The sequence below is a fragment of the Ipomoea nil genome, unplaced genomic scaffold (genome assembly GCF_001879475.1).
Source record: "Ipomoea nil cultivar Tokyo-kokei standard unplaced genomic scaffold, Asagao_1.1 scaffold3316, whole genome shotgun sequence".
In the NCBI taxonomy this organism is placed as follows: Eukaryota; Viridiplantae; Streptophyta; class Magnoliopsida; order Solanales; family Convolvulaceae; genus Ipomoea; species Ipomoea nil.
The window spans coordinates 501899-573987 of record NW_017619744.1 but is presented as its reverse complement, the minus strand read 5'-3'; the positions used below and the strand labels follow the sequence as shown (position 1 = coordinate 573987).

The window sequence follows — 72089 nt, the reverse complement described above, 5'->3', positions numbered from 1 at the left end:
CTGGGAGTACCCTTTGGCGACCATACGGGCTTTATATCTTTCAATTGTTCCATCGGGTTTATATTTACTGCGGTAGACCCATCGACAACCAATAGTCGTTTTTCCAGGCGGTAGAGTTTGAAGAGACCAAGTGTTATTGACTTCGAGGGCCTGAATCTCTTCTTCCATTGCCTTCTGCTATTTAGGATTAGTTCGGGCTATTGAGAATGAAGTTGGTTCAGTTTCTTTGGTAATTGAATTGATGAAGTGTGAGTGGGATGGACTTGAGAGAAAATGAGAGAGTGGATATTTGGGTATGGTAGCTAGGTAACATTGATAATCTGATAAGTATTTAGGGGGTTTGGATTGACGTTTTAAACATCATGGTGATGGCGGAGTAGGTTCAGAAGGTGGCTCTGTTGGAGGTGGAATCGAAGTATGAGAGCCAGTCAATGGTGAATGGGGTGGTGCGGTGGTGACGTAAAAAATGACATCACAACTGACAAATACCTTTTGAGTATCCAAGTCATATAACTTATATGCTTTTTGAACTTGAGGATATTCAAGAAAATACAACGTTTAGCCCTGGAATCAAATTTATTAGGATGGTGTTGTATTGTAAAAGCGTAACAAAGACAACCAAATGTGCGTAAATTAGAAAAATCAGGAATGTGACCAAATAACATCTTGTAGGGGCTTTTATGCTGTAAAATAGGGGTAGGGGTACGATTAATGTGATGTGTGGCGGTCAAAATACAATCACCCCAAAAGGATATGGGGAGTCATGCTTGAAAACGTAAAGCCCTTGCCATATTAAGAAGGTGACGATGCTTTTGTTCTACAACCCCGTTTTGTTGAGGAGTGTCAGGACAACGAAACTATTGTAAAATTCCATATTGTAATAAGAGTTAATACCATATGAGGTCCTCCGAGTATAGTGGTTTTGCCACGTTTAGTCCTACCCTTTCAAATTGACCAATTGTGGTCCTTCGACTTTCAAATTTAACCATTCGTGGTCCAAGTTAACCACTCATGGTCCTTCAAGTTTCGAAATTTAACCAGTAGTGGTCCTCTAAAAAGGACCATGGTTTGTTAAAATTTAATAGTCGAAAGACCATGGGTGGTTAACTTGGACCATGGGTGGTTAAATTTGAAAGTCGAAGGACCACAGATGGTCAATTTGAAAGTTTAGGACTAAACGTTGCAAAATCACTATACTCAAAGGACTTCGGATGGTATTAACTCTTGTAATAAAATATTTTGAAAAGCAGTTTGTGTAAATTCTGCACCGTTGTCAGATCTAAAATTTGTAACACAAGTATTAAAATGATTTTTAACATATGCCAAAAAATTAACAAGCAATAGATAAGCATCAGATTTAAACATCATCAAATAAGTCCATGTAGCTCTTGAAAAATCATCAACAATAGTCAAAAAAATAATGATGTCCATTCCTAGTGGGGTTAGAATATTTTCCCCAAATGTTCACATGAATTAAATCAAAGCACGCAGTAGTAGCAGTACGACTAATTGGAAAAGATAAGTAAGTTTGTTTAGACATGTGGCAAATATCACAAGGGTCTTGAAAATCAGAACAACCTAATATTGGAATTAATTTTTGAAAAGTAGTATGAGAATGATGACCAAGTCTAGCGTTCCATGTATTTGATGTAGTGGTGAGTAATGCATGTGAGGGTGTTGTGGTTAGGTAGTATAACCCATTACGTCCATGGCCCCGACCAATCTCCGTCTTCGTTGAAAGGTCCTGAAACACAATAGTTAGGAAAAAAAATAATGCTAGAATTTGAATCTTTGGCAAATTTGTGCACAGATAATAAATTGAATTTAAAGGCTGAAACATAAAAAGCATTAAACAAAGTTAAATTATTGGATATTGTAGTATTGCCAAGGCCATGAATGGCTACTGTATCTCCGTTTGGAACTGATATAGTTGACATATGACAAGCATTGATAGGTGGTGAATTAAAGAGAGAATAATTAAAGCATACATGATCAGTGGCGCCAGTATCAATAACTCATTCAGTTGATGCATTAAAAATAGAAGCAAGTGTGAGAGATATACCAGCAAGATTCGCCTTTGGTTCTTTTACCTCACGAAGTAGTTGAAGCAATTGTTGGATTGAGTCTAAAGATATGGAACCTGTAATTGGTGGTGGAGGTGTAGGAATGGATGTTGGGGTGCCATTGGTATTGCCTTTTTTGTAATACTTGTGCCCTGGAGGATACCCGTGAAGCTTATAACACAATTGTTGGGTGTGGCCTAGCAGTCCACAATGTGTACATTTCGGCCTTGAACGAGTTTGGGTGGATCGATTAGATGGTTAGTGGGCAACATTAGCGAAGCTTGGTGTCATCTCATTAGTTTGGCCAGTAGTTTGTAAAGGTGGTGTGGGTGTTTACCCAATATTGATGTGTCAACTGTTGGTGGAACAACAGAGGACCAAGGAACATTACTAGACAAAGAAGACTTACCATGTGCATTAGTTTGCAAAGCTACAGAATTTGCTGGAGAGTCAGATTGATAAATTGTCCGTTGTGTCTCATCCTGGAGTAGTAAACTATAAGCTGCTTTAACAGTTGGCATGGTAGTTTTGAGAAGGAGATTGCTGCGTGTTTGGGTATATGTTTCGCGTAAACCCATCAAAAATTGGAATAAACGGCGCCGCTCCATTTGAGAAGCATATGCAGTCCGCGCTGAGCATGTGCATACTGGTGGAGGATCAAGCAGAGTCAAGTCATCCCATAGTGCACATAAGATGTTATGATAATGTAGAATAAAATAATCTTGTTGCCTGATGGTTGCAATAGGCCTTTCAAGATCATAAATACGAGGACCATTTGCCGTAGAAAAATGCTCTTTGAGATCGGCCCAGATAGTAGCATCATTAGGAGCATATAAAACAGTGTAGCTGAGTGAGAGATGGATGGAATTTAGCAACCCAGACATTACGATATTGTTTACTCGGTGCCAACGAGCATGGTGAGAATCAGTTGCAGGTGGCATAGGAAGGGTACGATGCGATCAATAAAACAGAACTTGTTTCTTCCTTTTAGGGCCATTGCTGTAACACCCCACTTTTCTAACTCTTAATAATCTCTCTAAACAGTCACTAACACAATCTCAACTTTTAACTTTCACTTTAGCTTCTCACTGAAAAACGTCTGTGTTTCACTTTCAAAAGACAGAAACAAGTACTTTAAACACATTGATAAAGCATAAACATTTAAGCAAACACAAAGGAAAACACGATCTCTCCGTGTTCCCACTAACACTTAGAGTTTCTCTTAACTCTGATTCTCATACTCGGTTACTGGACTTAGTGTCCTTCTCATCTCAGTTTTCATAACTTAGGGCTCTTTCCCTAATCTTATCCTTCTTAGGATTTCACTTAGAGTTTTCATCTTAACTTGTCTTTCTTAAGACTTCAACTTAAAGGTCTTTCCTCAACTTGTCCTTCCTAGGATTTTCACTTAGATTTTCTATACCCAATCTTAAGGGTCAAACTTCCTAAGTTTTCCCGCGGTTCGTACCGCTCTGATACCAATTTGTAACACCTCACTTTTCTAACTCTTAATAATCTCTCTAAACAGTCATTAACATGATCTAAGCAGCGGAAAATTAGATGAAAGTAGTGAGGGTGTCACCGCCACAACCAGCACTCTTGGTGATTGCACAGGCTAAAGGGGTAAAACTATAACATACGATTAAGTCTGGGCACTAAAGTAAATACTGAAAAGTAAGGGGGAAATACGTCACCCCAAAACAGTCTACAAACATCATCATAAAGTATAGGGTCATAAGTCTAAATCCACAAAGACATCATAAATAGAACTAGAGTTTAGACAGCTTAGACTAAGAGACTAATCTAACTCGATCTCTTCTCACTGTTGGGCCCACCTGAAAGGAGTTTTGCAAGCAACACATAGACAAACATGAAAACACCTGTTAGCACGAAGCTAAGTATAACCACACTCAACCCTATAAAACATTCTAGCATACACTTTGAAAACATTTGATATCTTTATAGCAATAAGCTAATCTCAAAACATCTTTAGTTTATCATATTCTTTCTAAAGGTTTGCACCCTATAATATCAGTTGGCATGCTTATATATGAATAAAACTAATCACGTATATTCATATACATATAGACTTCTCAAATAGCTTATAAAGTAATTCATGTTTACAGATAGGATCATGTTTAAAGATCATATAACACGTGTTCACATGCTATCACACTCTTATCACGTAGCTTATTAAGTAGAACTTCTACTACATCATAATAATCATGCTCAAGGAACCTCTCAAGCTAAACTTCTTATTAAACAATCTTTTACGATGTTCTATTCACAAACAATCATATATAACATTATGATCATGCTTCTCGTGCAAACTAGTGCCATAGTATAATCATACTCTTATGCAATCTAGTGCAACATTATACTCATGTTCATATGCAATCTCGTGCAATAATATACTCATACTCTTATGCAATCTAGTGTAATAATACACTCATACTCTTACGAAATCTAGTGCGTTAATATACTCATATTCATATGAAATCTAGTGTAATAATACATTCGTACTCTTATGCAATCTAGTGCAACAATATACTCATTTTCATATGCAATCTCGTGCAACAATATACTCATGTTCATATGCAATCTAGTGCGATAATATAATCATACACTCATATATATAATAGGGTACTTTCTGTGGAGGTTTCTTTGTTACTTTCTCGAGTCACTCTTGACTCTCGTTCTTTCTATCGAGTCTATATTGACTCTCATAAACGAGTCTCTGTTGACTCTCTCTCTTGAGTCCCTGATGACTCTATTTCTTGAGTCTCTGTTGACTCTCTTTCTTTCTCTTACACTCGTAGACGGCTTTGGGTTTCACAGAAGTGTGACTTACCCCATCGGGAACGGCATAATTCCGACCCAATATCTCCTACCGTCTACGGAACCAATCTCGTGGTTCAAACTCTGTGGAATCAGGTATCGAACTATTAGTGTGCACACCCCCTAACCAGGATTCCAAGCCCGGCGGGAAGTTTCCAACCTCGTAACGTGGGAATACGCCGCGTTACATACTTTGGGACCGCAATGTCCATAAATATCTCCCGAGAGGAATATAGTCCAAACGGTATCCTCCAAAATCTCACCAATATAGATAATGCATAAATATATCTCTCATGCATCAATCTCATGCATGCAACAATTCTACTACTTCTCAATGCATCAAAGAATGATATACCACATGCTTATGGTTTTCAAAAGTATTCTTGGACTCACGTTGGCCCTTTATGCATTTTTGAAATATGACTCATGTGAAATTTCAAATGCTCTATAACATGCTTCTAAATCATGTATACATTAACAAATATGCTTGACATATTTGGCCCTCAAAACTTGTCCAAATATGTCAAATTTTTTTGGACATATTTGGCCCTCAAAACTTGTCCAAATATTTCCAAAACAATCTCAACAACTCATAAACACATACCAAACCATTTTTAAGCATAAACACATCAAAAGCTCATAATTTCTACTCATTTCTACTCAAAACTAGGCTTCACAGAGCCAAATCTAAAGAGGAATCCATGGGTTATACCTCCTGTAGTCTAGACTTCTTGCTTGGATCTCTTCTTCCTCTTGGTCTAGCTTGAGCCTTCTATCCTTCTACCCTTAGCCTATATTCTTAAAGACTAAAGAAAACTAGAAGAGAAATGATGCTAGAAAGGAGGATGAACAAGCTTACGAGGTTGAAGCTTTTCTCCTTGGATGTTGGCAGACAAATGTGAGGAAGAGGCAATGAAAATGAGATCAGGAAAATGTGATGGAATGAAGGGTTTATATAGGGTTCAAAACCCTAGGATGATACCCAATGATTGGTTGAGGGTAAAGGGGTAATTTCCCCAAGCTAAAAGATGACTTTATAAGAGATTTTTGGATGTCTTGTGGTTCACCATGTATCATGAACCATAGGCTAGAAATGATATTTCTTAATTACTTTGGGGTGGAAAGTGAATTTTCCTAAAAACAATATGGATGAACACTTGTTCAAAATTTCCTTTTTAATTCTCCCGGTCTCACTCGGGTAAAATTCTCGATTTAAATCTTGGTACGCGAAGTACCCGAAAACTTTGGAATTTTCGATTTAAAATTTTTAATAGGATGAAAAAACTACTTTGAAATTTCTTAATACTGGATTTATAAAATAAAATTTTGGGTTGTTACGATATAATTGTCATTGCAAGGGACAAAGGATAATAATTGTCAATGCCTGTGAGAAGGATGACAACAAGAGTAGTGCAGGTGCCATCTGAGGAATGGAGGAAAGAAGGGCTCTCGATGTCAACATGGGTGTCATTTGACGGTGGTAGAACAATGGAAGGAGTTAAGGTTTCAGTTGTGGGAAATGATGTATTGGATGAATGTTGGGACATGATGAGTATTTATCAAAAAGTAGAAAAAAAAAAAAGCTCTGATACCATGAAATGCACTGTGTGCATAGAGAGAGAGAGATGAAGAAGAGTAAGCAGAAGAATAAATGGAATTATAATATATTTCCCATATGTGATAATGAAAAACACAAGTAAAGAGAGATATATATACAGCCTATGTAATATCTAGCCTTTGTATATGGAATGAATATAATATATATGGAATGAATATAATATATATACATCCCTAATTATGTATGGAGAGATTAATAGAATATATTTTCTATATTTAATCTTTACATCATCCATCTCCATTATATTAATCAAATACTATATATCAATCTCCAATGGCCCTTTTATATATTGGGGACTTAATTAAGTGTGCAAGTTGACTAGGCTTATTAAATGGTTTGGTTAGACTAAACAACTAGAAGTTGTTAGTCAACCAGACTCTGTGCCTAATATAAACCTGGATTGATGGTGTTAGGAACATATGTATTTAGATTTTGATGATACCAAACTTACTATGACTGTAGACCCCTATTTTACTCTCGTTATTTTGCAACTTTCGTGTTAGACGAAAGTAGTCACAACTCACCATGTGATTCGTGCTTAGTAACACATTTACACGAATCAGAGTTGTATTTTAATCAATTAGGTCTACTTGAAGAAGAAAAGATCAAGAGAAGGCTGAGAGAACAACTTAGATCGAAACAATGGAAGGGTTTAACTCTCGTCGAAACAATCTTTCGTTTAATAGATTTTGAGACAAAAAGTCTAAGTCAGACTTGAATAGACAATTTCTACACGTAAACAAGAAGAATGTTTATCTAAGTGTCACACCCGGGCAATCATCCTAGACAAAAGGAGTCCTAGGAATGATATTCACAAAAACCAAGAAGTATTAAATGATTAGTACCTTTGTCAGTGAAAAAGGACAAAAGGACAAATCACTTTTGCCGCCAACAGCTACACAGTACAGCCGAATTAAATGTTTCATGCCCAGTGGATATTACACACTGGTTAATAGGTTTGAATTTTCATCTCCCTCCAACGGATTAATTTTTTCCTCACCTATAAATACCTCTCTTCACCACTGAAGAAGGATTTGGTTTTTTCACTCAATTTTCATCTACAAAAGCTTTGTTAACAAGTGTCATCTAAAAAGCTTTCAAAACCAGTGTGTGTTTGTGAAGTTTCTTTGTATGAGATTATCTAGACTTCAAGCCTTCACAACACAAGGGAAATCTTCCAATTTATACTCGAAGATTCAAGCATCATCAAGTCAAGATTTCACGAGTTGGAGAACATCATCAATTCTTTCCAACCCTCAACTCTGAAGAAGACGTTGATAGAGGCGGACTAAACTCAAGGAGTTGAAAAACCTACACAAGTAGCTGTCCGGCTTAGTGATCAAGGAAGCTAGCTTGTTTAGTTTGTACTAGGAGTGATAGTGCAAACTCTTCCACAAGTTGTGGAAAAAGAGTGGAGTAGGCTTAATTAATAGCCGAACCACTATAAAAATCTCTCTCTCACTCTCTCCTTACTTTTGTTTATCTATCAATCTGGCATTGCATTCATACTGACCAAACCCTAAGTTTTTCCATACGAAACCGTGCAAAGATTATCCTGAAACAAACTTACATTTTTCCGCTGCGTATAATCTCCGAAAGGAGTTGTTTTTAAAATTTGAGTAGAGTCTATTCACCCCCCCCCCCCCCCCCCACCTCTAGACTCTCTTCCGACCCTACCGGAACCAACAGATGGGATACATGTTTATGGATTAGACAGCACATACAGATACGGTACTCGTACTGCTCAGTAGACACTAATACACCATCTAGGGTTCTGAGTAAGGTATGAGGCAAATAATGACTAACGATCTACCGCTAAGAGGCAACACAACAGGAACATCAACTGTGGCTGGAGATCAACACGGCTACGCTTCCGCTTTTATATGAGGTCAGACTACAAGCATACTATTATTCAGTATAGTTAAATTATTCTATATCTAACAATCTATCTCTATCTCTCCCATATACATACATATATATATATATATATATATATATATATATATATATATATATATATATATATATATATATATATATAGGGGTGGCTTCAGGTAGGAACCCTTGTTTAGGTAAGAATATAAGAACTAATCAACACCCTTGAAATTAACTCAATCAATGGTCTAGATTAAGTAATCATTAATAAGGAGATCATTAACATAAATAATTAAAAAGGATACTAATGTAATTTTGTCTAGGCACCAATTATAATCTAATATTATATTTGGATTGATTCCAAGATTTTAGGAGAAAAAGATCACGAAGGAGACCACTTGGACTGCAAGTCTTCGCTCGCCCAATCTGCCCCAAGACCGTGTTCTGACCGGTGACTGTGAAATTTCGGCGTCCATGTGCATCCGAAGGCAGACAAAAGCAAGCAACAATTGAAGTTTGCTGTTGTAGGATGACAAGTGAAGACCACGAAGGTACGCGTATGTAATATTTCAATTCATATACGTGTTCGTATTTATATTTTGAATTCAAAGGAATTCGTAGTGATAGGTTCTAGCATGCAATTAGATGAAATATTAATTTCCATACTGCTGTGTGGGAGTTGCGCTTCTTTATGTACACCCAACTGGATCCGCCATTTTGATAATCACAGATAAATTATGTTTTAATGGCACACACTACGATGTTGAAGTGCACAGCGAAACCTGGTTAGCTTTGGCTATGTGCACACACATCTCAATGCAAGTGCACATATGAAATCATGCATACGGAGAGTGAATGTGACCTTCGCTACAACCAAAACTCTGAATGCGTGATTACCATGTGTGCACCTGCGGGATTATGAATGTGCAATAAACTCCTCAAAAGCCATGAGGGCGTGCACTTGGGTTGGACGTGTGTGCACCTATGTGGTGATGAATGTGCCAGATAAGCTAGCGAAGCATGTTGGGCGTGCACGTTGGTTATATTGATAGTGCCACACTAGTTAACTATATATTGAGTTAATAATTTTACAACACTCCACAGGTGAAGACGGCTCATTACGGAGTTCAACTGGGTGTATGATGAGTATCTTCCGGGTTCAACGAAGTACTGGACTCTAGAGTGTGAAGAGTCAAAAAAGCCTTTCGTGGGCTAGCGGTTCACTAGTTTGGATTGAGTTCTACACAAGTTACGCAACTACTACTGGATTTGATGTGCGGCGTGCAATTGAGAAAAAGGACCGGCAAGGGGAAATGACATGAAAGTATGTGTTGTGTTCACGTGCTGGCTTCAAACTCCCTATCGACAAAGGGAACGACATATGGGTGGTTTCAGCCAAAGCCAAGACCCCATAAAAAAGGCGACGTGTCACAAATAAGGTGGGATGCAATGCGAAAATAGTACTCAAGAGATCACGAATGGTGATGGTTATGTGTTATTGTCAATTGACAAACAACACACCTACTGCTTGTGCACAACAGTTTCTAAGCCTGACAATGGCGTGAGCACCTAGGTATTAGTGTGTGTGCACGTGTGCACGTGTGCATGTGTGAATGTTTTATACTATGCCACCTGAGGAAGCATTTAGACCAAAACACTATGACACCAAAAAACTACTAGCGCTGCAATTGGGCACTTCTGTAAAATAGTTTGTGCATGTTAGTGTTATTGCATTTTCAACACATTCTGTATTATACTATTTGTGTATGAATAATAGACTAACAACTTAATTTAACAAAGTCAAATACGTGTTGGGGTGAATTCTAGAAATACAAACTGTTTGAGATTGAGTGTTTCAAGAAGATAAAGTACAGGGCAGTGTGCACCTGGACAAAAAGGCATATATAATTTTTGTTTGCACATGGGTAACACCATGTGTTCCATACTGAGGAACGTTGCACATAACCATGAACTCGCGTGCACCCAGAGTGTTGTGTGCGTGCCAATATGTGTATTGGTCAACACTTAGTAACACAAAAGGTGTGAAGTTTCGTGCAAGAACACTACTGAAATAAATTCACAAAATCTTTATTAAATACTTATGAAACGAATGCACGAACACTTTATTAATTGTAAGGAGTATGTGTATAACAAATGCCCAGTTTTGCATTTTGAGCATGAACTGGTGTGCACTTAGCTAGGGTGATCTCTGTGTGCCATCATGCTGCAACCTTGTGTGCCTTTGCGCAATATGTGTGGAAAATTGCATTGTGGGTGCTGACATGTGCAAGCCTTACTAACAGAATGAAATTGCAATGAGTAATTCATGTTGGTAAAACCGAAATAAACCATGAATGAGCTAACAAATATCATAAGCAAAATACATTTATGTACCGAAGCGAACTAATCAATGCTCAACTAGCTACAAATGACTACAGAAAGTTAGCTTTGTTTGTAAGGTGTCACGGTATTCAACCGCGCTACAAATGTTTTTGGAATGATGTACGTTAACCTCTACCGACAGAATATCACGCGTATAACTTATCCACAACAAATCAAGACCCCCAGTATCACCCTTTCGCAAGCCACAATCCCACTCATGAACTGATTGCCCCAAAAAGGCCTCCATGTGCCACATTGCAAAGACTCCGTAATCCACTTTGTTATGTGCATCGCGCCAACACATCTGCATCCTTCTAGAGATAATCCTATGTATAGGAGCACCATACCGAATATCAACCGCATCATCTAGGAACACAGACAACAAGTCTTTCTGTCAAATGGCAAAAGGCGTTAGAGATTATAGCCAATCAAATGAGCGCCATAAGCAAACACTAGGGATTAAATAAAACAATTGTGAAAATGATATACTACTACTTGTGCACTATGAGAGACTTGTGTGTTCCATACAGTCCACTCAAAATATAATGATAACCACCCTATCATGTGACGGTACAATGAGCACAAATGTTGAGCATTCATTTCCATACAGTAAACTGAGAAAGAAAATGGTGTGCCGTCGGGCAGATTTCTATGTGTCATACTAACGTTCAAAACTGAAAGTATGAATACAGGAGTACTAAAATCAAAACAAAACATGATTGGGATACAAACACATACCAGAACCCACACCCAAACCCTACACAATTACACACCCACACCCAGTAATAGACGAACAAGAAAAACAGGATGAAAAAAAAAAAACACGGCAAATAGATCAAATCAGCATAGACACCGCGAATGAAAAAAAATACAAAAAAAAATAGTAAAACCGACCTTGAACGGAAGACCTGACTGCCGGACGAGGACGCTTGGGATTCCTACCACGAACGCCGACCATCTACTTGAGAACAGAAGCAGCAAAGTGCGAAAGAGGAAGACGAACAATGTGGAGGGGCAGTCGAGTTCGCGAAGGAGTCCAAGCAAATTCGAAATTACCGTCTGAGAGAGAATAGAAGCCGATTATCACGCCAGCACACGCACAGATCAGCTTTCGAAAATACTAAACTACCCCGCTTCCCTGAAATTTAATCCCAGAACGAAAAAAATAACCTAATTAAACCATTAAAAAAATCTGGACCACTGATTGATTAAAATAAATGGCTAAGATTAGTTCCTATGTTCCTACCTAAAGATGGGTTCTCATATGAATCTAAATTTATATATATATATATATATATATATATATATATATATATATATATATATATATATATATATATATATATATATATATAGAGAGAGAGAGAGAGAGAGAGAGAGAGATAGATAGAGATTACAATAGAGTAAATCTGTAAAGTTTTATGGTGAGTACTTTATTTCTAAAGGGCAAAGTTGAAGAGATGCCATAATTGATTGTCAATTTGTCATGCTAAACTGTGTACACATATTTGTAGGATACATTTAAAAGCACCACGACAATTGTAAACCATATAATATTTTAATCTTTTTTAAAAATATTTTATACTCTTTTATACTTACCTCACGAATCGACTTATAAAACACCAATCGGTATAAAGTGAATAAAGACCGGAGAAATTTTACCAACAGATTAAATTTAACGGTCCAACCAGCAAAAAATCACAAAAAGGTAACCCATTGTGAGGTAGATGAAAATAGGACAGTACTAATTTATTGTGCACCCAATGCTAAAATGGTTGGACAACCACTGACCAATTCAACCGTTTACTCGCGGGTAGAAGACCAAGTTGCCATTACTGCTAAAACTACAAGCTAATATAAGGATGATAATTTCCGCTTTGTCGCATTCTGATCAACGCGGCAACCTTAATCGATGTTAGTTTTTTGTTTTGCTATAAATAGGTAACACATTGAGAGCATGCATGCATTCTCATTTGAAATGCACTGTGTGCAGAGAGAGAGAGAGATGAAGAAGAGTACGCAGAAGAAGAAATGGAATTGTAATATATTTCCCATATGTGATAATGATACACAAGTAAAGAGAGATATATATACAAAACAATATAACTGTAAAATAATGAATAAAGGAAATCTACCTAATATGTAGCCTATGTATATGGAATGAATGTAATATATATATCCCTAATTATGCATGGAGAGATTAATAGAATATATTTTCTACATTTAATCTTTACACTCCCCCTCAAGCTGATGGGTGATGCATGAGCTTGGATGCGATGGCTTCAAATGATTGTGGAAGTAGACTTTTGGTGAATATGTCAGCCAATTGTTACGTTGAAGGAACGTAGGTGGTGCGAAGTTAGCCATCATTAATCTTTTCACGAACAAAGTGACAATCAATCTCAACATGTTTCGTTCGTTCGTGAAAGACGGGGTTGTTGGCTATGTGAAGCGATGCTTGGTTGTCACAGTGGAGTTGTGCCGGGTGGGTAGGAATGTCTAATTCAGAGAGTAATAATTGAAGCCATGTGATTTCACTAGCTGCATTAGCCATTGAACGGTATTCGGCTTCAGCTGAGGACCTTGAGACAATAGATTGTTTTTTTTTTTTTTCCATGTGATTGGACTTGTGCCAAGAAAGGAACAATAACCAATGGTTGATCGGCGTGTGGTTGGGCATGAGGCCGAATCAGCATCACAATAAGCATGCAGGCACAAAGAGTTACGATTGTGAAGCATGATACCACGGTCCGGTGAATTTTTGATATATCCAACAATGCGTAGTGCTGCTTGCAAGTGTGGTTCACGTGGAGTGGAAATAAATTTTGAGAGAAGATTGACTACATAAGTGATGTCCGGTCGAGTTACCGTAAGATAGAGGAGAAGACCAATTAAGGGCCTGTAAGAGGAAGGGTCAGGAAGGAGATCACAGTCGTGAGGATTGAGATGGTGGTTGAAGTCAATGGGTGTCGGTGCAGGTTTGCATGCCAAAAGTCCTGTGTCTGAGAGGATTTCACGGGCGTATTTCCGTTGATTTAGAAAGATCCCTTTGGAGGAACGTGTCACTTCTATGCCAAGAAAGTATTTAAGGGAACCAAGATCTTTGAGATGGATTTTGCTCGCAAGATACTTTTTGAGTAGTTTCGTAATGACCATGTCATTCCCTGTAATAATAGTGTCATATACATAGACAAGCAAGAAAGTTAGATAAGAGTCTCTTTTATAAGTGAACATTGAATGATCAGCTTTGGATTGTATAAAACCAGCATGCAAGAGAGAGTTAGAAAAAGTGGTGAACCAAGATCTTGAAGCTTGTTTGAGGCCATAGAGGGATTTATGTAGACGACAAACTCAAGTCTCCTACTTTCGACGAAATCCAGGTGGTAATTGCATGTAAACTTCCTCATTGAGATCTCCATGTAGAAAAGCATTAGATACGTCAAGCTGACAAGTGGGCCATCCTCGTACGGCGGCAATGCTAAGGACAGTGCGGACGGTCACTAATTTAGTTACACGGGCAAAAACGTCTGTGTTGTCAGGCCTTTCTAGCTGGGAGTACCCTTTGGCGACAATACGGGCTTTATATCTTTCAATTGTTCCATCGGGTTTATATTTAATGCGGTAGACCCATCGACAACCAATAGTCGTTTTTCCAGGCGGTAGAGTTTGAAGAGACCAAGTGTTATTGACTTCGAGGGCCTGAATCTCTTCTTCCATTGCCTTCTGCTATTTAGGATTAGTTCGGGCTATTGAGAATGAAGTTGGTTCAGTTTCTTTGGTAATTGAATTGATGAAGTGTGAGTGGGATGGACTTGAGAGAAAATGAGAGAGTGGATATTTGGGCATGGTAACTAGGTAACATTGATAATCTGATAAGTATTTAGGGGGTTTGGATTGACGTTTTAAACGTCATGGTGATGGCGGAGTAGGTTAAGAAGGTGGCTCCGTTGGAGGTGGAATCGAAGTATGAGAGCCAGTCAATGGTGAATGGGGTGGTGGGGTGGTGACGTAAAAAATGACATCACAACTAACAAATACCTTTTGAGTATCCAAGTCATATAACTTATAGGCTTTTTGAACTTGAGGATAACCAAGAAAAATACAACGTTTAGCCCTGGAATCAAATTTATTAGGATGGTGTTGTATAGTAGAAGCGTAACAAAGACAACCAAATGTGCGTAAATTAGAAAAATCAGGAATGTGACCAAATAACATCTCGTAGGGGCTTTTATGCTGTAAAATAGGGGTAGGGGTACGATTAATGAGATGTGTGGCTGTCAAAATACAATCACCCCAAAAGGATATGGGGAGTCCTGCTTGAAAACGTAAAGCCCTTGCCACATTAAGAAGGTGACGATGCTTTCGTTCTACAACCCCGTTTTGTTGAGGAGTGTCAGGACAACGAAACTGTTGTAAAATTCCATATTGCAATAAAATATTTTGAAAAGCAATTTGTGTAAATTCTGCACCGTTGTCTGATCTAAAATTTTTAACACAAGTATTAAAATGATTTTTAACATATGCCAAAAAATTAACAAGCAATAGATAAGCATCAGATTTAAACTTCATCAAATAAGTCCATGTAGCTCTTGAAAAATCATCAACAATAGTCAAAAAAATAATGATGTCCATTCCTAGTGGGGCTAGAATATTTTCCCCAAATGTTCACATGAATTAAATCAAAGCATGCAGTAGTAGCAGTTCGACTAATTGGAAAAGATAAGCAAGTTTGTTTAGACATGTGGCAAATATCACAAGGGTCTTGAAAATCAGAACAACCTAATATTGGAATTAATTTTTGAAAAGTAGTATGAGAATGCTGACCAAGTCTAGCGTTCCATGTATTAGGTGTAGTGGTGAGTAATGCATGTGAGGGTGTTGTGGTTAGGTAGTATAACCCATTACGTCCATGGCCCCGACCAATCTCCGTCTTCGTTGAAAGGTCCTGAAACACACAATAGTTAGGGAAAAAAATAATGCTACAATTTGAAACTTTGGCCAATTTGTGCATAAATAATAAATTGAATTTAAAGGTTGGGACATAAAAAACATTAAACAAAGTTAAATTATTGGATATTGTAGTATTGCCAAGGTCATGAATGGCTATTGTATCTCCGTTTGGAACTGATATAGTTGACATATGACAAGCATTGATAGGTGGTGAATTAAAGAGAGAATAATTAAAGCATACATGATCAGTGGAGCCAGTATCAATAACTCATTCAGTTGATGCATTAAAAATAGAAGCAAGTGTGAGAGATATACCAGCAAGATTCGCCTTTGGTTCTTTTACCTCACGAAGTAGTTGAAGCAATTGTTGGATTGAGTCTGAAGATATGGAACCTGTAATTAGTGGTGGAGGTGTAGGAATGGATGTTGGGGTGCCATTGGTATTGCCTTTTTTTGTAATACTTGTGCCTTGGAGGATACCCGTGAAGCTTATAACATACTTGTTGGGTGTGGCCAAGCAGTCCACAATGTGTACATTTCGGCCTTGAAAGAGTTTGGGTGGATGGATTAGATGGTTGGTGGGCAACATTAGCGAAGCTTGGTGTCATCTTATTAGTTTGGCCAGTAGTTTGTAAAGGTGGTGGGTGTTTACCCAATATTGATGTGTCAACTGTTGGTGGAACAACAGAGGACCAAGGAACATTACTGGACAAAGAAGACGTGCATTAGTTTGCAAAGCTACAGAATTTACTGGAGTAGTAAACTATAAGCTGCTTTAACGGTTGGCATGGTAGTTTTGAGAAGGAGATTGCTGCGTGTTTGGGTATATGTTTCGCGTAAACCCATCAAAAATTGGAATAAACGGCGCCGCTCCATTTGAGAAGCATAAGCAGTCCGCGCTGAGCATGTGCATACTGGTGGAGGATCAAGCAGAGCCAAGTCATCCCATAGTGCACATAAGATGTTATGATAATCTACAATAAAATAATCTTGTTTCCTGATGGTTGCAATACGCCTTTCAAGATCATAAATACGAGGACCATTTGCCGTAGAAAAATGCTCTTTGAGATCGGCCCAGACAGTAGCATCATTTGGAGCATATAAAACAGTGTAGGCGAGTGAGAGATGGATGGAATTTAGCAACCAAGACATTACGATATTGTTTACTCGGTGCCAACGAGCATGGTGAGAATCAATTGCAGGTGGCATAGGAAGGGTACGGTGCCATCAACAAAACAGAACTTGTTTCTTCCTTTTAGGGCCATTGTTGTAACACCCCACTTTTCTAACTCTTAATAATCTCTCTAAACAGTCACTAACACAATCTCAACTTTTAACTTTCACTTTAGCTTCTCATTGAAAAACTTCTTTGTTTCACTTTCAAAAGATAGAAACAAGTACTTTAAACACATTGATAAAGCACAAACATTTAAGCAAACACAAAGGATCTCTCCGTGTTCCCACTAACACTTAGAGTTTCTCTTAACTCTGATTCTCATACTCGGTTACTGGACTTAGTGTCCTTCTCATCTCAGTTTTCATAACTTAGGGCTCTTTCCCTAATCTTATCCTTCTTAGGATTTCACTTAGAGTTTTCATCTTAACTTGTCTTTCTTAAGACTTCAACTTAAAGGTCTTTCCTCAACTTGTCCTTCCTAGGATTTTCACTTAGATTTTCTACACTCAATCTTAAGGGTCAAACTTCCTAAGTTTTCCCGCGGTTCGTACCGCTCTAATACCAATTTGTAACACCCCACTTTTCTAACTCTTAATAATCTCTCTAAACAGTCATTAACATAATCTAAGCAACGGAAAATTAGATGAAAGTAGTGAGGGTGTCACCGCCACAACCACCACTCTTGGTGATTGCACAGGCTAAAGGGGTAAAACTATAACATACGATTAAGTCTAGGCACTGAAGTAAATACTGAAAAGTAATGGGGAAATACGTCACCCCAAAACAGTCTACAAACATCATCATAAAGTATAGGGTCATAAGTCCAAATCCATAAAGACATCATAAATAGAACTAGAGTTTAGACAGCTCAGATTAAGAGACTAATCTAACTCGATCTCTTCTCACTGTTGGGCCCATCTGAAAGGGGTTTTGCAAGCAACACATAGACAAACAGGAAAACACCCGTTAGCACGAAGCTAAGTATAACCACACTCAACCCTGTAAAACATTCTAGCATACACTTTGAAAATATTTGATATCTTTATAACAATAAGCTAATCTCAAAACATCTTTAGTTTATCATATTCTTTCTAAAGGCTTGCACCCTATAATATCAGTTGGCATGCTTATATATGAATAAAACTAATCACATATATTCATATACATATAGACTTCTCAAATAGCTTATCAAGCAATTCATGCTTACAGATAGGATCATGTTTAAAGATCATATAACACGTGTTCACATGCTATCACACTCTTATCACATAGCTTATTAAGTAGAACTTCTACTACTTCACAATAATCATGCTCAAGGAACCTCTCAAGCTAAACTTCTTATTAAACAATCTTTTACGATGTTCTATTCACAAACAGTCATATATAACATTATGATCATACTTCTCGTGCAAACTAGTGCCACAGTATAATCATACTCTTATGCAATCTAGTGCAACATTATACTCATGTTCATATGCAATCTCGTGCAATAATATAATCATACTCTTATGCAATGTAGTGTAATAATACACTCGTACTCTTATGCAATCTAGTGCGATAATATACTCATATTCATATGTAATCTAGTGTACTAATACATTCATACTCTTATGCAATCTAGTGCAACAATATACTCATTTTCATATGCAATCTCGTGCAACAATATACTCATGTTCATATGCAATCTAGTGCGATAATATAATCATACACTCATATATAAAATAGGGTACTTTCTGTGGAGGTTTCTTTGTTACTTTCTCGAGTCACTCTTGACTCTCTTTCTTTCTATCGAGTCTATATTGACTCTCATAATCGAGTCTCTGTTGACTCTCTCTCTTGAGTCTCTGATGACTCTCTTTCTTGAGTCTCTGTTGACTCTCTTTCTTTCTCTTATACTCGTTGACGGCTTAGGGTTTCACAGAAGTGTGACTTACCCCATCGGGAACGGCATAATTCCGACCCAATATCTCATACCGTCTACGGAACCAATCTCGTGGTTCAAACTCTGTGGAATCAAGTATCGAACTATTAGTGTGCACACCCCCTAACTAGGATTCCAAGCCCGGCGGGAAGTTTCCAACCTCGTAACGTGGGAATACGCCGCGTTACATACTCTGGGACCGCAATGACCATAAATATCTCCCGAGAGGAACATAGTCCAAACGGTATCCTCCAAAACCTCACCAATATAGATAATACATAAATATATCTCTCATGCATCAATCTCATGCATGCAACAATTCTACTACTTCTCAATGCATCAAAGAATGATATACCACATGCTTATGGTTTTCAAAAGTATTCTTGGACTCACGTTGGCCCTTTATGCATTTTTGAAATATGACTCATGTGAAATTTCAAATGCTCTATAACATGCTTCTAAATCATGTATACATTAACAAATATGCTTGACATATTTGGCCCTCAAAACTTGTCCAAATATGTCAAATTTTTTTGGACATATTTGGTCCTCAAAACTTGTCCAAATATTTCCAAAACAATCTCAACAACTCATAAACACATACCAAAGCATTTCTAAGCATAAACACATCAAAAGCTCATAATTTCTACTCATTCCTACTCAAAACTAGGCTTCACAGAGCCAAATCTAAAGAGAAATCCATGGGTTATACCTCTTGTAGTCTAGACTTCTTTCTTGGATCTCTTCTTCCTCTTGGTCTAGCTTGAGCCTCCTTCACCACCTACACTTCCCAACACACCTTCTATCCTTAGCCTATATTCTTAAAGACTAAAGAAAACTAGAAGAGAAATGATGCTAGAAAGGAGGATGAACAAGCTTACTAGGTTGAAGCTTTTCTCCTTGGATGTTGGCAGACAAATGTGAGGAAGAGGCAATGAAAATGAGATCAGGAAAATGTGATGGAATGAAGGGTTTATATAGGGTTCAAAACCCTAGGATGATACCCAATGATTGGTTGAGGGTAAAGGGGTAATTTCCCCAAGCTAAAAGATGACTTTATAAGAGATTTTTGGATGTCTTGTGGTTCACCATGTATCATGAACCATAGGCTAGAAATGATATTTCTTTATTACTTTGGGGTGGAAAGTGAATTTTCCCAAAAACTATATGGATGAACACTTGTTCAAAATTTCCTTTTTAATTCTCCCGGTCTCACTCGAGTAAAATTCTCGATTTAAATCTTGGTACGCGAAGTACCCGAAAACTTTGGAATTTTCGATTTAAAATTTTTAATAGGATGAAAAAGCTACTTTGAAATTTCTTAATACTGGATTTATAAAATAAAATTTTAGGTTGTTACAATTGTCATTGCAAGGGACAAAGGATAATAATTGTCAATGCCTATGAGAAGGATGACAACAAGGGTAGTGCATGTGCCATCTGAGGAATGGAGGAAAGAAGGGCTCTCGATGTCAACATGGGTGGAATTTGACGGTGGTAGAACAATGGAAGGAGTTAAGGTTTCAGTTGTGGGAAATGATGTATTGGATGAATGTTGGGACATGATGAGTATTTAACAAAAAGAAGGAAAATAAAAGCTTTGATACCATGAAATGCACTGTGTGCAGAGAGAGAGAGAGAGATGAAGAAGAGTACGCAGAAGAAGAAATGGAATTATAATATATTTCCCATATGTGATAATGAAAAACACAAGTAAAGAGAGATATATATACAAAACAATATAACGGTAAAATAATGAATAAAGGAAATCTACGTAATGTAGCCTATGTATATGGAATGAATATAATATATATACATCCCTAATTATGTATGGAGAGATTAATAGAATATATTTTCTATATTTAATCTTTACATCATCCATCTCCATTATATTAATCAAATACTATATATCAATCTCCAATGGCCCTTTTCAGCAAGGACGGAGCCAAAGGGGGGCAGGGGGGCAGCTGCCCCCTCACCCCACCCTCATCCCATTTATAATCTTTGTATGTATATTATCCAAGTCATGGCATTAGTACTTTACACATTTTTGTCTAGGGCTTTGGATCAATACATTTTTATCCAAGTCATGTCAAAATCACACATATTTGCTATGTCTCGTGCTGGGGATAAAACTCTACTCTTCAGTAACTTCTGAATAATCTGATGAAGAGAGGATTGTAAAACTCTACTCTGCTTAGTAAAATAGTTAGCTTATCAATCAGTTTTGGTTTTTTTGATCAATATTAGTGTTTGACTTGGCTAACCAACCAATATGAGTGACTAATTAGCTTTTTGTATTAACTTATTTCTCCAAAATACAAATTCAAAAAATTGCTCAAAACTGCTTTTTGATAAAGTCATTTTGTATCACGTAATCAACTAACAGTTAATTTACCAACAATCAGCTAATGTTATCAACTAGTCAAACCCACAAATCAATCAACTAACAACTATTTACCAAACACACTCATAAGCTTTTCCATATGACATAAAAAAACTATTTCACATTGAAGGTAATCCAAAATTTAGCTTTATTCATGAGAAAGTATTGCCAAAATGCACCCTATGAGCTTACAAATCCTCTTTCATGCATTCCAGTAAGTATTAGTATGTCCACTGCGCTATAGATGGTCTTTGGACTGCGATCTGTCTCTTTAGTACCAGATAATGCAGCATATATTTCTTTAAAACGATCACATCTTTGCCGAACTAATTAATTCTAAGCCCACATACAGAACCCCCGCCCCCGGCGGTAGCCGCAGAATTAGCCCACACGCACAAGGAATCCAATTTATACCTTCCATCATCTTTGGACTTTTTTCTCATACATATTTCCAACGGTTTCCCTCACACCGCCGCTTCCCGTTAGACGACAAAGCTAAGTCCCCGGCCCTGAGGCATTCCTATTATTATTTGCATTATGTCAAGATAATATTTCATCAATTATTATTATGCATTTATTTACTTAGAATATTTTGGACACTTGAACGCCCCAGGCATGGAGCATGGATGCACTTGTCAAATGAGCTGTTCTATTTTGCCCTTTGTTATGCGTTTATTAATCCTCCTTGATTAACTATACATCTTATCTTCCATTTTTAAATTTTTATTTCTATGCTAGCCCTCTTTCATTTTATATCATCTGGAACAATATTGTCTACACAGTATAATTTATTTATGAGACACCGTTATCTCTCACAAAAATCGATTTTTAAAAAAAGTGAAAAAATAATAATTTTTTAACTCTTAGAAAAGGAACAAAATAAGAAAAATTATTTATTAATTAATTTCATACTTAATATTTTATAAGCCTTTATTACTTTTGATGTCTTTCAATGATTTAAAAATAAATGAATAAATTATGTGATAAAAATCTTATTCAAATTTGACATAAGGATAATTTAGGCTTTTGAATTTTTTTAAAAGGTAATTTAAAGATAATACATTTTTACTTAGTAAAAATAGCTATTATTTAGATTATGATAGTTATCTACATACTTCAATTCCTTCTTATAAATAGGGGAATACTAAAACAACAAATTTATTCCAATCTTTTCTTATTCTTATTCTTCTTTGGTAAAATGGCATCTTTACTCACTAGTTTCAAGGCACTTGCTCTCACTATATTATCTTACAATTTACCTTTTTATGATGCTTTACAAGTTACATATGATAATCGCGCCTTAAAAATTAATGGTCAGAGAAAGCTCATCATTTCTGGTTCCATTCACTATCCTCGTAGCACAGCTCAAGTATTTCTCAATTTTGTTATATATTCTATTAAAATAATTTTTTTAAATATTTTTTTTTGTATTGTTAATATCTTAAATTTGTTTATTTATATAGATGTGGCCCTCTTTGATCAAAAAGGCAAAAGATGGTGGCCTCAACACTATAGAAACTTATGTTTTTTGGAATGCTCATGAACCTAATTACCGAGAGGTTGAAATTGGAATATTTTAATATTTTTTTATTAATTAATTTGGAAATACATGTTTATATATAATTTATTTTTAATTTTTACTTAATATTACAGTATGATTTTTCGGGAAATAAAGATTTGATACAGTTTCTCAAGGCAGTAAAAAATGAAGGGCTTTATACTATGCTAAGAATAGGTCCATACGTTTGTGCAGAATGGAATTTTGGGTAAATGTCAATCTTGATATTTTTTTCATAAACATTATAAATCTTTAGGAGGTTTTAAAGTCCTGTAATGTATTAAATTTCAGAGGATTTCCTGTGTGGTTATACAACATGCCAAACACAACTTTCAAAACCAACAATGCAGTATTCATGGTATTATTATTATTGTGGTTGTTGTTGTTGTTGTTATTATTATTATTATTATTATTATTATTATTATTATTATTATTATTGCATTTCAAATTTTTAAAAATTGATTTTTTTGCTCAGAGGGAGATGGGAATCTTCACAAAGAAAATTGTAGACATGGTAAAAGGAGAGAAACTTTTTGCTAGTCAAGGGGGAAATATTATCCTTGCCCAGGTAATGTTGCAATTTTCTGATTTTTTTTTTTGAATTTTTATTCTTTTAAAAAAAAAAATTCACCTCAAACTTAAATATTTATTATTATAATTTTTTTTTAAAAAAAATAGATTGAAAATGAGTATGGGAATATTATATCGCACTACGGAGAAGAAGGAAAGAAGTATATAAATTGGTGTGCGGATTTTGCTCTTTCTCTGAATATTGGAGTGCCTTGGATCATGTGTCAAGAGGATGATGCTCCCAAAACTATGGTAATTTTTTATTTTTTAAAATTATTTTTATATTTTTTTGGTAATATAATTATATATATTTAGTTTAATTTCCTTGGTAAAAAATGCAGATTAATACCTGCAATGGATTTTATTGTGATCAATTCTGGCCTAAGAACAATAACCCTAAATTTTGGACTGAAAACTGGAGTGGTTGGTTAGTATGCTTTAATTTTATTTTGTTTATTTATGTAATTAATTGAAAATTTAATTACACTTATAATTTTGATTGAAAAATATGTAAGGTTTAAGAACTGGGGTGATGGAGACCCTCACAGACCTGCCGAAGATCTTGCATTTGCTGTTGCTCGTTTTTTTCAATATGGTGGATCTCTACAAAACTATTACATGGTATCGTGTAATATGTATTGTTAGGCATAAAAATTTGTCTATTATTACTTCTCCGCTTCCCCAAATTAACCTACTTTCTCATTTTTTTAGTACCATGGTGGAACAAATTTCGGAAGGACATCGGGTGGACCATACATTGCTACAACATATGACTACAATGCTCCCCTCGATGAATATGGTAAAGTTCTAATTACCAAACTTTAATCTGATCTTATTCTGATCTATTGATACTAATGCAATTGTGGAAATGATTTAGGCAATGTGAACCAACCAAAGTGGGGGCATCTCAAGGAACTCCATAACCTTTTATATTCATTGGAGGATGTACTTTTGTATGGCAATGCAACCAACACAGATTATGGAAGGATGATGTCGGTAAGTGCTATAATTCATTATAATTGATAATTCTCCAATACCAATTTAAATTATTTTTGTTCAATTTTCAATCAATCTAATGACTTCATTCTATATTATATTTTTCAGTCAACAGTGTATGAATACAATGGGAAAAGGGTATGCTTCTTAGGAAATGCAAACGACAAAGATGACATATCCATCACCTTTGAAGGCAAGAATTACATCACTCCTGCATGGTCTGTCACAATTCTCCCTGACTGCAAAACCGAAGTTTATAATACAGCCCGGGTGAGTAACTTATTAAAGACATCATCTACATTTACTATAATATTCATGAATGTAACTAATAATTTTATTGACATTTTTTTTGTTGTATGTAGGTTAATGCTCAAACAACTGTGATGGTAAAGAAGCTAAGTGAAGGGGCATTGAAATGGTCATATAGGCCTGAAACTATTATGCATCTCAAGTATGGTCACAAAAATCAAAGCTCAGTATTGATAGATGCTCTTGATGCCAAACAATTGTTCGATCAGAAAGTTGTAACAAATGATACTACTGATTACTTGTGGTACATGACAAGGTATGTATATTTTGCAAATTTTTTTATATTTTTTTTATAGGATTGATCACTAATTGATTAGTATTGTTTTAATTTTTTCAGTTTCAAGATAAATGAAAACAATCCAATTTTGGGTCAAGAGCTTACTCTTGAAGTTAATACCAAAAGCCATGTCCTCCATGCCTTTTTTAACAACAAGCACATAGGTTCTGAGTGGGCTCAAGATGATGGAAAATTTACATTTTCATTTGAAAGGAATGTAAAACTCCGAAAAGATATCAATACAATTTCTTTACTTAGCGAGACTGTCGGACTACCCGTAAGAGTTTTTTCATTACAACCATCAATTTTTTAAATAATCTTTATTTTTATTCTTTTTCCCTAATTCTTCATTGTGTTTTCTTGGTAGAATTATGGACAATATTTTGAAAAGGTAGGACAAGGAGTTATTGGACCAGTTAAGCTAGTTGAACCAAATGGTGAAGGGATGGATTTATCAAAGAACACATGGACATATATGGTCGGACTACATGGAATTAAGAAAGGACTTTTTGAACTTGATGACCACAATAAGTTAACATGGCACGAATCTGACTTCCAAACAGACAGAATGTTCATTTGGTATAAGGTAACTTAATTACATTACATACTCTCCCCACTTTTAACACACAAACTTCGTATGTAACTTTTGTGCTCTTCTTTTTTATCTTGCAGACATTCTTTAAGACCCCAGCTGGTGAAGACTCTGTGGTGTTGGATTTGACAGGAATGGGGAAGGGAGTTGCTTGGGTGAATGGACATAACATTGGTAGATACTGGCCATCCTTCCTTGCCAAAACCGATGGCTGCCCTCAATGTGACTATCGTGGAAATTACGGTGGATCAAAATGTGTAACCGGGTGTGGAAAACCTTCACAAAGATGGTACCATGTTCCACGTTCCTTCCTACGTAAGACAGGGAACAACCAATTGGTTTTGTTCGAAGAGATGGGCGGTCGTCCTCAAGAAGTTAGGGTGCAAACCGTGACAGTAGGAAGCATATATGCCAATGTACGAGAAGGAAACACAATGGAATTGTCTTGCCAAGGAGGAGGCAGAAAGATCTCAAAGATCAACTTTGGTAGCTTTGGTGAACCAATAGGCAGCTTCGGCTCTTTTGAAACAAGCCATTGTGATGCCACAGACACCATACCAGTGATTCAATCGGCTTGTGTGGGGAAGGAGAAGTGCACTCTCCATGTTTCTGAAGCCCTTTTCCCAACCACAACCTGCAAATCCAAAACCAGAAGGCTTGCCATTGAAGCTACTTGTTAGTGTGTTGGCTTAGATTAGATTTTTTTATGTTTAGATTTTAGATTAGATTAGAATTAAGACTAATTCAGTCTTTTTTATCCATATATTTTAATTCAATAATATATGAAAATTATTATTTAGTTAATTCAGCTATCTTGTGCTACTTCCAAATGAGGTCATATAGCATCTCAAGCTTTAAAGAAGGCCATACAACATACCCAACTCTTAAACAATCACTGCATATCATTAAACAATTCAAAAGCTCTAGCAAACATGGACTCCTTAACCATACCAGAAATCATAGTATTCCACGAAGCAATATCACGTTTAGGCAAATTGTGGAACAATTCAATAACAAAATCTAAACTGCCACATTTACTATACAGTCCCATAAGTGCAATCCAAATAGCCCAATTTGATGATCAAAGCGTGAACTTGAAACCCCAATTCTAAATTCTGTGAGCGAATGCAAGCAGTCAACAAAACGACAAAGCCCACGGCTATACTCATTGGGTTCAATACCTGAGCCTCTCATCTCAAAGAAGAGCTCCACGGCTTCAATTTCACGGTTGATTTTTGCAAAACCCGCCGTGTATGATTTTATATCCGGGGAGGAAAGAGAATCAAACAAGACCCAGTTTCAGATATGCGGAAATAAGAGCATTGGACAACTGTGTCCTCTTCAAGCTTGAGAACCATGGCGTGGACGACTCTAGTAAGCCCAACGTCGCCGGAGCGGACGGAGAGCGGAAGAAAATCGGCATAATCGACGGCGTGCTGCTCAGGGTATGGGAGACTGTCGCGGCGGGACGGAGTATAACGGCGGCCATGGAATTGTGAAACGCTTATTGGTTTGGGAGAAGAAGCATGTTGCCCGTTCAACTATGCTTCTTTTACTTCTTACAGGGTTTATCTTCTGATTCTGAAAAAACAGAAAAACAGAAAAAGACAATTCAGAAAGGGTTTATTTATATTTGAGTAAATTATTGATTTGGTCCTTCAATTTTAGGCTTAATATCAATTAAGTAATTATTGTTTTTAGTGTTAATTATATTTTGTCTTTTTTTTTTTTTTTTGAGTGTGTAATTACAATTTTAGCAGATATCTAGATTCAGTCAGTTTCTAGAACTTGTGTACGTTTCATATTCATGACGAGCAGGACCTCAAAAGATGACAAAGCACTCTCTCATAACTTTTAAAATAACACGTTTCTCGGGTCAAAATAAGTATAAGTTGTCAAAAATATATTGAAACAAATGATTTGAGTTGCACTTGCTCCACTACTCCTTGATCTCTAGTTCTCTAGTGCGTGTTGGTTTGATCACTCAACATTTGATTCAAACTTTGTCTAATTATATAAGGTCCAGATTGTGAGCATATTGAACTCTTACAGAGAAGAGTTAGTTATTAATATTTGAGGCGTTATTTGATTATCCAAATATATTATAAGCTCAACAACTCGGTATTATCATAGATCATTGTTAACCATCAGCACCCCAAACATTTGTTGAAAACCCCATTTTTCTTTCTTTTTTAAAAAATAATTAATTTGGGAGGATGACCTATTGAATTGTTGGAAACCTACGAATTGGAAAAATTGTTTAAAATTGGTTAGTTTAGGGACCCAATTGTTGATTTTTTAGGTTCAGTGGCCTAATTGCATTATCGTGTGCAATTCGATGGCCTATTTGACCCTTATTCTATAAATAAATAGTAAATACTTTTTCCTCATAATAGACGTTAGGGCTGTTACGAACCAAACATAAACGAACGGAGGTTGTTCGTGTTCGTTTATTAAGGTTTTTGGAGTGTTCGTATTCGTATTCGTATTCATTTGTTAAGGTTTTTGAAAATCCTGTTCGTGTTCGTTTGTTAAGCGTTCATTACTATTTGCTAGCGTTCGCGAACACGTTCACTAACGTGTTCGTTAACATTAATGAACACGTTCGTTAACATTAACGAACATGTTTGTTAACAAGCATATTCACGAACATGTTCATTAATGTTTGCGAAAGAGAATACAAACAAATATCAAACGAACACTAAACAAGCTTGTTCGTGAACATTATTAAACGAACACAAACGAGCTTGTTCACGATCTCTTAGCAAACGAGCTTACAACTGTTCAAACTCTGTTCCTTTATTTACCGAGCTCTAAATTTTGTTTGTTAATGTTCGTTTACCTTAATAAACGAACATAAATGAACGCTTACTGAACACAAACATGAGTAGTTTACCGAAAGCTCTGTTCGCTAACAGCCCTAAGAGTAGTGGTATACAGGATGGTGATGTTGGTAGCCGTTACCATCATATTACCGATATAGGACAAAGTAGCGGTACTAGTGACAACTACTACAATGTCGAAATATTTAAATTAGTGACGCAATGTAAAAATACGATTAATATTTTATGTATTTGTGACCTGTTTATGAATTGAACCAAAAGTGACTTGTTTACCTATTTATTGTTAAAGTAGCGGATATCAGGTTATTTAAAAAAATATTTTAATAAAATTAAGTAAATAAATAAAGTTACAGATATTTGTTAAAATAAATAAATAAAATTACCAAAAAAAAATTTGGTTAAAAATAAATAAATAAGCCTTCGTCTACCGAAGAAAGCTTTTGTCTCCTGCCGACACAAGAGGCTAAAGTCATTGGTTTGGGAGGCAAGTAGTTCTGTAAAGCAAACACACCTCGACTTGGCAATGAAGACTACACAAAGTTGTTTCAAGATGCATATCAGTACTTGTCAGAAATCCCACCTACCGGAATACTGGGCATTGTTAGAGCATTTCCAACCATTTACACCAAAACACCAAATTTCTATACTAAACACCAAGAACATCTCCAACCCTTAATTATATTTCATATTTTATTAATTATAATTTAATGAAATTGCCACAAATATTTTCACAGAGACTCTCAATTTCATTTTTTTGAAAACAAATTTCATTAATTATATTAATTATAATTACCAATTATTGTGGCAATTACCATAATAATTTCATTAATTATATTTGTGACAACCCAAAATTTAATTTTATAAATCCGGTTTGAAGAAATTCCAAAATACCAAATTTTCACTCCATAAAAATTTTTGTGATTAAATTGGTGTTTGAATAAATTATTTTGAGCCACTTTTAAATAAATTCAACACCGGGACTTATTTTAAATCTAAAATCCTAAATTTTCGGGTACATTGCGTACCAAGTTTTGAACTGAGAAACCTATCTGACTGAAACCGGGAGAATTCTGAGAAGCCTAAATCAAATGTTTATCTAGAAATCATTTTGGGAAAATTCCTTTTTCAACCCCAAACTATTTTAAATAACAATTCTAGCCTTGGGTTCATGGAGCATGGTGGACCACAAGCTATCCAAAACCTTTTCTTGAGTCATCTTTTAGCCATTCTATTTTACTCTTTTGCCATCCACCAATCATGGGAGATCCTCTTAGGATTTTGAACCCATATAAAAGGAGTAGTAATCTCATGTTTTCTCCTGATTCCCAACTTTGTCTGCCGAAACGATAGCTCTTCTAGACCAAAGAGAAATCATAGTAAGTTTCCATTCATTTCAGCCTCCCTTATATCCTTCTTTCTCCGAGAACTTAGTAGCAAGATTGTTGTTGGATTATTTGAAATCATAGTTATATGTCTTGCACGAGATTGCATGATTAGTCGCATTAGATTGCTTATGAGTTATATGTCTTGCACGAGATTGCATGATTAGTAGCATGAGATTGCTTATGAGCTATATGTCTTGCACGAGACTGCATGATTAGTATTTAATAGCATGAGTTTGCTTTATGAGTTATTTGATAGCATGAGATTGCTTATGAGTTGTATGATAACATGAGCTAGTTTTTGCGTTATATGAGGAAGCGTGAGATTGTTTAGTACTTGAGAAAGCTTTAGATTTGTTTACAAGTTTTGAGACTGTGATGTGATGTTCGTTGTATAAGCATGCATATTCGTTATTAGGTTGCAAACATCTAGATGTTATTGCCAAAGTATGATTTGAGTGATTAAGTTGTTAATCTAAGAATGAGAAACTGTTGTTTTCCAAAAGTATATACTGTATTACTTTACAAGGTTGAGTGGCGTTATACTTAGCTTCGTGCTAACGGATTTGTTTTCTACTTGTTGTATGTTAACCCCTTTCAGGTGGGCCCATCCAGTTCGTAAGAAAGAGAGCATGAGTTAAACTAGTTTAGCTTAGATAGCTTTGTAGTCTAAACTCTTATGTTATTTTGGATTTGTAGTTGACTACCTTCTTTTGTTGGTGTTGAACACCGGGGCTTGTTTCCCCAAGTTTGGATGTAGTACTTTTGAGTTTGACTCTTTTTAGATCCCTTTTGTAACCTGTGCAGTCACCGTGGGCCGTGATTGTGGCGGTGACATCTCTTTATGTTTATTTAGTTGTTTTAATCCGCTGCTTTAGTTTATCTTTAATAGTTTTAGTTTGTTAAATTAAGTTTAAGAAAAGTGGGGTGTTACAATATTAATATAATATTTGTTCTCTTCCAATATTTAAATACATTACCATAAAATTATCATAATAATTACACGAAAGAAAAAATAAAAATAAAAATTTATCAGGACAATTACCATTAATGAAATTAGGAAATTATATTAACAATTAATTAGTATTAAGTTAAGTATAATTTATTTTCTGTGTATAATATTATACATTTAGTATAAAAAAATATATATGTATATAGATTACCATAATAATTACATCGAAAAAGGTGAGAATATATAATTATTAGGCAATAATATTAATAATTAATTATTAAGGAAAGTATAATTTATTTTGTACTAATAATGTACGCGCGCGCTCGTGCACACACACACTTTTAGGCAAATTGTCGAACAATTTAATAACAAAAATTAAAGAAGTCCATGCAAGTTTTTAGAAAAAAATTGAACACAATAAAAATTCAAACTTCAGATTGTTGAACATCAATAATTGGTGTAGGATCTTGGCCTAATGAAGTAAATTCATCATTAGTCATGTTCATGATATCTTTTGTAATCTCATTTATGACAATAGTTCTTAGCGCGTTATGAACAGGTTTGTGTAAATGGGTTCGTGTAAACGGGTTATCATTATAATATTAACGGGTTAAATGGGTTCTTAATATGTTTAACGGGTTGACCTGTTAAGACACGAAACATAACGGGCCCTTAACGAGTCAACCCGTTAACAACCCGGGATACATTAAGGCGAAACACTAACCTGTTATTTTTGTGTCGTGTCCAACAAGAATTTTACCAGCTAAAAAAATAATAATACAATATTTGTAAAGTTATTTATAATTGTACCATTATAGAAATACATACAAAAATTATTAATACCACAATAACCTAAATTATTTCCAATAATGTAAAAACATAATTAAAAGATTGAGTCTTGTTTTAAATAATCAAAAGAAGATTAATTGAAAAAAAAAAACTTAACATTGATTTGTTTTTAAAAAATTCAAGAAAAATGATTTACAAAATTTTTTATTTGTAATCTTTGATGTTCAACTTTGAATACTATGTATATAGTTTGCCTAATTAATTGTTCAAAGTTCATAGTTAAATTTTAGGGGAAATCGCACTTTTGGTCCCCCAATTAGTACCCCATATGCAATGTGATCCTCACTTTCTAATTTGGACAAAATTGGCCCCTCAATTATTCCACCGTTAGTCAATTTAGTCCTTCTGTGAGTTAATCCGTTTAACACCATTCATAGAAGGACTAAATTGACTAACGGGGGAATAATTGAGGGACCAATTCTGTCCAAATTTGGAAGTGAGGATCACATTGCATTTTGGGCACTAATTGAGGGACCAAAAGTGCGATTTCCCCTAAATACATTATAACATATTTATAGTATATGTTAAACAATTATGCCAAGTTTAATTGTGATGGGGTTCGAACCTAAGACCATCTTTATAAAAATCAATGAGTAAGTTAAGAATAATAAATAGTTAAAAAAACATTCTGTTACTAAAGTTTCAATTGATTGAGTGCAGAGTTATTTAGAAAAAGTAAATGATATAATAGGTGGTAAATTAGAAAAATAAGAAAATCAAAATAATCTGAATCATTCATTTTCATCAAATAATTGGACAGCTATTTTTTAGTTCCCATTATAGGTATAACTTTATTAGTTCTTATTAATTAGTATACTAGATACTAGACAGATATACAAGTTACTAGGATTCAACTTTTGAAAATTAAGGTAGTACTCCAGTATTTTGTTACATTACTTTGTGGAAAATACTATGTCAACTCTCAAATCCTACTCTCAATTTCTACTCTCATTCTCAAATTTTTTTTATGGGAACAATTTTCTAAGGACCTCCATAATAAAAATAACCTATCATGGACTCGGGTTGGACTCCATATGAGAGGTTGTGAGTTCGAGACTTAATGGAGGCGTTATTGGCCCTTTGTGTTTCAGTAAGTTGAGAAAGTAGTTATGAACAGATACTACATTATAATAGAGTCAGTAGCATTAAAAAAAAAAGTGAAAATATGCATAGAACTCTTACTTTAAAGAGCCAACTCAGCCACGCAGCCGTATTAATATCAACAAGTTGCATGAACCAATTGCAAGAGAATTATGGGCGAAGACTTTAGTAGAATATAAGTCGTCGATGAGAGGAATGAATAGTGAATACTTCTGTCACATAACTCACATTCTACGATGCAAGCTAGCTTGATGTAAACTAATTGACAAAAACTTTCATATCAAATTATATTTTAAATAATGATGTAATTTCATCAAATTGATAGGATAGTAAAGTCAATTAATTAATTAATTCTTATCAACATATTTTTAGTTAAGCTCGTGATACAAGGGTCATTTTAATACAATTTACTTATCTTAAGAGTAAGGTTAACTAGTACACATTATCGAGTAATGATTACAAATTTCTTTTGTTAATCAAAAGAATAAAGTCAATTATTAATTTATAAATTATTTTTACGTTACAATTTACATCATCACCATTTAAAGTAAGACTTGGTGTAAACAATGTGTGCAACGTAGCACTCCACTTTTGTTACAGTTACCATATGCCCATTGCGTAAATAGTCTAATGCCAATATGTATTTTTAAATTAATGTAATTGAATTTATCAAAGAATCATCGGGCATATATCCTGATGCATATCAATGCTAGATTATCAAATTTTTCAATATGCATATCAGATTGTGAATGATTTGATAAGAGACTCTTGGTCCAATGGTCCCCATATATCACTTTACTATAGGCAGTTCGTTTATTAATTAATATATATATATATATATATATATATATATATATATATATATATATATATATATATATATCCTATCATTAAGTATTCTCATCATGTAACAAACCCTAATTATATGCAAAATCAGTATTGCAAAAATCGCGCTTAGGTGTTAGGGGCCGCCCAGCCGCGGCGAGGAAGGCTGGAATCGGCCTCCTCCGCGGCCAGGCGATTAGGCGATTGGCTGAATCGGTGTTTTTTTTTTTTTTTTTTTTTTTTGTAAAGTGTAGAAACTTTGTCAAGGCATCACTTTCGACTCGATTATCCGTTTTGGATAAAAGAAAATTTTCAAATCGCGTATTTTTTCTCAAATTTTGTAAGCGGTTTGCCCCACTAATTTCTAAAAAAAAAAATGCTTCTTTTACTCGTTATTTCAATTTTTTATATATTTAGATAGTTTCAATAATATTTATAGAGCCAACTCAACCACGCAGCCGTATTAATATCAAAAAGTTGCAAGAGAATTATGGGCGAAGACTTGAGTAGAATATAAGTCGTCGATGAGAGGAATGAATAGTGAATATATACTTCGGTCGCATTCTACGCTACAAGCTAGCTTGAATTAAACTAATTGACCAAAACTTTCATATGAAATTATATTTTAAATAATAATGATGTAATTTCATCAAATTGATGGATAGTAAAATCAATTAATTCTTATAAGCACATTCTTAGTTAAGCTCGTGATACAAGGGTCATCTTAATACAATTTACTTATTTTAGGAGTAAGGTTTAACTAGTATACACTATTGAGTAATGATTACAAATTTCTCTCATTAATCAAAAGAATAAAGTCAATTAATTTATAAACTATTTTTACGTTACACTTTACATCACCATTTAAAATAGGACGTGGTGTAAACAATGTGTGGAACGTAGCACTCCACTTTTGTTACAGTTACCATATGCCCATTGTGTAAATAGTCTAATGCCAATATGTATTTTTAAATTAATATTTTTAAATTTATCAAACTATCATCTGGTATATATCCTGACGCATATTAATTAATACCAGATTATCAAATTTTTCATAAAAGTAAATATTTCAAAACTGCATATCAGATTGTGAATGATTTGATAAAAGACTATTTGGACCAATGGTCCCCATATATTAAAAGGTTGAACCCCAACCCTAAGGGCCCTCCACACCCCGGCCCGACAGAGCATTTGGGAGGATCAATGGTCCCCATATATAACTTTACTATAGGCAGTTCGTTTATTAACAAAAAAAACCTAAATCCTATCATTAAGTATTTTCATCATGCAACAAACCTAATTATATGCAAAATCAGTGTTGCAAAAATCGCGCCTAGGTGCTAGGCGCCGCCCAGTCGCGGCAAGGAAGGTCAGGTCGGCCTCCTCCGCGCCCGGGCGGTTAGGCGGCCGGCTAGACCACCTAGCCGACTGAATCGGCGTTTTTTTTTTTGTTTTTTTTTTTTTTTTTTTTGTTGTAAAGTGTAGAAACTTTGTCAAGGCATAACTTTCGAATCGGTTATCCATTTTAGATAAAAAATAAAATAAAATAAAATTTCAAATCGCATATTTTTTCTAAAATTTCGTAGGCGGTTTGCCCCACCAATTTCAAAAAAAAAATGCTTCTTTTGTTCTTAACTTTAATATTTTTATATATTTAGATGGTTTCAATAATATTTTGAACAATTTTACAATCACTTATATAAATAGTTTGTAAGAAAAAACTAGAGGAACCTTATGTTTTATTAATGAATTTTTATAATTTTTAGTTTAATTTTTTTAAAAAAATTAAAATTAAAAAATCGGGCGCCTAGGCATCCTAGGTGTGCCTAGGCGCTAGGCGTCCCCTTGACGCTTAGGGGACGACTAACATATTTTGCTACATTGTTTAAAACTAAGCAAGATAACTTGAAAACAACAAAATATATTCTTAATAAGTTGTAAAATATAAATAACTAAAATTACTTCACACGTCTTCGACCATTGACCACTTCAAACTTCTACTCGGGCAAAATAACAATGGGGTCAAGCAACTGCATCTTAGTTGCCACTTGCCATCCTTAAAGTGCACTCTTTAATGTTTGTAGTTACTACGATCCCTTCTACTCGGGTAAATAACAAGGGCATCAAGCGCCTCAACAAATCACAAAGGTGGAATTTGTCACAAGATATAAAAGCAAGGAAGAACTTTATTAGTGGTTGTATATAATAAGGGTAACCTCTCAAATGAAGGGCTCTTGTGTGCGCAATAAACAAAATTCTAGCCTCTCTACAATTAATCTTACCCACAAAACAGGAAATTCAATCGACCCCTAGGCCTTCATATCTCGGCCCGCATGAATATTAGAAGAGTAAATCACAGGGACTCAACCGCTCATGAAATAGGAGAATCGGAACATGTAACCGACCACATTGAGTGAAACTTTTACATTATGACGGTTAAAGCTCGATCATGTGTCATTATCGACAATTCAACACCCACAAACCCACTAAGCTGTCCGTGCTAACATCTTCAATTAATATAAATATTACTTCATTATAAACCTGCATTATAAAGGATCCATTTATTGCGTTAAAGCAAAACTCCAAGCCTCTATGCAACAAAATTGTATTCAATAATTACAAATTACAATAGAGTAAATCTGTAAATTTTTATGGTGATGAGTATTTTATTTCGAAAGGGCAAAGATGAAGAGATGTCGTAATTCATTGTCAATTTGTCATGCCTGAACTGTGTACGCATATTTGCAGGATACATTTAAAAGCACCATGACATTTGTAAACCATATAATATTTTAATCTTTTAAAAAAAAAAATAAAAAATTTTATACTCTTTTACTTAACACCAATCGATATAAAGTGAATTAAGATTAGAGAAATTTGCATGCCACACTGATTTAACGGTCTAACTAGTAAAAAAACCACAAAAATGGTAGCCCATCGTGAGGTAGATGAAAATAGGACATTACTTATTTATTGTGCACCTAATTTGGACAAGTTGCCATTACAGTTAAAGCTGCAAGCTAATGCTGATAATTGCCTCTTTAATATGTCGCATTCTGATCTACTCGCCAACCTTAATCGATAGATGTTACTTTTTTTGGTATAAATAGGTAACACATTGAGAGCATATATGCATTATTCTTATCAAATACTATATTATATCTCCAATATAATGGCCCTTTTCAGAATGGTTGTTGTTGCAGCCCTTTTCCTGTTGCTGGGAGCTTGGGTATCTCAAGCCACTGCCCATAATAATCATGTCAACAAGCTTGGTTATCCTATGCCGAAACAACGTCCTTACAGCACAGATGCCGAAACCATCGACGACGAAAAGTACAGAATTAAGAATGATGTTATCAGAGAACGGCCGAGTTCAAAGTCCCAGGAATATATGACCACTAATAATCCCTATTCCAGACCGCCGAAGAAGTCGTCACCGAAAAGCTCCGGCGGCAATTCCAACAATAATGGTGGAAATCCGACCACCCAAATGCCGAATCCATCCTTTAATAATGTCAGTCCGAACACTGTGGACGCCATAAACAATGTTGTTGAGACGACCACTGAAGCTATGGCCGAACCTCCGCCTCCGCCGCCGCCTGAATCATCTGGAGCCTGCGGTAACTATATAATAACAATCACACACTTTCCTACTTTCTGTACATTCGTGTAGTAGTTTTTGTGCATTCTTGTAGTGGTTTTATTGTGCATTCGTGAGGAACTTATCGTGCATTACTGAAAAAGTTCACATGTTCAGATGTTCTCAAGAAGTGTTGGTCTCACCTGAACGATGAGAACAACTCCAGAGTGGAGAAATATGATTCGTCCATCTAGGATATTGAAAGGGGCTAGAAATAAATAAAACATGGAAAAATACGATGACATTAAAGTTGTGCATTTGAAAATGCTTGACTGCACATTTGTGAAAGTGCATTTAGAAATTCTTTTGATAGACACAGAGAAGGGAGGTAATGAGAATCAAGTAGTGCTTTGCGTGCTCGGTCAAACATTTTTAAATACACAATATGTCATAATTACATAAAATTAGAGAAAAGTGATTTTTTTTTTCTTTTTCATTGATTTTCAATCCTTGGTATAACTCGACATATTAGATTTGTCTACTAATCTCGGTGTTTTTATGTGAACTTTGATTATATATATAGATGACTAATATATACCACGGCAATGTACAGATGGGAATCAAAGAGCTTTTGGGGGCTGGTTAGCGGTCATAATTGCAGTGTCGCTCTGTTATCGTCATCTCCTCTGATGAATTATCCTCGTACTTGCATAGGTTCTTCTTCTTCTTCTGCATGAAACCATATTGGAAGCAAGCAAATTGTGCAAAATATAATGTTCCTATTTCTCAATTTTTATTATATTTGTATGTTGTATGGTCTCTACATTTTAATCCATCTATTGTACTCAACAATATCTATCGGTTAATGGAGCTAATTAGCTGATGAATAAACTACCAGTCGTTACGTTCTATAAGGTTTTGGTTAAATTGGTTGTCAACCATTGCAGTTTTCCCCTCCTTCATAATATATACACTTGTTTAAGCATTCTAACATTCCCTAATTGAAATAGTAATTAAAAATTAATTAATTACCATTAATTAAACACCCTAATTACTTTTTTTAGGCGAATTAACTGATGCCATGGCCAATAGTAGTAATGAGATTTGAGTTCGAACTTGTAATAGGTATGATAGAGAAAATGAATTAGAATATTATTTTTTTTTTAAATGCCATTAATCTTGAATGTAATTCATATTTTAGACTATTATTGTGTTGTTAAATGAATAAAGTCAATTCAATTTCAGTTGATATTTCATTATTTAAACAAAATTTTATTATAAAATATTATGCAATAAAAGAACTAAAAGGAAAAACAACAAACTAAATGCAATAAATAATTTAGTAAAGATTCCAAATTACATATTCATTTCTATTTGTAGAGCCAACTCAGCCAAGCAGACGTATTAATAACAACAGGTTGCATGAACAAATTGCAAGAGAATTGTGGATAAAGACTTCCGTAGAATATAAGTCGTCGATGAGAGGACTAAATAGTCAATACTCCTGTCACATTCTACGCGGAAATCTTGAATGCTTAATGTTACTTAAATTTTGCAGCATTTTGTTCAAGGAAAATAATGAATCATATATATATAAATATTTTTTTTAATGAAAAATTTGACTCCCATAAATTAGGAGCCCTATGATGTCCCTGGCCTTGACCGTTGGCCTATTCATGTTTGAGCGCCATGAAGCGCGAATGGTTCGTAATGGACGTTCATACAAGGATGACGTTAGTCTAGCCGACTATGCTTGCTTTTTATTGATCTGTCACGAGCTAACCCATATAAATCAAGTAGGTTTGTATATACTATATTATATGAACCAACATTTACCTTACACACTGGGTCTTAGTTCAAAATGACTTTAAAATTATGTACCTGCACCTAACAAATTATATATCTTCAATTAAAAAATTAAGTACCTATTAATAAACTGAAGGTAAACAATATGTTATTTGTAATATGTGCATAATTTATTAAAGAAAAGTATATATAATACGTTAATTGTAATTGATACATAATTTATATTATTAACTGCAGTCACATAATAAATTAATTGCATATAAGTGATACATAAGGATACAAAGAGTTTTTTTGCAGTACAGCTTTAGTCCACGGCTATTGTTTTAATTTTATTATTATTTTTTTTTTTGGCAAAAATGGACTAAAATTGCAAAAAACTAGGGATACAAACTAGTAACTGCAATGTCACGAATTCGAATCTCAGCTTTCTAATTAGTTTGATCTAGTCAAGGCGGAATCAGGATTTATCCGGTGCACACCCTAACATAGTAGCAGTGGATTTTCCTAGCTAAAAAAAAAAAAAAAAAAAAAAAAAAAAAAAAAAAAAACAACTCTTCCTATATATGAGTTATATTACTAGCAATATTGTACTATACAGGTGGAAATCGCAGAAAAATGGATGGATGGATTGAGTTCGGAAGAAAAATGCTCAATCATATATTCTTAATCACAAATAAATAAATAAATAAATAATTTTTGAGGCGATAATCATAAATTTTAAAAAAGTTTGTGAGCCAGCCAGGGGTCAGGGCAATCGTTATACCGTGCACCAACGCGCACATAGCAATGTGCGTCCTGGAACTAAACAACGCCGTTTCCATTACTGATAACGGAGATTGGATGTGACGGATGTCGCTCCGTCAGTCCAATCACCGTTACAATTTCTATTTTTTTTAATTAAAATATAAAAAAACGTTGTCTCTTCTTCTTCCCCAAGACAAACCATTTCGATCATCCAAAAGACTGAAGACAGCACAACAAAAATCTCTTGCCAGAAGAGCGAAAAAGTTCGAAAGCAAAGCACAAAACAAGTAATAACTCTCATATTTTCATCGTTCATCACACTACGCAACACAATTGCATGAAACTTCAAACATTTTTTTGTTTGAAGATCAAAATATTGTGAAATTTGTAACATAACACATAATTTTAGCGCATATATCATGAAATCTATGAACATTTATATGAAAATCCATCATTAACAAGAATTTTCCGTTAAGCTAGGGTTACATAACAGTACTAACATGAAACTCTGTAACTGAATGATATTACTAAATTATGTATACAATGTTATGAGTTTTGTGTATTTTTGGGTAGAAATTATATCTATTCTGAGTATATATTATGTGTATTCTTCTATACACCTCATCAAACATACTATATGTTCCTTATTTCTTGGATTATGTGTTTTCTGAGTAGACATTATGTGTATTCTAGTATAAGATTATGTGCATATGACTTCTAGTTGCTATTCACCTCATCAAACATACTATATGTTCCTTATTTCTAGGATTATGTGTTTTTTGAGTTGAGATTATGTGTATGCTTGTATAACATTCTGTGTATTATGTTGATAATTTAAATATATTTTGATATAAGATCATCTGTTATAATATTTTCAGTATGCTTATGATTATGTGTATTCTGAGTATATATTATGTCTAATCTGTCATTAAATTCTGTACATTATGCCTTTTAACTCTATGCATTCATTCAGTGCCTGATTGGTTAATCTAGGGTTATATGTTACTTATACCTATATTTATGTGTATCATATTTATACTTTATGTGTATTCTACTATAAAATTCTGTATATTATGAATTTACATCTGAAGTGCTCTAATTATATACTTTTATTGCAGAAATGTCAAACTCCACGGAAAGTGATCCCACACTACTGGAAATGCAGCAATTATATGCAAGAAAAAGAGATACGGCATCTACTTCAGTATACTCTTTTGTATAATTTGGATGTGTTTCTCTTTCAGTTGTGCACATAATGTATTTTGAGAAACATCCCTTAAGGTATCAAGAATAAACATAGGTTTTGTTCATAAAGGACCTAAGTTGGAGAATTAAGATGCATGTGACCATAATGGATACTACTCTGATTAAATAGAGGACATGTCACTATGATTTGTGTGTTTTGTTCTTTGACGATGGTTGTGCTAGTACTTGCACCAAGTGGGAGAAGGTAAGATTTTCCCTAATAATATATTATATATATATATATATATTATATTGGGGACTTAATTAAGTGTGCAAGTTGACTAGGCTTATTAAGTGGTTTGGTTAGACTATGAGAGTGGAAGCGATAGATTAATTCAATAACAGAATCTGAATACAAATATACTCTCTTAGAGAGAGACCTAAATAATAGGCTTAAGACTAGAACAATTATTCTATGCTACAATATACAATAAAATAAATATAATTAATAAACATAGTCTAACACTCCCCCTCAAGCGCAAGGTTGGTGACAGACGACATTGAGCTTGCTACGTAAAGTACCAAACCGTGCTGCTGGAAGCGGTTTAGTGAAGATGTCCGCAAGCTGATCTTTAGTCGAGACAAAGTGAACCTGGAACTCTCCGGAAGAAACTTTATCCCGAACAAAGTGGTAATCCACTTCAACATGCTTGGTGCGAGCATGGAACACAGGGTTTGCGCAGAGGTACGTGGCTCCAAGATTATCACACCACAGTGCTGGTGGCGTGGAAGAACACAGACGAAGCTCCCGTAACAAGGACACGATCCAGGTGACCTCAGCACAGACATCGGCTAACCCCTTGTATTCAACATCGGTGGATGAGCGAGCCACAGTCCGCTGTTTCCGCGAGACCCACGAGACCAGATTAGTCCCCAAAAACACAGCGTATCCGCTTGTAGACTTCCGATCTACTGGGCATCCGGCCCATTCCGAATCCGAGTAAGCATGAATATCAGACGACACAGAAGGTGAAACACGGAGACCGTAGTCGAGGGTGCCCTTAATATAGCGGAGCACACGCTTAAGCAGCCCCCAATGATCTTCCGTAGGAGTATGCATAAACTGGCACAAACGATTGACCGCATAGGACAAGTCTGGCCGAGTGATGGTGAGATACTGCAGGGCCCCGGTGAGACGACGGTAATGAGTCGGGTTGTGAAACGGATCAGTAGATTGACTAACAGGCTGTGTCACAGCTGCTGGAGTGGCTAGTGACTTGCACTCGGACATGCCTGCTCGTTGAAGAATGTCCCGCATGTATCGTCGCTGAGTAAGAATCATGCCATCTGGGGTGGTAACTGTCTCTATGCCAAGGAAGAAGGCCGACTTTCCCAAGTCCCGGATTTTGAACGCCGTGGACAGCCGGTGCAAGAGAGAATCAATCAAGGTAGTGTTATCACCCATCATGATAATGTCGTCAACGTAGACGAGTAGGAACACTCGGGAATCCCCTGTAGAGTAGTGAAAAAGGGACACATCTGTTTTGGAGGCAATAAAACCTGTCACAAGCAAAAAGTCATGCAAACGATTGAACCAGGCCCGTGGAGCCTACTTCAACCCATAGAGTGAGCGCTGTAAGTGGCACACATAATTAGGATGATCCAGATCTTCGTAGCCTGGAGGCTGCCTCATGTAGACAGTCTCGGATAGATGACCATTTAAAAACGCGTTATGGACATCCAACTGACGTAGGGTCCAGCCACGGGACACGGCAAACGAGAGCAATAACCGTACTGTGGTCGGCTTAACCACCGGACTAAATGTCTCGAAGAAATCCTCGCCAGCGACCTGGTTAAAGCCATTGGCTACTAACCTGGCCTTGTAGCGTTCTACCGTTCCATCGGCCTTACACTTAGTGCGAAAGACCCACTTGCAGCCCACAATATTCATATTCGGTGTGGCCGGAACTAGCTGCCAAGTGTTATTGTGAAGCAAGGCGTTGAACTCTTGATCCATGGCATCCCGCCATTGTGGATGCCCAACAGCCTGTGAGTAACAGGTCGGATCGGCCATAGTGGCAGTGAGAGCGTGAAACGGCTCTCCAGTGCCCCGTGTCATACGCCGAAGCCGCATAACGTGATCCCGTTCACCTGGTTGAGCCCGTTGTCTCCGTTTCCGGGGTGCACGAACAGGTGCCCGAGGAGGAACAGGAGGTGATGGAGCCGGGACAGCACAACTGTCATGCGTCAATAAAACAGGGCTTGACCCCCACGGAGAGGCATGCACTTCAGGCGTTGTATCATTCCATTTCAAAGGACCTGTTTCAAATGGAAAATTAGTCTCGTCAAAGCGGACATGACGACAGATATAGGTTTTCCCGGTGTTAAGGCACATGCAGCGGTAACCCCTAAAGGACGACGTGTAACCTAAGAATACACATGGACTCGACCGATACTCGATTTTGTGAAGGTTATACGGGCGTAAGTATGGATAACATAGACATCCAAACACACGTAAGTAAGTGTACGTGGGCGGAGTCTTATATAGGCGAAAAAAGGGTGTATCAAACTTTAGTGAGGCTGACGGTAACCGATTTATAAGATAAGTTACCGTTTCAAAGGCATGATCCCAATAGCGCTGTGGGACAGACGCTTGGGCCATTAACACCAAGGCAGTTTCGACTATATGGCGATTTCGACGCTCCACACGGCCATTTTGCTCGTGTGTGTAAGCACATGACTGCCGGTGTACTATTCCTAACGACATGAATGTTTTATGTAGCTTTTGGTATTCCCCCCCCCCCCCCCCCCCCCCCAAAATCAGACTGAACGGACTTGATAGAACGTGAAAACGTACGTTCTACCATCGCTCGCCAAAGATCAAAGATTTTATATATATCTGTTTTTAGACGTAGAGGATAGTACCAACAATAGCGAGTACAGTCGTCTACGAATAATACAAAGTAGCGGGACCCGTCCGCTGAAAGAACCGGTGCGGGACCCCATATATCGGTAAAAACAAGGTCGAGTACATTTGCACTAGATGTAACTACCCTATCTAATGGAAAACGTGCCGATTTTCCAAGTTGGCACGGGGTACATAATTTGGGTGTTACATTTTTATTTGACTCGACTGGACAATCTTGTAAAACACGAAGCAAGGCTTGGCTGTGTGGGTGACCGAGACGCTGGTGCCAGACCGTGGAAGAGGCACGAGCCGAGACGAACGCGAAGTGATTATTTGGTAGAGACAACGAATAGAGTCCTCCCGAACTCGGACCTTTAAGAAGCACCGCCTGAGTGATTGAGTCCTTCACAACAAAGTAAGAGGGGTGAAATTCAAAATAGCAATTATTGTCCCGGGTAACCGGTTAACAGACATCAAAGACACTGACAACTCAGGAACATGTAACAAATTAGACATTTTTAACGACTTTTTGACCGTAGGAATTACTGCATGACCCACACTCAAGATCACCAAACTGTGCCGTTGCCTACTCGTAAGACGTCATATCCGTGGTAATCCTCGGAATTGATAATCACACCGGAATCGGGGGTGGCGTGGGTTGAGGCTCCGGTGTCCGGCAGCCACGTGGTGACCGCCGATGGTGGCGCTGCCCCGTCTCCTGCAACGGCAATGTGAGCCTGCGACGGCGGCGGCTCAGCGTACCGACGGTAACAAAAAGCGGCCGAATGGCCTTGAGAGCGGCAAATCTGACAGCGCAACCTGCCGTTCTGGCCACGTCCGCCGCGACCGCCGCGTTGGTTGCCTCCGCGTCCACCACCACCGCGGGAGTGCCTGCCACCACCGTCTCCGTTCTGTCGTCTGCCTCGACCGGCGTACATCGCTGCTGGAACACTGCCTTGCGTCGCCGGTGGGTAAGTGGGATAATCGTCGGCGTGTATAAATTGTTGTGCCTGGAGGTAATCCGCAAGCTGAGGGATGGAGACGGATCTGCCCGCGATCGCCAGTGAGGATGCGACTGCCCGGAACTCTGGTCGTAACCCCCGGAAGACGTACAGGTTCTGTTCAGTTGGCGTCAGGGTTCGGCCGGCAAGCGCAAGATCCTCGACCAGATGTTGCGCACGGCCCAAATACTCCTCCGTGGAACTGTCACCCTGCCGTAACGTCTGAATCTGCCCGAGCAGATTCAAGCTTCGGACCTCCGTCGACGACCCGAGAGCCGTTTCCGCCGCCAGCCACACGCCGCGCGAGGTTGTCCGGCCAAGTGCGAGATACATGACTTCCTCCGAGAGGGAGGAAATCAATAGGGACAGGATCGAAGCGTCTTGCTGCACCCATACACCGTACGCCGGGTTCTCCGTGGATGAGGCGGCATCATCAGGACCACTGCCGATCGGAATCTCCAGGTGTGATGAGGGGCATGGCCGTGTACCATCAACAAAGCCAAGGAGGCCTTGGCCGCGGAGAAACGGAATCACCTGTGTCCTCCAGTACAGATAGTTACGGTGCGTCAATTTTAGCGACACAAAATGGTGTGCGCTTGTGAGGGTGTTGGGACCAGAGTTGCCGGAAGAAACAGTGGTGGCCGTGAGGGTGCGCTCAGAACTGTCGTTCGACATGATCGACGCTAGGAGAGAGAGAAAGGTGAGAGGGGGATATTTTCTGGCTAACTGATACCAGATGAGAGTGGAAGCGATAGATTAATTCAATAACAGAATCTGAATACAAATATACTCTCTTAGAGAGAGACCTAAATAATAGGCTTAAGACTAGAACAATTATTCTATGCTACAATATACAATAGAATAAATATAATTAATAAACATAGTCTAACAAGACTAAACAAGTAGAAGTTGTTAGTCAACCAGACTCTGTGCCTAATATAAACCTGAATTGATGGTGTTAGGAACATATGTATTTAGATTTTGATGATACCAAACTTACTATGACTGTAGACCCATCTTTTACTCTCGTTATTTTGCATCTTTCGTGTTAGACGAAAGTAGTCACAACTCACCATGTGATTCGTGCTTACTAACACATTTACACGAATCAGAGTTGTATTTTAATCAATTAGGTCTACTTGAAGAAGAAAAGATCAAGAGAAGGCCGAGAGAACAACTTAGATCGAAACAATGGAAGGGTCTAACTCTCGTGTAAACGTCAAATGATAAGAAAGATCATTTGACTAGAAGGAAAAATGAAAGGTAAGGACAATCTTTCGTTTAATAGATTTTGAGACAAAAAGTCTAAGTCAGACTTGAATAGACAATTTCTACACGTGAACAAGAAGAATGTTTATCTACGTCTCACACCTGGGTAATCATCCTAGACAAAAGGAGTCCTAGGAATGATATTCACACAAACCAAGAAGCATTAAATGATTAGTACCTTTGTCAGTGAAAAAGGACAAATGGACAAATCACTTTTGCCGCCAACAGCTACACAGTACAGCCGAATTAAATGCTTCATGCCCAGTGGATATTACACACTGTTAATAGGTTTGAATTTTCATCTCCCTCCAACGAATGAATTTTTTCCTCACCTATAAATACATCTCTTCACCACTGAAGAAGGTGTTGGTTTTTTTTTCACTCAATTTTCATCTACAAAGGCTTTGTAAACAAGTGTCATCTAAAAAGCTTTCAAAACCAGTGTGTGTTTTTGAAGTTTCTTTGTAAGAAATTATCTAGACTTCAAGCCTTCACAACACAAGGAAATCTTCCAATTTATACTCGAAGATTCAAGCATCATCAAGTTAAGATTTCACGAGTTGGAGAACATCATCAATTCTTTCCAACCCTCAACTCTGAAGAAGACGTTGATAGAGGCAGAGTAAACTCAAGGAGTTGAAAAACCTACACAAGTAGCTGTCCGGCTTAGTGATCAAGGAAGCTAGCTTGTTTAGTTTGTACTAGGAGTGATAGTGAAAACTCTTCCACAAGTTGTGGAAAAAGAGTGGAGTAGGCTTAATTAATAGCCGAACCACTATAAAAATCCATGTCTCACTCTCTCCTTACTTTTGTTTATCTATCTATCTGGCATTGCATTCATATTTCTTTAAAATGATCGCACCTTTGCCGAACTAATTCTAAGCCCACATACAGGACCCCCGCCCCCAGAGGTAGCCGCAGAATTAGCCCACACGCACAACTAATTCCCTCACACCGCCGCATCCCGTCAGACGACAAAGCTAAGCCCCCGGCCCTGAGGCATTCCTATTATTATTTGCATTATGTCAAGATAATATTTCATCAATTATTATTATGTGTTTATTTACTTAGAATATGAGGGTGGGGAGATTGTAGAAGGGGAAATTTTTGGACACTTGAACGCCCCAGGCATGGAGCATGGATGCGTTTATGAAATGTTCTATTTTGCCCTTTGTTATGCGTTTATTAATCCTCATTGATTAACTATACATCTTATCTTCCATTTTTAAATTTTTATTTCTATGCTAGCCCTCTTTCATTTTATATCATCTGGAACAATATTATCTACACAGTATAATTTATTTAAGAGACACCGTTATCTCTCACAAAAATGGATTTTTAAAAAAAGTGAAAAAATAATAATTTCTTAACTCTTAGAAAAGGAACAAAATAAGAAAAATTATTTATTAATTAATTTCATACTTAATATTTTATAAGCCTTTATTACTTTTGATGTCTTTCAATGATTTAAAAATAAATAAATAAATTATGTGATAAAAATCTTATTCAAATTTGACATAAGGATAATTTAGGCTTTTGAATTTTTTTTTAAAAGATAATTTAAAGATAATACATTTTTACTTAGTAAAAGTAGCTATTATTTAGATCATGATAGTTATCTACATACTTCAATTCCTTCTTATAAATAGGGGAATACTAAAACAATAAATTCATTCCAATCTTTTCTTATTCTTATTCTTCTTTGGTAAAATGGCATCTTTACTCACTAGTTTCGTGGCACTTGCTCTCACTATATTATCTTACAATTTACCTTTTTATGATGCTTTACAAGTTACATATGATAATCGCGCCTTAAAAATTAATGGTCAGAGAAAACTCATCATTTCTGGTTCCATTCACTATCCTCGTAGCACAACTCAAGTATTTCTCAATTTTGTTACATATTCTATTAAAATAATTTTTTTAAATATTTTTTTTTATATTGTTAATATCTTAAATTTGTTTATTTATATAGATGTGGCCCTCTTTGATCAAAAAGGCAAAAGATGGTGGCCTCAACACTATAGAAACTTATGTTTTTTGGAATGCTCATGAACCTAATTACCGAGAGGTTGAAATTGGAATATATTAATATTTTTTATTAATTAATTTGGAAATATGTGTTTATATATAATTTATTTTTAATTTTTACTTAATATTACAGTATGATTTTTCGGGAAATAAAGATTTGATACAGTTTCTCAAGGCAGTAAATTATGAAGGGCTTTATACTATGCTAAGAATAGGTCCACATGTTTGTGCAGAATGGAATTTTGGGTAAATGTTAATCTTGATATTTTTTTCATAAACATTATAAATCTTTAGGAGGTTTTAAAGTCCGGTAATGTATTAAATTTCAGAGGATTTCCTGTGTGGTTATACAACATGCCAAACACAACTTTCAGAACCAACAATGCAGTATTCATGGTATTATTATTATTGTTGTTGTTGTTATTATTATTTTATATTATATTATTATTGCATTTCAAATTTTTAAAAATTGATTTTTTTTGCTCAGAGGGAGATGGGAATCTTCACAAAGAAAATTGTAGACATGGTAAAAGGAGAGAAACTTTTTGCTAGTCAAGGGGGAAATATTATCCTTGCCCAGGTAATGTTGCAATTTTCTGATTTTTTTTTAATTTTTAATCTTTTTTTTTTTAATTTTCACCTCAAACTTAAATATTTATTATTATAATTTTTTTTTTTTAAAAAAAATAGATTGAAAATGAGTATGGGAATATTATATCGCACTACGGAGAAGAAGGAAAGAAATATATAAATTGGTGTGCGGATTTTGCTCTTTCTCTGAATATTGGAGTGTCTTGGATCATGTGTCAAGAGGATGATGCTCCCAAAACTATGGTAATTTTTTATTTTTTAAATTATTTTTATATTTTTTGGTAATATAATTATATATATTTAGTTTAATTTCCTTGGTAAAAAATGCAGATTAATACCTGCAATGGATTTTATTGTGATCAATTCTGGCCTAAGAACAATAACCCTAAATTTTGGACTGAAAACTGGAGTGGCTGGTTAGTATGCTTTAATTTTATTTTGTTTATTTATGTAATTAATTGAAAATTTAATTACACTTATAATTTTGATTGAAAAATATGTAAGGTTTAAGAACTGGGGTGATGGAGACCCTCACAGACCTGCCGAAGATCTTGCATTTGCTGTTGCTCGTTTTTTCCAATATGGTGGATCTCTACAAAACTATTACATGGTATGGTGTAATATGTATTGTTAGGCATAAACATTTGTCTATTATTACTTCTCCGCTTCTCCAAATTAACCTACTTTCTCATCTTTTAGTACCATGGTGGAACAAATTTCGGAAGGACATCGGGTGGACCATACATTGCTACAACATATGACTACAATGCTCCCCTCGATGAATATGGTAAAGTTCTAATTACCAAACTTTAATATGATCTTATTCTGATCTATTGATACTAATGCAATTGTGGAAATGATTTAGGCAATGTGAACCAACCAAAGTGGGGGCATCTCAAGGAACTCCATAACCTTTTATATTCATTGGAGGATGTACTTTTGTATGGCAATGCAACCAACACAGATTATGGAAGGATGATGTCTGTAAGTGCTATAATTCATTATAATTGATAATTCTCCAATACCAATTTAAATTATTTTTGTTCAATTTTCAATCAATCTATTGACTTCATTCTATATTATATTTTTCAGTCAACAGTGTATGAATACAATGGGAAAAGGGTATGCTTCTTAGGAAATGCAAACGACAAAGATGACATATCCATCACCTTTGAAGGCAAGAATTACACCACTCCTGCATGGTCTGTCACAATTCTCCCTGACTGCAAAACCGAAGTTTATAATATAGCCCGGGTGAGTAACTTATTAAAGACATCATCTACATCTACTATAATATTCATGAATGTAACTAATAATTTTATTGACATTTTTTTTGTTGTATGTAGGTTAATGCTCAAACAACTGTGATGGTAAAGAAGCTAAGTGAAGGGGCATTGAAATGGTCATATAGGCCTGAAACTATTATGCATCTCAAGTATGGTCACAAAAATCAAAGCTCAGTATTGATAGATGCTCTTGATGCCAAACAATTGTTCGATCAGAAAGTTGTAACAAATGATACTACTGATTACTTGTGGTACATGACAAGGTATGTATATTTTGCAAATTTTTTTATATTTTTTTTATAGGATTGATCACTAATTGATTAGTATTGTTTTAATTTTTTCAGTTTCATGATAGATGAAAACAATCCAATTTTGGGTCAAGAGCTTACTCTTGAAGTTAATACCAAAAGCCATGTCCTCCATGCCTTTTTTAACAACAAGCACATAGGTTCTGAGTGGGCTCAAGATGATGGAAAGTTTACATTTTCATTTGAAAGGAATGTAAAACTCCGAAAAGATATCAATACAATTTCTTTACTTAGCGAGACTTGTCGGACTACCAGTAAGAGTTTTTTTCATTACAACCATCAATTTTTAAAATAACCTTTGTTTTTATTCTTTTTCCCTAATTCTTCATTGTGTTTTCTTGGTAGAATTATGGACAATATTTTGAAAAGGTAGGACAAGGAGTTATTGGACCAGTTAAGCTAGTTGAACCAAATGGTGAAGGAATGGATTTATCAAAGAATACATGGACATATATGGTCGGACTACATGGAATTAAGAAAGGACTTTTTAAACTTGATGACCACAATATGTTAACATGGCACGAATCTGACTTCCAAACAGACAGAATGTTCATTTGGTACAAGGTAACTGAATCCATACCATTAATTACATTACATACTCTCCCCATTGTTAACACACAAACTTTGTATGTATGTAACTTTTGTGCTCATCTTGGATCTTGCAGACATTCTTTAAGACCCCAGCAGGTGAAGACTCTGTGGTGTTGGATTTGACAGGAATGGGGAAGGGAGTTGCTTGGGTGAATGGACATAACATTGGTAGATACTGGCCATCCTTCCTTGCCAAATCCGATGGCTGCCCTCAATGTGACTATCGTGGAAATTATGGTGGATCAAAATATGTAACCGGGTGTGGAAAACCTTCACAAAGATGGTACCATGTTCCACGTTCCTTCCTACGTAAGACAGGGAAAAACCAATTGGTTTTGTTCGAAGAGATGGGCAGTCGTCCTCAAGAAGTTAGGGTGCAAACCGTGACAGTAGGAAGCATATATGCCAATGTACGAGAAGGAAACACAATGGAATTATCTTGCCAAGGAGGAGGCAGAAAGATCTCAAAGATCAACTTTGGTAGCTTTGGTGAACCAATAGGCAGTTTCGGCTCCTTCGAAACAAGCCATTGTGATGCCACCGACACCATACCAGTGATTCAATCGGCTTGTGTGGGGAAGGAGAAGTGCACTCTCCATGTTTCTGAAGCCCTTTTCCCAACCACAACCTGCAAATCCAAAACCAGAAGGCTTACCATTGAAGCTACTTGTTAGTGTGTTGGCTTAGATTAGATTTTTTTATGTTTAGATTTTAGATTAGATTAGAATTAAGACTAATTCAGTCTTTTTTATCCATATATTTTAATTCAATAATATATGAAAATTATTATTTAGTTAATTCAGCTATCTTGTGCTACTTCCAAATGAGGTCATATAGCATCTCAAGCTTTAAATGTTCCAAACAAGGCCATACAACATACCCAACTCTTAAACAATCACTGCATATCATTAAACAATTCAAAAGCTCTAGCAAACATGGACTCCTTAACCATACAAGAAATCATAGTATTCCACGAAGCAATATCACGTTTAGGCATATTGTGGAACAATTCAATAACAAAATCTAAACTGCCACATTTACTATACAGTCCCATAAGTGCAATCCAAATAGACCAATTTGATGATCAAAGCGTGAACTTGAAACCCCAATTCTAAATTCTGTGAGCGAATGCAAGCAGTCAACAAAGCGACAAAGCTATACTCATTGGGTTCAATACCTGAGCCTCTCATCTCAAAGAAGAGCTCCACGGCTTCAATTTCACGGTTGATTTTTGCAAAACCCGATATCAGATGAGATGAAATCCTTGAACCAGCAGACTCTGAGCCAACTTCTCATTAGCAGCTTGAGATGGATGGAATCCATCCCAGAACCCATGCTACTATGCAGTGTCGTCGCTCTATTATCATCTTCGCCTCTGATGAATTATCCTCATACTTGCATGGGTTCTTCCTATGCATGAAACCATATTGGAAGCAAGCAAATTGTCCTATATGTTCCTATTTCTCAATTTTAATCTTTATGTTCTATGGTCTCTACATTTTAATGCATCTATTGTACTCAACACTATCTATCGGTTAATGGAGCTGAATAAACTAATAGTCGTTCTATAAGTTTTTGGTTTTTTTTTTAGTACTACTGACTCTGTTACAATGTAGTATCTGTACCCATGAACTTCCATTTGGGAGTGTAATGGAGAATAATATAATATTTTTATTGTCTGGTTATAATCTTTACAACACAAGAGGTGATATATACATTTGTCTAACCATTCTAACATTCCCTAATTATAATAGTAATTAACAATTAATTACCACTAATTAAACACCCTAATTACTTGGGCGTATCAACTGATGCCATGGCGAGTTTAATAGTAGTAGTGAGATTTGAACTTGTAATAGGCTAGGTATGATAGAGAAAAAGAATTAGAATATTAATATTTTTTTTTTTAAATGCCATTCGTTTTTAATGTAATTCATATTTTAGACTATTATTGTGTTATTCAATGATTAAAGTCAATTTAAATTCACCAAGACTATGTGGTCTAATGGTACTCGGGTTGGACTTCCATTTGGAAGGTTCTGAGTCAAGCCTCAGTGGAGGCGTTATTGGTTCTTCGTGTTTCAGTAGGTTGAGGAAGTGTATGAACAAACACTACATTGTAATAGAGTTCAAATTCAGTTGATGATATTTCATTATTTTAAACAAAATTTTATTATAAAAGATTATGCAATAAAAGAATTAAAAGGAAAAACAAAAAACTAAATGCAAAAAATAATTTTTTATGTAGTAAAGATCCCAAATTACATATTCACTTCTATTTATTTTTGAAATATATTTTGAAACATTAAAACTGATTACAACAAAAATGTTTCCACTAACAATGAATGTTGGAAAGAATGATACTCCGTATAAGTTACTAGTATTAATGTATATCTTTATATATCTTTGTAAATCATCTGTTACAATCTTTTGTATTATGTAAATGATTCTTACCTTACTTAGTATAGTCATTAGTCAGGATTATATATTGTAACATTTCTATTGAGATACAATGAGAATCAAAAGATTTACACTTATATGGTATCAGATTGTTAGGCCTAATTTTCTCTCCATCTTCTTCTTCGATCCTTCTTCGCTTCTTCTCCGATGGCTGGGAATTCCTCCGAATGGACAATGAGCGCCACAGCTGCTCCAACGCCGCCGGTCACTGCCCCAAACCACCTCACCTTGGCTCACCATTTTGTGTCCATCAAGCTTACAACACGGAACTATCTCTTATGGCGTACTCAACTCATTCCGTTCCTCCAGGGCCAGGGTCTTCTCGGCTTCGTTGATGGCACCACACCATGCCCATCGGCGCTGGTTACCTTCACTCCACCCGCCTGCGAGAACATCTACGATGAGGCCACATCCACGGCTGCCAATCCGGCCTTCTCTGCATGGGTTCAACAAGACCATTCCATTTTATCATTGTTGTTCTCCTCCCTCTCCGAGGAGGTCATGTACCTTGCGGTCGGTCACTCCACCACACGGGAGGTCTGGTGCTCCATCGAAACCGCCCTAGGCTCGTCGACAAGAATCCCTTGCCTCAACCTCCTTGGCCAGTTTCGGCGCTTCGCCAAGGGGATATGTCGACTGCCGAATACCTCAGCCGTGCCCAACTGCTTGTCGAAGACCTTGCTCAAGCCGGCCGGCCGATGCCACTCTACGAAAAGAATCTGTATGTCTTCTGGGGACTCCGGCCGGAATTCCTGGCGATGGCCTCCAGCCTGGCTGTATCCGGTGCTCCGGTCACCCTTCCTCAGTTATCGGACTACCTTCAAGCTCAAACAGTCATCCATTCCGATGACTTCTTGCTTGGTATGGGTCCTAATAGTACAGGTCTTACTGCTATGGTGGCTACTCGGGGCAGGCACAATGGTGGCGGACGGCAGAATCGTGCTGGCGGAGGCGGTCACACCAACCAGTGGCAGAACCGTGCTGGCGATGGTGGTCACGGCGTACAAGGTCATGGCCGAGGTGGCTCTCCCCGGTGTCAGATTTGCCGGTCGCATGGGCCATAGGCACACAGCCATCTACTGCTTCCGGCGATCTTCCGATCAGCCGCCGTCACCGCAGGCAAATGTTGCGGTCCATTCCGATGGTGGTCCTCCGCCGGAGGTTGCGGCCTGGTATCCCGACACCGGGGCATCCTCTCGCGCCACTCCCGATCCGGCTGTAATGTCACATTCTGAGGGTTACACTGGCAATGACGTTCTCCGTATTGGTAATGGTACATGTCTAAGTATATTTCTAGTACTGGTTATGCAACGATACCGTCCGTTTCTAGAAATTTAAAATTGTCAAACATTTTACATGTTCCTGATCTTTCAGTTTCGTTACTATCTGTTCACCGGTTTACCACTGATAATAATGTCTTTTTTGAATTTCATCCCGAATATTTTGTTGTGAAGGACCGCACAACCAAGGTGGTGCTGCTTAAAGGTCCCAGTTCGGGTGGTCTCTACTCCTTAACCATTCCGCGGTCTCACCTGGCTTTTCTATCAGCTCAGGCTTCCTCTGCTATTTGGCATTGTCGATTAGGCCATCCGCATACTCGTGTCCTACAACGTGCTCTTCGGTCCTGTCCAGTTACACCACAAAAATTGAGTTCTTCGAGTCTTTGTTTGGCTTGTCAGTTAGGCAAGTCTAGTCGTTTTCCTATAGACAAAATAACATACACTAGTAGTGCTGTTCTTGATCTAGTGTATTCGGATATTTGGGGCCCTGCACCTGTTGTTTCTGCAGATGGCTTTCGTTATTTTTCTTTATTCGTGAATGACCACAGTCGTTTTTGTTGGTATTATCCACTTCGTGTAAAAACTGATATATAAGGTGTTTGATGTGTTTCAGGCCATGGTAGAACGTTTGTTTTCACGTTCTATCAAGGCCATCCAGTCTGACTTAGGGGGTGAGTATCGTCTTTTGCATAACTTATTCAATACTCTTGGGATTGTTCATCAACAGTCATGTTATACACCCACGAGCAAAACAGCCGTGTTGAGCGCCGGCATCGACACATTGTTGAGACCGGTTTGGCTCTTCTAGCTCAGGGATCCGTTCCACTAAAATACTGGGACTCTGCTTTTGAAACTGCTACTTATCTTATAAATCGTCTCCCTTCGTCAGCCATACAATTCGACACCCCGTATTTTCGGTTGCACAACAAACCCCCCGATTACACATTTCTTCGGGTCTTTGGGTGCTTATGCTACCCTTACTTACGCCCCTACAATCGTCACAAAATCGAGTATAGGTCTGCTTCTTGTGTCTTTTTAGGTTATCCTACTTCCTTTAAAGGGTATTGTTGCTTAAACCTTGATACTGGAAAAACTTTTATCTGTCATCATGTCCGGTTTGACGAAACTGTTTTTCCTTTTTCAACAGCTTTAAAAGAACAGGAAACAATGCAGTCAATTGATCATAATGTGCCATGGGGTTTAGGACCAATTATATCATCCGCTGAGGTTCCTTTAAACCCTCCGGTTCTTTCTATAGCCGCGCCACCAACCGCTCATGGTCCCAGTCCTACTCGGAGACGTAGGGTTACTAACTCACAACCACGCGCTCATGTGATGCGTCATCATCGTATGACACATGGCACTAATGAACCGTTTCATTCTCTTACAATGACCAACGGTACTACTGATCCCAGTTGTTACACCCAGGCTGTTGGTCATCCTCAATGGCGTGATGCCATGGACCAGGAATTTAATGCCTTTCTTCACAACCACACATGGGACCTTATTCCTGCAACACCGGGCATGAATATCATTGGTTGTAAATGGGTTTATCGCACCAAACGCAAGGCAGATGGGTCTATTGAACGCTACAAAGCACGGCTTGTAGCGAAAGGGTCTAATCAGGTAGCAGGGGAAGACTTCTTTGATACTTTTAGTCCTTTGGTTAAACCCACAACTGTCCGACTTTTGTTTTCTCTTGCTGTTTCTCATAATTGGACCCTTCGTCGGCTTGATGTTCATAATGCCTTCTTAAATGGGCATTTAGCTGAAACTGTATACATGCGGCAGCCACCAGGGTATGAGGAACCTGGGAATCCTAATCATGTGTGTCATCTTCGCCGTTCTCTGTATGGGCTTAAACAAGCCCCAAGTGCTTGGTTTAAGCGTCTTCATGATTTTTTGATTGCTACAGGGTTTTTGGCCTCCAAGACCGATGTGTCTATTTTTCATTACTCTGGTAGGTCTGCTCGTGTTTTTCTGCTCCTTTATGTGGATGACATTATCATGATGGGCAATCACTCCCCACTTATTAACACTCTTATCCAGCGTCTAGCAACAGCTTTTAAAATCCAGGATCTAGGTCAACCATCCTTTTTCTTGGGTATTGAGACACTTTTCAGTGAAGGACTTTGTTTACTCTCGCAGCGCAGATATATGAATGATCTTTTAAACAGGGCTGGTATGACTGATTGCAAACCTCTCACAACCCCGGCTTCTATTACTAAAGCGGTCACTCCGTCCGATGAGGTTTTTGACAATCCTACTCAATATCGTCGCTTGGCAGGGGCTCTTCAGTACTTGACAATTACTCGTCCAGATCTCTCGTATGCTGTAAATCGTCTTTGTCAATTTATGCATGCCCTAACAGTTGATCATTGGGTCCTTCTCAAACGTGTGTTGCGATATGTTAAGGGCACTTTAGACTATGGCCTACGCCTATCTCTCTCGCCATCCTCTGACATTCACGCTTACTCCGATTCTGACTGTGCTGGCTGTCCGATAGATCGAAAATACACTAGTGGATATGCAGTTTTTCTTGGCAACAACTTGATCTCCTGGGTTTCGCATAAACAACACACTGTTGCTCGCTCGTCCACTGAGGCTGAATACAAAGGATTAACAGACGTTGCCGCTATCACTTCTTCGTGAACTTGGTCTTCATTCTGGTGCTCCAGCCACTCTTTGGTGTGATAATCTTGGTGCCACCTACCTTTGCACTAATCCTGTTTTTCATTCTCGGACGAAGCATGTTGAAATTGATTTTCACTTTGTTCGTGATAAAGTAGCGTCTGGGGATTTTCTAGTCAATTTCGTATCCACCAAAGATCAACTGGCTGATATCTTTACAAAACTGCTTCCAGCTCCGCTGATTTACACTTATAACTAGGATTCAACTTTTGAAAATTAAGGTACGTAGCACTCCACTTTTGTGCTTTAGACATTTACTGGACAAAGTGGCTTTTTCAATTGGGAGATCATGGGTTCGAGTTTTAGTGGGGCATTGATTCTTGATGCTTCAATATATGAACAGATACTACACTGTAATAGAGCTAATAAAACTTATATAGAACTTAGGGAAAATTGTAAAAAATGTCACTCTATAATATGCTAATTATCAATGTCACTCCTAAATTATGAGTGATGTAAATGTTGCACCTCAATTATCATGGTGTACATATAGCCCCTCCCGTAACGGACCTATGGTTCCTCACCGCTGTCCATCGATGGTACTTCGAATCGAGGGAAGGAAAAAACAACTAAATTACATATTTTCTCCGACTTAACGGTGTCGTACACTAACGGAGAACCACATGTCCGTTACGGGAGGTGCTATATGTGCACTGTTTTGATAATTGAGAGACAACATTTACACCACTCATAATTCAAATGTGACATTGATAATTGGCATATAATAGAGGGACATTTTTTACAATTTTCCCTAGAACTTATATACTGAATGTTCACAATTTAAATTGTGAACATTCAGTATATAAATAGTATATTTTGATCTGAGATCATGGCATAATTATCTCCGTATTAATAACAACAAGTTGCATGAACCAATTGCAAGAGAATTGTGGCAAAGACTTTCATAGAATATAAGTCATCGATGAGAGGACTAAATATTGAATACTTTTGTCGCATTCTACAAGGCAAAATTGAATGCTTGATGTTACTTAAATTTTGCAGCATTTTCTTCAAGGAAAATAATGAATCATATATAATTTTTTTTCTTTTAATAAAAAATTTAACTCACAAAAATGGGGGTTCCTAAGCTATGATGTCACCTTGACCGTACACACCCAATGTTGGACTATTCATGTTTGAGCGGCATGGAGCGCGAGTGGTTCGTAATGGGCGTTCATACAAGGATGATGTTAGCCAAACTGTTCATGCTCGCTTTTTATACTATGAGTCAAGGTTTATCTTATATTGTGAATCTTATATTAATCTATCACGGGTTAACACATATGGGTCAAGTAGGTTTGTATTGATATCTCTCGCAAATTATACTATGAGCCAATGTTCATCTTATATTATGGATCTTAGTTCAAAATGACTTTAAGATTATGTATCTGCAGCGAATATGTTATATATCTTCAATATAATTAACAAATTATGTGCCTATAAATTATACTATGAGCCAAAGTTCATCTTATATTGTGGATCTTGGTTCAAAATGACTTCACTAGTGGAAATTATGAAATTTCCGACCACCTGAAAGTGATCTTAAATCAAGTCAAAAGTCTTGTTCCGACCACTTTTGGTATCCGGAAAAACCTTTATTGCTATTTCCGACCACTTTTTGGTATCAACTTGATTTAAGATCACTTTCAGGTGGTCGGAAATTTCATAATTTCCAGTAGTGCTTTAAGATTATGTATCTGCAGCTAACATATTATATATCTTCAATTAACAAATTATGTACTTATAAATAAATTGAAGGTAAATAACATGCTAATTGTAATATGTGCATAATTTATTAAAGATATATATATATATATATATATATATATATATATATATATATATAGGAAAAAGTTCCCGTGCGGCAGACACTTCCCGTGCGGCGGTGCGGCGGGATTACAGAATACACCAACAGTGTTATCAACATGCACCAACAGTGTAAGGGAAACGCACCACAATGAAATGCAAAAAAAATCACAGAATACACAACAGACCCAAAAAATACACCATATAACTCATCACACCCCAATAGTGTATTTCCAAACACTGTATGGTGTTTTTTCTCACGCCTAATGGTGTATTTTTGGTGATGCGTACCTAATTTGTGTGTATTTTTATGGTGTATTTTTCTAACGTTAATGGTGTATATTTGTTGAACTATTGGTGACGCCGCACCGCCGCACCTAAGGACACCGCCGCACCTGAACTCGCCTCTATATATATATATATATATATATATATATATATATATATATATATATATAATACGTTAATTGTAATTGATACATAGGTTATTAATTACTGTCATATAATAGATTAATTACATGTACATAATAGCTTAACTGTAATAATTAATGGAAGATACACATGCTAATCGCATATTAACCCAACAGGATAGCTCAAGTGATAAATGAGCTCTCTTTGTGAGGGAGAATTTTGGGTTAATCTGAACCGTTAAACAGACGAGAAAGACCCATATCACAAAAAAAAAAAAAAAAAATGTGTACAAGGTTTACCATAAAACAATTGGACATCTTTAGTGAGGGAGGGATCACCAATGCTTCTTTTGCGTAAAAATCTGTAAATACATTTTTCCTATGGCCCCAAAGTTTGATTTTAGATTTGGTTGTTGTTGCAGCCTGATATGCCATTGACTGACAATGATTAGCAGGAATAATGTATATTACCTTATATATGTAATTAGGAAAATAATTAGTATTTATGTGTAACTAGAATTTTCACTCGTATAATGCATGGAATGGATTTGTTATAATATATTAAAAATATTTGGGTCGTTATAGAATTATTTAAATTATAATCAAATATTATATACTGCAATTGAAGATATGGTATGGATCGCTTATATTTGTTGATGCTACCATTGTTTGAATTCGAGCAAATAATTGCTCAAATTAAGAGCTAATGTGTAGATGTACGCATGTAGTGCTATAACTTTAAAGATTTTATATATCTTGTTTAAGATTTTTATAAATTAGACAAATATACTCATTCTCTAGCAACTTAGTTATAGTAATCAAATGTTATCCTAATTCATTTGCATATAGGATATATTTTTGTCTAAATATATAGCAATTTTGTCATTTTGAAAAAAAAAAACATAATATCAACGATTGTATTTACACATTATTAAAAACCTCTTTGTAGATAAAATTGGTAGTCGCAACACAATCTTGTCCATCCTCGTCTACAGCTAACACCTTCAGACCATCAGGATGTGTGACTCGGGAGAAAGTCACGTACAATTGTCCGTGATTAAATACCGTTTTTTTTAGCAATAACCCAACGTGAGTTAGTGTTTGGCCTTGGCTTTTCTTGATTGTCATGGCATACGCAAGCATCAACGAGAATTGTTTACGCTAGAACTTGAAGGGAAATCTCGTATCAGAAGGAGTGAGAGACAATCGGGGGATAAGAACTTTGGTTCCTTCATGTGTCCTATTAACTATTCTTGCTTCGACAATGTGATCTGCCAATCTTGTAATGATGAGCCACGTCCCGTTACAAATACGAAGAGAGTGGATTATGTTCCACAATAACATAACAGGCGCACCGACCTTTAATGTCAATGAATGATTAGGAAGACCTGATAATCTCGAACTATTTAAGAATTCAAGAGTATGTACTTCTGATATATTTTCATAGTCTGATTCTCCCTTATACAAAGAGTCACAACTTAAATATGTTTGTCCTTCTGCAGTATTCATGTCGCACATGTACTGATTAATTTGATTAAACGACATCTAAAGTCATCAAGAGGATCGCTCGACCTTCTAGCTGTGACTCATCAAGCATGTCATATCTCGAGCTTGGGAAGGTTCTTTCCACTATAGTTGCTATGGGATCGTGTCCACACTTCAACAAAAACCGTACCGGAATATCGATCTCAAATGAAGCACCGTTTACAACCCCTGCAATCCCATCTCCGATGTCTGCAATCCATTTTGAAAACCAATCAATCGTCTATCTAACTTCCTCTGAGGCTAAGGTCTGTAGTCTCAAGTTCTTTGGGACCAAAATTGTCCGTGTCACTATAAGTCTTGGACCAAAAATGTCTTTTACTCTTTATTATTATTATTATTATTATTATTATTATTATATATATATATATATATATATATATATATATATATATATATATATATATATATATATATATATATATATATATATATATATATATATATATAAGGTTCCAGTGCGGTTGAATGTTTCTCGTGCGGTTGTGCGGTTGATTAATGTGCGTGAGTTTTATACTTAATGTGCGTAAGTCATGTGCTTAATGTGCCTGAGATTTGTACTTAATGTGCATGAGTGTGTAATGTTAATGTGCGTGAGTTTTGTACTTAAGGTGTGTTAGTCTTGTACCAAAGATGCGTGAGTTTTGTGCTTAATGTGTGTGAGTGTGTACTTAATATGAGTTGTTGTATGAGTTGTTGCAACTTTAAAGTGCATGAGTTTTGTTCTTAATGCACGTGAGTTTTGGGCTTAATGTGCGTAAGTCTTGTGCTTAAGGTGCGTGAGGTTTGTGCTTAATGTGCGTGAGGTATAAGAAAATAGTAACTTATTGAAAGAAGTACGTGGTGAAAAAAATAGCAGCAGAGATATTCAGGGTAAGTAGTGCTTGTGGAACCAAGCAACTCCATAATTGAACAAACAAATCTATATCCATTGTTAAACTGCAATTATCCAGTGTATTAAAACAAATATATATCCATTATTTAGCTATATACATCTGCACACTGCAGACAAATTAAAAGAATATATACTAAGCCATTGAAATGCATACTTTCTAGTGTATTAAAATGCAAGAAACATTATCAGCTAAAAATGTTGAATTTCCAGCGTATTAAAAGCCTGTTAAAACTCATTCACATTAAGCACAAACCTCACGCACCTTAAGCACAATACTCACGCACACTAAGTACAAAACTCACGCACATTAATCACCTGCACAACCGCACGGGAAGCATCACCCGCATGTGAACCCTTCCCTATATATATATATATATATATATATATATATATATATATATGCTTCGTTACCCTAAAAATTCTCCGTCCCCAACAACAATTTTGCCCGATAAAAAAAATAATAGTACAATATTTGTAAAGTAATTTATAATTGTACCATTATAGAAATATAGACAAAAATTATTAATACCATAATGACTAAATCATTCCGAATAATACAAAAGCATAATTAAAATATGGGTCACACTTGTGTGAGACCATCTCACGGATCTTTATTTGTGAGACGGATCGATTCAGGTCGAATAAGCATGTAAAGTCATACTTATATGCACAAATGTCATACTTATATGCTCAAATGAAATACTAATTAGGAATAAAATTTTTGTTATTATAAGGAAAAATGTAATACTTTTGAGAAAACTGTAATACTTTTACATTTTGATGTAAACGTATTATATTTTCTATCAAAAGTATTACATTTTCCATCATAAGTAATGTTGACAAGTGTCCCTTATAAGGGAAAATATTACATTTTTCCGTAAAAGTATTACATTTACCCTTATAAGTAACAAAAATTTTATTTCTGATTAGTATTACATTTGAGCATATAAGTATGACATTTGTGCGTATAAGTATTACATTTTCATCTTGACCCGACCCGTCTCACAGTGAGACGATCTCACACAAGTTTTTACCTTAAAATATTGAGCCTTGTTCTAAATTGTGACAACCCAAAAATAAATTTTCTAAATTATATTTTATAAAATTCCAAATAGCTATTTTCACTCTTTCAAAAATTTTATTTCGAAAACAGTGTTTGAATTAAATATTTTTTTAACCGAGATTTTAAATAAATTCAACACTGAGGATATTCTATTTCGAAAATCCTAAGTTTCGGGTACATTTATGTACCAAGTTTTGACCCTAAAAGTCAATCTAAGTGAAACCAGAAAGGAACCTGTGAAACATAAATCGAGTGTTTTAACTAGAAACTACTTTCATAAAATCTATTTTTGACCCCAAATTATCCAAAATCGTTTTTGAGACATTGGTCCATGATACAAGGTGAACCATGCAATTTCTATAAACTTTGTCTGATCTTTTTAGAAAGCAAGCCAATTTACACTTTCACCCTCAACCAATCATTGGAGATCTACCTAGGATTTTGGACCCTATAAAAACCTCACTATTCTATTGTTGTCTCCTGATCTCATTCTTTGCCTCTCCACTCTTTGAGCTTTGTAGAAAGGAAGAAGAAATCACAGTAAGTTTTCAAGCTTCATTCTCATCCATTCCTTCATCTTCCCTTTTAGTTTTCCACTCTTTTGCCTCCAATCTCTGAGGTTTCTATCCTTAAGCTTTGTATGTATTGTTTGTTTGAGGTGTATAGGTGGTGAAGGAGGTAGTGGTTGAGTAGAGTGGAAGAAGGGATCCACACATGATGAAGAAGAAGAAGAAGAAGAAGAAGAAGAAGAAGAAGAAGAAGAAGAAGAAGAAGAAGAAGAAGAAGAAGAAGAAGAAGAAGAAACTGAGGTATAAACCATGGACTCCCAAACTAGTTTTTTGCTTTGTTAAATGCTAGAAATAAGATTTAGATGCTTAGAAATGCTAGATAATGTTTGTTGTTGAGCTATTGATGTGTGTTGATGATCTATGATTGATTTATTGACGTTTGGAAGTGTTTTTGTTGATCTGAGAATGTTACAAAAGAAGAAGAAAGGGTCTGGTGCACACAGATGGTGCACCAGTAAGCCCAACGGGGCTAGCCAACGGACCATGACAAGGTCCGCTGGCTAGACCCGTGAGGCCTCAGACCATGGCAATGGATCATGGCTAGATACGTTGCCAGGGGCCGCTACTTGGCGGAGCCAAGTGGCGGGGCTTCCCAAGCCCCGTCACCAAGCTTCATCAGGCCAAAGTTAGTCTGGCCGGGCCCTCTGTGGCTCAGCTACGTGTCGTTCGGACCAGGACTCGTGGGCCCTTGAGACTCGGATACTCAGGCTCGTTACAACGCACTAGTAGAAGTTAGTTTCGTTGGATTCAGAGTTAGAAAGCATGATTTATAGTTAGAATTGTGAGAAAAGAATATATACTCTGTTGTTGTTTGTCTGTGAACTTGCACCAGAGAGTGATTTAGCTAGCATCTGAGTATATTTTGGTTGAGAAGCATGTATAAATACTTGATAGTATTTGTTGAGAAGCTTTACTAAGTATTTGAGAATTTGGCATGAATAGTGAATAATTCCCTGTTTCACAGTAAATGAATTGCTAGCAAATGAGCATGTTTTGAGTTGTGAAGCATGATTAATACTTGTTAAGTATTTATTGAGAAGATTTGCTAAGTGTTAAGATTTTAGTACAAAGCAGTGCATATTTTCTTGTTTCACAGTGAATGGGAATTAAAGCATATTATTTCACAGTAAAGAGCATGTTAGTATATTTCATTGAGTAAAGTGCATTATTGGCTCTAAGTAAGCATAAGATCTATTTCAAAACCCAATATCTATTTTGGAAAAATCATTATCTACTTGCATTGAGAAAATTGCATGATATTTGATTTCTAAAAATGTGAGAAAGAAAAGTTGTTCAGAATTATGTGCATGAGCTTGCATAAGTAAAGTTTGTTGCATGAGAAGAGAAATTGCATGAGAAACAAGCTGCATGAGATATAACTATATGCATGCTATCTATTTGTGAGGTAAATAGTATTTTTGGAGGACCGTTAGGACTATGTCCTTTCGGAAGAAAAGAGAAAGAAAGAAAGTTTGAGAAAGGAAAGAAACGATCAATGAGAACCGACAGAGATTTATGAAGTAACTTGGTCGATATTCTTGGGTTACCAAGTTGGATACTACCCGCCGGGCTTGGAATCCCGGTTAGGGGGTGTGCGCACTGACAAGTACGATACCTGATTTCACAGAGATTGAGATAAGAACCAAGAGAGTGATTCAAGATGAGTATTAGGCCGGCTAGATGCCGAGCCCGGATAGGTTCATTCACGATTCGTGAAGTTCCTTCTCGCCCACGAGTAAAGAAAGAAAGAAAGAAAGAAAGCAAAGAAGAAAAAAGTGAGTCAAGAGACTCAAGAGAAAGAAGATAAAAGCGAGTCAATAATGTGACTCAACAGAAACCTCCACAGAAAAAGCATTCCTTTTTACATAAGAGCGAGAGTATATATATATATATATATATATATATATATATATTTTTAAAGCATCTTGATATTTATTGTTACATGACTTGAATGATTTGCATTTAGAATATGATGAGAAATATAGCTTTTGTTGTTGCTTATGAGTTGGCATAATAGCATGAGTTTGCTTGTTGAAGTTTAAGTATCTCTTTACCTATCAGTCTGAGCATAAGAATTGCATGACGAGCTATGGTTAGAAATATCTATTTAAAGCATGTGATTTGTGTCTAAGTTGAGTACTTGAGAAAGCATGATTATATGATGAATAGGTTGCAAGCATATAGAGTTGATTATGAGATTGTGATTAAGTGTTGTAAGTAATTGAGATTATGTGAGAATGCCAAATGATTTTCAAATTTATATCTATAGTATTTTACAGGGTTGAGTGACTTTATACTTAGCATTCGTGCTAACGGGTTTGTTTTCTACATGTTTTTATAACCCCTTTCAGGTGGGCCCAGTGTTTGAGAGCGCACGAGATAGACTAGTGCGTAGTTGAGGTGGAGCGCACGAGATAGACTAGTGCGTAGTTGAGGTTGTAGAGGCTAGATTAGTTTCTACTGTTGATAAACTGATGTTAGTTACTTTTAAACTGATCTTGTTGTTGGTGCTTGGACACCGGGATTTGTTTCCCAAGACTTTGATGTTATTTTGGCTAAGCTCGACTCTAGTAGTTACCCCTTTCGTAGTCTGTGCAGTCACCATGAGTGGTGACTGTGACGGTGACACCCGACTTGTTGGTTTGGTCAAATTTAAGTTAATTAATCTTACTTTTTATCTTGTTTTAAGTTAAGTATTTGGGATTTAGATTATATTAGAGTAGGGTGTTACATAAATAATCAAAGGAAGATTAATTAAAGGAAACAAAAAAAAAAAAAACTAAATATAGATTTAAAAAAAAAAAAATGCAATAAAATGATTTTCAAGGTTTCTTATTTGTAGTATTTGATGCTCAACTTTGAATACTATGTAGTAAGTATATATTCTACCTAATTAATTGACCAAAGTTTATGTTAAATTTTATATTGTATATTTTAATACACCCTAACATATTCAGAGTATATGTTCAACAATAATGCCAACTTTGATTGGGATGAGGTTCGAACCTAAGACCACCCTCATAAAAATCAATGATGAGTACGTAAGTTAAGAATAATAAATGAGTTAATACCCAAAATCGTCCTCGACTATAGTGGTTTTTCTCAATTTCATCCTAAACGACTTTGGTGACCTAATATCGTCCCAGACTTTTGTGTTTCGCGCAATTTTGTCCCAGACTTTTGTGCTTTTGCTCAATTTAGTCCATCATTTGTTATTCTGTCCATTTGGTGTTAAATAAATAGACAATTAAGTAATTATAATATTGGCATCTCTTTACTCACAAACATGTGAACTGCGAAATCCCTTTTTTTTTTACGAATTACTCTTAAAACTGCGAATATAAAATTTGATTTGCAGGTCCGGGAGTAATTCTGGGTGTAATTCGTACAAGAAAGAGGAATTTCGCACTTCACAAGTTGAAAGTAAAGAAAGATCAATATTGACATTACTGAATTGTCCCTTTATTTAACACCAATTTGACGGAATAACAAATGGAGGACGAAATTGAGCGAAACACAAAAGTCTGGGACGATATTAGGTCACCAAAGTCGTTTAGGACGAAATTGAGAAAAACCACTATAGTCGAGGACGATTTTGGGTATTAACTCAATAATAAATAGTTAATAAATATTCCATTACTAAAGTTTACATTGATGGAGTGCAGAGATATTTAGGAAAATTAAATGATATAATAGAGGAAAAAGTAGTAAGAAAGAAAAACTAAAATCAAAACAATCTGAACCATTCATTTCATCAAATAATTGGACGGATAGTTTTTAATTCCCGTTATAGACCTAACTTTATTAACTCTTATTAATTAGTACTAGTTTTTTACGCGCATTGCGCGATTAGGATAATGCCCAATATTTTTTTTTTTTTTAAATATGTACTTTAAAGTATATTAAGGCAAGATTATATTGAAATTATTCATCCATAGATAATTGAATATTGAATTTGCGTATTCAAATATGTAATTCTAAGTTTTCAAATGCAAGATAATATAGTAAAGATTAATTATAATTGTCAATAAAATAATTGTATAGGTATGATTGAAACTAAATACGGGACATAAGGGAGAGCAAATAAAATTTGGGCATAAAATATTAAATATATACTAATATTGAAGACCTAACTGCTGATTGCCAAACAAGAACATTGCGAGATAATTTCATACTTCAATTTGTTGTGTGATTTGAATACTCTTTTTGTCAATAAATCCCCCAAGTAGTTAATATGATTGGCTTAATTATATTTTTTTTATTTTTTTAAACTACTACTATTATTACTATTATGAAATATATGTATACCCTTAGGTCATTTTACATGTTAATCTAAACAACTAATTTTTTCAAATATCTTTTTACCAACCGTTGATATAATTCGCTGGTCAAATCCGCTAATATAATCCGCTAACACTATCTGTTAACTGCTGATTGTCAAACAAGGATATTGTGAGGTAGTTCTCACTTCAGTTTGTTGTGTGATTTGAATAATCTCTTTGTTAACAAATCCATCAAGTAGTTAATATGATTGACTTTATTAATTATATATATTTTTTTTTCATTTTTTCATGGTATTAATAAAATACTTGGTAAATAAATATATAGCATTATTTTGTATTATAACTTTGATATTTAATTTAAAAATAATGCACAAAAAAGATAATAGACAATATAGTGAATATAATAAACTGATGAATTTGAACGAAAAGAATTTTTACATTTGAGAAAAATAAAGACAATATAACTAATGAAATTATTTCTCTTAATTAATTTATTTATAATGAATAAATTTTTTTTTTAATAAAGGCATTGTAGGGACAATGTAGCGAATATAATCAATTGATGAATTTGAATGTAAAGAATTTTTATATTGGTGAAAAATAAAGACAATATAACTAATGAAATTATTTCTCTTATTTAATTTATTGATAATGAATAATTTTTTTTGAATAAAGACATTGTCGACACATAATTCTAAATTAAAAAAATGCATATGTATTATTTTTGGTTGTAACTACAAAATTATTATTTAATTTAATAAGAGTAAGATATAGTACTAATTATGCCAACTTTGATTGGGATAGGGTTCGAACCTAAGACCTTTCTTATTCAAATCAATGAGTAAGTTAACGGCGGTGAACTAACATAAATTAACGGAAAAGATAATATTTAACGGGAAAATTAACGAATAATCATATTTATTAAAGATAAATTAGGAAATCTCAAAGAAAAAAATAGTCTATCACTATTTGCCACATCAATAAGTAAATTTCACAATCAATATGCATATAGTAGAACTCTTACTTTATAGAGCCAACTCAGCCACGCAGCGGTATTAATATCAACAAGTTGCATGAACCAATTCAATTGCAAGAGAATTATGGGCGAAGACTTGAGTAGAATATAAGTCGTCGATGAGAGGAATGAAATAATTGACCAAGGCAAGCTTGATGTAAACTAATTGACCAAAATTTTCATATCAAATTATATTTTAAATAATGATGTAATTTCATCAAATGGATGGATATTATAGTTAATTAATTCTTGTCAGCACATTCTTAGTTGAGCTCGTGGTACAAGGATCATCATAGTACAATTTACTTATCATAGGAGTAAAATTTACAATTTTCTCTCGAGTAATGATCACAAATTTCTCTTTGTCAATCAAAAGAATAAAGTCAATTAATTTATAAAAAAATAATAAAATCTAAATTATTTTTTCATTACACTTTACATCACCATTGAAAGTAAGATCAGATTTGTTGTAAACAATGTGTGGAACATACCACTCCACTTTTGTCACAATATTTTAGAGCCAAAGACAATTATAAAGCACTAGAAGCAGCCGTTTAAAACCTTCATTCCAATTATAAGGTTATATATAATCAAAAAAAAAAAAAATGCTACTGACTCTATATTAAATTGTAGTATCTGTTCAAACATACTTTCTCAACCTAATGAAGCACAAAGAGTTAATAACGCCTTCACTGAGACTCGATCTCATAACCTCCCATATGTGAGAGGTCACTATATGTCATCTGAGCACAAAATGCTTGGCAATTACAATGTATTTTATTCTCATTCTAATTCTGATTCCAATTCCATGTTCGATCAAAACAGACTACTAATTAGAACCATTAAGTCTCATTAAGCCTTTACAAGAATGTCTAAGAATAGAAAACTACAACTCAATTTGGAAGTATTAAAAAAATCTAAATCCTATTATTAAGTATTTTCATCATGCAACAAACCCTAATTATATGCAAAACTAAGCAAGATAATAACTTGAAAACAACAAAATATATTCTAAATAAGTTCTAAAATATAAATAACTACAATTACTTCACACGCCTTCGATCATTGACCCCTTCAAACTTCTACTCAGTTGCCGCTTGTCATCCTTAAACTGCATTCTTTAATGTTTCTAGCTACCTCGATCCCTTCTATTCGGGTAAACAACCAGGGCCGGATTTTAGGCTGTGCAAGCTGGGCTACTGCACAGGCCCCCAAATTTAAGCCCAATATTTAATTTTTACCTAGCTACTTTATAAATAAACATTAAAAGTTTTTAATTAAAGTTAAAAGATTCCATGAAGAGATGGTAGTAATGTGTATTTATTGTATTTTAGTTGGAAGGTCAAAAGTTTAAAACTTGTATATGTCAATTTTAAAAATTATGATTTTGAAGGGCCTCAGTTATTTATCAGAACAGGGCCACAAAAAACAAAAATCCGGCCCTGTAAACAACAAGGGGGTCAAGCAGCCTGCATGGGTATCTGTCCCAACTAATTACAAAAGTGAAATTTGTTACAAAAGTTTAAGGATTGAACTTTATTGATGGCAGTGTTTAGTAAGAACAACCTCTCAAATGAAGGTGAGGACTTCATCCGATGAGAATATAATTGTGTTGTATTCAATAATAATGTCTGAGAGTATAGGGAGCGAATATATAGAGATGCTAGATAGAATCCTAGTCTAACATGAATAATATAGTCCTAGTCTAATATGAATAATAGTCCTAATACTCCCCCTCAAGCACAAGGTTGGCTAGCTAAAATATTGAACTTGTCACGGAGAGAGTTAAAACGAAGAGACGACAGAGACTTTGTGAAAATATCCGCTAGTTAATCCTTGGTTGAAATAAAGTGCACTTCTAACTCCTTTTTGGCTACTTTATCGCGAACAAAATGATAGTCAATCTCAATGTGCTTCGTGCGGGCATGAAACACTGGATTGACACATAAATAAGTAGCTCCCAAATTATCACACCATAGTCGAGGAGGATACGCGGGAGGGATGCCGATTTCGTGTAACAGAGAAACGAGCCGTGTAACTTCTGCAGATACATCAACGAGTCCCTTGTATTCTGCTTTAGTCAAAGAACGTGCCACAGTCTGTTCCTTCTGACAAACCCAAGATATAAGATTACTGCCCAAGAACACAGCAAAGCCACAAGTAGATTTGTGATCATTCGGATCGCCAGCCCAATCTGAGTCAGAATAGACGTGAATATCCATAGATGTAGACGGAGAAATACGCAGGCCAAGATTCAGGGTGCCTTTGACATACCGCAGGACTCTCTTTAGAGAGGCCCAGTCTGTAGTAGTGGGAGCATACATATGTTGACACAAGAGATTAATAGCATAAGATAGATCTAGACGAGTTACCGTAAGATACTGGAGAGCACCAGCAAGACTCCTGTATTGTGTTGGATCGGCATTGGGAACGGCCACGTCGTCTGTGATTTTCGCAGAAGAGACAGGCGTGATTAATAGCTTGCAGTCCACCATGCCAGCACGTTTGAGAATATCCTTAATGTACCATTGTTTGGATAAAAGCATACCGCCAGATAACGGGATAGTTTCTATTCCCAAGAAGAAAGAAGGCACACCCATATCATGAACCTTAAATTCAAGTGCTAATTTATCAATAAGAGCAGTAACATGATCTGAGTCAGAACCCATAATTAAAATGTCATCAACATACACCAAGAGATAAAGACGAATATTGTCACGAGAATAGATAAAAAGAGACACATCCGTTTTAGAAGGCGAGGTGGCACAAAGACAAGAAAATCATATAGCCTTGTGAACCATGCACGTGGAGCCTGTTTGAGACCGTATGGAGATTAGGTAATGACTTATCCTCATAACTAGGTGGTTGTCACATGTAAACAGTTTCAGCTAGGTCGCCATTTATAAATGCGTTGTGAATATCCAACTGGCGAATAAACCACCCACAAGATACGACTAAAGATAAGAGAAGACAAACCGTAGTGGGCTTAACCACAGGACTAAAGGTCTCAAAAAAGTCCTCTCCAGCAACCTGATTTAAAACCCTTGGCTACTAACCTTGCTTTATGACGGTCTATTGAACCATCGGCCTTCCGTTTGGTTCTGAAAACCCACTTGCAACCAACAACATTGATACCTGGTTGAGATGGAACGACATGCCACGTATGATTATAGACCAAGGCATTGAACTCCGCGTCCATTGCATCACGCCACTCAGGAAACTTGGCAGCCTGAGAGTAACAGGTAGGCTCAGGCAATATAGTGGAAATAGTGGTTAAGGCAACATGTTGATGCGGGCCGGAGCTGCGAGTG

At 36.0% G+C, this 72089-nt stretch overlaps 5 protein-coding genes across 5 annotated transcripts; 3 read left to right on the top strand and 2 right to left on the bottom strand.

Annotated features, from left to right (window-relative positions):
• Window positions 1-2350: 2350 nt before the first annotated feature.
• Window positions 2351-2947, bottom strand: LOC109169622. The gene has a single exon (XM_019318501.1). The coding sequence runs from the start codon at window positions 2945-2947 to the stop codon at window positions 2351-2353; it is 597 nt and encodes a 198-aa protein (XP_019174046.1).
• Window positions 2948-22408: 19461 nt separating this feature from the next.
• LOC109169612 (beta-galactosidase 15-like) lies at window positions 22409-26207 on the top strand. Its single transcript, XM_019318491.1, has 15 exons — window positions 22409-22579; window positions 22674-22769; window positions 22864-22976; window positions 23060-23126; window positions 23244-23336; window positions 23447-23590; window positions 23680-23765; window positions 23854-23959; window positions 24050-24137; window positions 24216-24334; window positions 24443-24604; window positions 24697-24899; window positions 24981-25197; window positions 25288-25506; window positions 25593-26207. The coding sequence occupies exons 1-15, from the start codon at window positions 22409-22411 to the stop codon at window positions 26190-26192; spliced, it is 2484 nt and encodes an 827-aa protein (XP_019174036.1). The 3' UTR covers window positions 26193-26207.
• A 10406-nt stretch (window positions 26208-36613) lies between these two features.
• LOC109169613 lies at window positions 36614-37838 on the top strand. Its single transcript, XM_019318492.1, has 2 exons — window positions 36614-37084; window positions 37658-37838. Exons 1-2 carry the CDS (start codon window positions 36637-36639, stop codon window positions 37732-37734), a joined length of 525 nt encoding a protein of 174 aa, XP_019174037.1. The 5' UTR covers window positions 36614-36636; the 3' UTR covers window positions 37735-37838.
• A 3473-nt stretch (window positions 37839-41311) lies between these two features.
• On the bottom strand, window positions 41312-42244 carry LOC109169621 (uncharacterized mitochondrial protein AtMg00810-like). Its single transcript, XM_019318500.1, has one exon. The coding sequence runs from the start codon at window positions 42242-42244 to the stop codon at window positions 41312-41314; it is 933 nt and encodes a 310-aa protein (XP_019174045.1).
• Window positions 42245-47667: 5423 nt separating this feature from the next.
• Window positions 47668-51438, top strand: LOC109169620 (beta-galactosidase 15-like). The gene is made up of 15 exons (XM_019318499.1): window positions 47668-47838; window positions 47933-48028; window positions 48122-48234; window positions 48318-48384; window positions 48476-48568; window positions 48679-48822; window positions 48910-48995; window positions 49084-49189; window positions 49279-49366; window positions 49445-49563; window positions 49672-49833; window positions 49926-50128; window positions 50210-50427; window positions 50547-50737; window positions 50839-51438. Exons 1-15 carry the CDS (start codon window positions 47668-47670, stop codon window positions 51436-51438), a joined length of 2457 nt encoding a protein of 818 aa, XP_019174044.1.
• Window positions 51439-72089: the final 20651 nt, after the last annotated feature.

Excerpts from the sequence above, each read along its gene's own strand:
- LOC109169622 (XM_019318501.1), bottom strand. The coding sequence starts at position 2,947 with ATGTCTGGGTTGCTAAATTCCATCCATCTCTCACTCAGCTACACTGTT.
- LOC109169613 (XM_019318492.1), top strand. The coding sequence starts at position 36,637 with ATGGCCCTTTTCAGAATGGTTGTTGTTGCAGCCCTTTTCCTGTTGCTG. Across the intron at positions 37,085-37,657 it reads TGAATCATCTGGAGCCTGCG|ATGGGAATCAAAGAGCTTTT; the intron begins GTAACTATATAA and ends GGCAATGTACAG.
- LOC109169621 (XM_019318500.1), bottom strand. The coding sequence starts at position 42,244 with ATGGGTGATAACACTACCTTGATTGATTCTCTCTTGCACCGGCTGTCC.
- LOC109169612 (XM_019318491.1), top strand. The coding sequence starts at position 22,409 with ATGGCATCTTTACTCACTAGTTTCAAGGCACTTGCTCTCACTATATTA. Across the intron at positions 23,127-23,243 it reads CCAACAATGCAGTATTCATG|AGGGAGATGGGAATCTTCAC; the intron begins GTATTATTATTA and ends TTTTTTGCTCAG. Across the intron at positions 23,766-23,853 it reads ACTGAAAACTGGAGTGGTTG|GTTTAAGAACTGGGGTGATG; the intron begins GTTAGTATGCTT and ends AAAATATGTAAG.
- LOC109169620 (XM_019318499.1), top strand. The coding sequence starts at position 47,668 with ATGGCATCTTTACTCACTAGTTTCGTGGCACTTGCTCTCACTATATTA. Across the intron at positions 48,996-49,083 it reads ACTGAAAACTGGAGTGGCTG|GTTTAAGAACTGGGGTGATG; the intron begins GTTAGTATGCTT and ends AAAATATGTAAG. Across the intron at positions 49,190-49,278 it reads CTCTACAAAACTATTACATG|TACCATGGTGGAACAAATTT; the intron begins GTATGGTGTAAT and ends CTCATCTTTTAG.